The 69,830-nt window shown below is 39.0% G+C and overlaps 1 long non-coding RNA gene across 1 annotated transcript; it reads left to right on the top strand.

The window, feature by feature from the left end:
• Positions 1-32,679: 32,679 nt before the first annotated feature.
• LOC120297271 lies at positions 32,680-68,025 on the top strand. The gene is made up of 3 exons (XR_005553754.1): positions 32,680-33,277; positions 58,321-58,403; positions 65,558-68,025. It is a non-coding gene; the product is annotated as an uncharacterized LOC120297271 (long non-coding RNA).
• The last annotated feature ends 1,805 nt before the right edge of the window (positions 68,026-69,830 follow it).

Here is a 69,830-nt window from a genome sequence, read left to right as displayed (position 1 = left end):
ATTTTTTTCCCCTGCTTGTGATTCTGTGGTTGTACTAATTGTGACCGAGGTACAGTGGAAATGATCTCTCAGGAGAATCCATTTATGAATTAGTCAATAGAAAGTCATATACAGTCAGAATGGTATGAGTTTCAAACTATCTCTTTATCTGGTAAAAAAAAAACTAAATACAGACTCACTTCTATATTTTGGGGAAATCTAGCTGTGTGGCATTTGATATTCTCTTGATCTTTTCTAATATACAGGGGACACTTGCAATAATGCCTCATCTCTGTAATATATTAGCAATTACTATTTCAACATTAGCTATACAGTGAATAAATTTTATAACTATAACTAGGATATTTTTTTTTCAATTTCTCAGGTTTATTTACAGCCATGAGATTTTTGGGCGGTCTCTCATCTGAGTATTCACCAAGTCTAATCCTGCCTATTTTTTCTCAAGGTCAGCCTGAGTTGGCTAAGTGCTGCGAATTCCTATGATATCAGGGTCCAAGGTAAGAAAACGTCAAAAGAAACCAATACAGTGAAAAAGGGGTAATGAGAATTTTGGAAGAATCTGGTTGGAATAGGAAAGCTCACGTTTAGCTATACATTTATTTATCAATATTCTTAATATATTAACAGGAACACTCCAAATGTGTTTTTTTCAAAAGGCAATGGACTTCCTTGATTTTTCCTTTTGAAAACATTTCACTTCTCATTTGGGGTGGGGAGAGCAAAGGCTCAGCAGTTAAAGATGCTGAGCTTATCAGCTGTAAAGCTGACTGCCCAGGTTCAAGACCCAAGCACTGTGCGAAGGGATGAGCTCCCATTTCTATCCCAGGTCCTGCTCACCTAGCAGTTCGAAAGCATGAAAATGTGAGTAGATTAATAGGTACCATTTTGGTGGGAAGGTAACAGTTTCCCGTGCGCCTTTGGCATATAGTCATTCTGACCATATGACCACAGAAAATGGCTTTGAACAATGCTGGTTCCCTTGGCCAAAAAAACAGAGATGAGCACTGCTCCCTAGAGTTGGACACGACCATATAGGAAAACCTTTACCTTTTACTTTCTCATCCAAGAAGCTTCTTCAGTTTTAATAGTTCTTCTTCAGTTTTTCAGTTAGAACTGTTTTCTGGACTGTTTGTTTTCACAGGAAAAAAAACAAGAAAACCTAGTTGCCTTTTGAAAAAAGCATATTTGGGATAATTATGACCTGGGTGATTGAGAATCTCCATAGCCATTAACAAGAAGGGTTTCTGAATTAAGCTGTTCTATATCCTTTTAAGTTGAAATGCTGGTACTATATAACTGAATCTTGTAGCCTATTGTATTTCCTATAAATGAGTCCCATATTTCATTGTATTTGTCTTTACAAAGTCTACGTCTATAGACAGTCGACTCATAGGTGGCAAATGCAATTACATTCTCAATCCATTGAGCGAAAGAGGCCATACATTTATTTTTCCAATGCTGCAAAATCAGTCTTTTGGCCATAGTAAGGTCACAGAGAATCCATTTATGGATATACCCCCTTCGAAGCGGGTTCGCAACTTGGGTGTCCTCCTTGATCCACAGCTGAATTTGGAACATCAATTGACGGCTGTGGCTGGGAGGACCTTTGCACAAGTTCGCCTGTTGCACCAGTTGCGATCCTACCTGGACCGGGAGGCTCTTCTTACAGTCACTCACGCCCTTGTCACCTCACGTTTGGACTACTGCAACGCGCTCTACATGGGGCTACCCTTGAAAAGTATTCGGAGACTACAGTTGGTCCAGAATGCAGCCGCGCGAGTGATAGTGGGTGCTCCTCGATATACCCACGTTACACCTATCCTCCATGAGCTGCACTGGTTGCCTATTGGTCTCCGGGTCCAATTCAAGGTGTTGGTCATTACCTTTAAAGCCCTATATGGCTCAGGGCCAGGCTATTTGCGAGACCGCCTACTACCTCATAGTTCCCTACGTCCGGTTAGATCCCACAGGCTGGGCCTCCTTCAGGCCCCGTCGGCCAAGCAGTGCCATTTGGCGGGGCCGCGGAGGAGGGCCTTCTCTGTGATGGCGCCCATGCTTTGGAATCAGCTCCCCCCGGAGATTAGGACCGCTCCCACCCTGTTGGTCTTCCGTAAGCTACTTAAGACCTGGCTTTTCCGGCAGGCCTGGGGTTTATAAAACCTTACCCCTGGATGATTGTTTTTGTATTGTTGTTTTGTTATGTTTTATGTGTTTTTTATTGTTAGCTGCCCAGAGTCTTTCGGGAGTGGGGCGGCTTATAAATTTTAAAAATAAATAAATAAATAAAAATAAATATGTTGACTGCTTTTCAAATTCCAAGTACTAGGTATGTAGTTTCCAAAGAATATTTTTATCTGAAAATTTTAATTTTTGTCTCACAATCATTTTTATATAGTCCACTACTCTCTTCCAAAACTTAGTAAGTAAAGGAGGTTACAGTAACATGTGTTTAAAAGAAGCATAGTTATGATTAGTTACATCAATGTATTAGAAATGTATATATATTTGAAAAACATTTTTATTAAATAACTGTATATAGAATGATAAAATAAATATTCTACATTTTTTCTGTTGTATTTCATTTTTTAAATGCACTTTTTATGTTTTTAATAATATATTTTTATCTTTATGGTTTTTTGTTTCTTTTTGTCACTATTTTAAAAACAATAAATAAAAATATATCTCAACAAACAGGCAACCCACCACACAGCAACAAAAAATCACAACCCCCCACAAGAAACCAGACCACATCTCGACAAAAGCCAGCCAACCAAACAATCCAAAACCAGACCATGACTCAGAGGCAACCAAATGAACAAACACCATTTGCACCACACAGACGATATTTAAGCATCAAGGACCATGGCCCAACAACAACAACCAGCCAATCAAACAGTCTGAAACCAGCCCATGATTCAGAAACATCCAGACACATAACACCCACACCAATTTGCATCACACAAAAAGATATTTAAAGGCCAGTGCTCTCACAGACAAGCATAATTCAAAGCGCACTGAACGTGTCCCCCCGGAATGGAGACGAAGAATTTGCAGCCAAATCGCCAAGCTCAGAGATCAAATCAACAGCCCATATCTCAATCATATGTCAACTGGAATTCTGTGAGCTGAATTTTCAACATTCCTGAAAGGTACCAAGCCAAGTCTAACTGACCTCTTGGTTTTCAAACTTTTTTTTTAGACCTTGTAACTTTTTCAGATTCTTAGAACTTCTGATCAAAAGACAAAGTTCTAGTGACAGGAAATTGTTTATCTTCCTTCCTTCCTTCCTTCCTTCCTTCCTTCCTTCCTTCCTTCCTTCCTTCCTTCCTTCCTTCCTTCCTTCCTTCTTTCCTCCTTCCCTCCCTCCCTTTCTCCCTCCCTTTCCCTTCCCTTCCCTTCCCTTCCTGCAGAAATTGAAAATCCCTAGGGTTCCTTAAAACACGGTTTGAAAAGTCCTGAGATAGACAATGTTAAATGTGGGTGGGGGGTAATGAACAGGGTTACAGGTCATATCAAACTGGATGCATTGATTTTAAAATGTTCTTTAGGATCAGGAGGAAAGCAAGAAGTTCTAGCAGTTCCTCATCATAGTGCTGCTTGTTAGCACTATTTATTCCATCCATATCCAGGTTCTGTTAGCTATGAGCTCATTGGTTTATCTGCATATGTACCACCTCTTGATCATCTGAAGATCCTACTGAGGTGAGTACAGCACTATGAAACTATGGAATTCATAGTCTTAGAAACATTTCTTTGGATCTTGATCTGGGTTCCCTCTTTAAACTGGGTTTTTGGCCTGGACTTGAGGATGCCCCTGGACTAACAGCCAGTTTCCTTCTTCTTGAGGGCTGCCTTGCCACTTGTGACATCAGTCCTGGGCAAGCATACAAAAATGATGACAGAACCTGTCACTTCTATCCCCCCCCCCGATTTGTTTTTAAATCAAATGGCTTTCATATTATTTATGAAGGACTTTGCAAATGTTCCTAAGCAAAGTAAATAAAATTCTCACTCATGGCATAGGGCAATTTCTAGCTGATTCAGATTTTCTTAATGTGGAGGAGACCGTTTTACTAACCTGGCAGTAGCAGTTAAAGCTAGAAAAGCTATCCAAAGAGAAGGGAATCTGAATTCAGCACCACAAACCTGGCTGAATGCAAATACTAACCCAGATTTTCAGAAATTCAGAACACAAACCTTCTTTGGAATGCTTTTGCTTTCTCCTGTGTTCAGATTTTTATAATCTCAAATACTTTTCAGCCCATTGAGGGGGAGATTTGAGTATTTTACGACTGTATTTAAAAAATGAATAGCATAAATGTTAATGCATCTTTAGTTTAGAGGGTCTGTAACTCCCAACAGTCTTCCTGAAATTTCATTTTGCAGCCTAAATTAGCCGATACAACAGGGAGCAGAAGATATATATACAAGACACGGCTTATATTTTTTAAAGGAAATTGCTCCTTTTGTCTATAGCTTTAGACAGAAGAAAGTCTAATTTTTCTTTCAATTAGATGAGTCCCTTACTTCCAATATTATTAATTGCATAAGCTACTGCTTACAGTTTAGAGCAGCACTCTATTTTTCCTTGTTCTTTTTGAATTAACTCTTTAATTTGCACCTTCTATGGTAACTTCATTAATTTACAAGAAAAGGAAAACAATGATAACAGTTGCTTTGGTGGGGAAGATAAATATATGAGATACAGGGTATAAAAATCATGCCAAATTCCAGCAGAGCCTAAGAGACTTCCCAAAGCTTCAGCTGTATGTAATGGGAAGAAAATACTGCAAAAGGGTTAATTTTGTCCTCTAATCTATTGTTATAAGCCTAATTATTTTTGCATGTCTTCATTTCATTAATGACTTGCTGTTTTGGGGGGTTTTTTTGCTTGCATCTCCTTCCTGATTGCTTCTGCTAAAACCTCCTGGTGGGAAGGGGCAGATTAATTTTGTTGTACCGTAATGAAACTGTATGCTACATTAGATTTAACCATTTGGCATGTGCTGCCAATATCGCCATTATTGAATTATTTTGTGAGCCTCAGACTCGCACAGGCCTTTGATGTTCCTCTCCTGATGTTGTGATGACACAGCTGGCAGACCAGCTAAGTTTAATCACCTGTCTGGAACTTCTATAGGCTCTGTAGTAATGTACTACATTACTGACTTCTCGGACAGCAACTTCAAGGCAACAGAGTTTGCAAGAATATTTATACACAAGGAGAAAGCCAGGAAGGACTGCTATTTGCATTAGCAAACATTTCATTAAAAAAATAATTGCAGATATAGCCATATCACGTGCTATTTAGAAACCAGGACACAAATGGTAGGAAAGTGTCCAGAATAGTGATGTCAATTATTGTGGTATGTCCCACATACGTTCTTCAGCCTTTGCTTTCAGATTTGTTAAGCATGGCTATAACCGATGTGTCCCTATCCTATGAAGTATGTTGGCTGCTAAGCATACAAAACAGAGTGGAAATGAGATTGGATATTAGAGAAATGATTGCTTATATTGCCAAGCTAGAGTTTCCTACAATGAAAAAGACAGTGAAATTCTTCATAATTCCAAAGGTAAATGACTGTTTTGGAGGACACTTACCATCCACCTCAATATGTCTAGAGTAATCTAGTCTTACATGTTTTCTAAAGACCAGGTGCCTTTATGAAATTCCTAAGATCTATAAGATTCTGTCTCCCAGTTTATCCATAATATTTAGTATTAACAGGTATAAAGCCTTTGATTACAGAGCTTCCATATATTTCATTTTTCTACACCCATCTAAGCCAGCCTAGTAGTTACTGTAGACATCTGCCCAGACGTCTAAGAACATTTATTAATCTTTATGCCCTAATTCTGCTGTACCTTTACAATCATTTAGAATTATTTCTCACAATTCAGCTATCCAAAGGAAGAGAGCATTTCAGAAGGATGCAACAATCTTCAAATACTTTGCCCAGCCCTATTGGTTGGAGTTCCATACACCAATGTCCCACTGAAATACATACAGCTCCTACTTTTCTGCAATTCTGGAAACATTCTGGATCCTGCTTTATTTCAGTGTGCTTCTTGGTTCAGACGGCTGACTGTGACTTAAGCTCTTGGTCTTCATTTGGCTGAACCCTTGCTTTTGCAATTTATTTTGTTTGCTTTTGATACTGCTCTGATTTGCCAAAATTATTTTTTTTAATTTATGCTGTATGCCATTCTAAGCACTCAGGCATATCAGCATTCATAAAAAAAGTTATTAACTGCTCAGTTTCAAGTACAACACTGGTAAAAAATATTTAAATAAACTGGTAGAAAAATTGAATCCTACTTTTTCAGCCTAGAACAGAAGCATGGGATCAAATGAATATTGGAATAATCTTTAAATTAGTTGCTTTGATTAATCATGCAACTAAAATCAGATTGCATAATATTTGGCCCTTAGGCTACATGTAATTACTTGTGGCATATACAATCCCTTTGGAATTGTAGGTTGGATTGTTTTTTTTTTAAAGTGACTTACACACCTTCACAAAAATATTCCATATCATTTTAATCTTTTTGGTAATTTCATTTTCAAATTAGGATTTTTGCTTCTAAAGGAGATATAGGGTTGCTTGTGTATAATTCAGGAACCAGACACGGAGGCATCTGAATCACTGTGAAATTGCTAATTGATTACAAACTGAATTTAGAGTCATCTGTTGGAGATGCCTTCATTTAGATTTGTGTGTAGAGAAAGGGGTTGGACTCAAAGGCTTCAACAACTACTTCTACTTCTGGGATTCCATTTTATGGACAGAATAAAAAGCATATAAATAAATTCTATAGGAAGCTCCAGTGCTATTTGGCAATGCGAATGATGCTTCCTTCAGGTGTCCTGGTTTGGGACTGATAGTTGCATGTAATCCTTGTGGCTTTAGACATATGGGCAGGTGCATGAGTGCATGTTCTGGGGATTTGTGTTTCAGGGTATGTGCTTCTATTTAATTATTTGTCAAAATTGAGTTTTAATGGTTCTGACAATTTTTACCTTAATCACTTCTTAATGATTTCACCTGTAGGGAGGAAGTGGCCTCCCATGCCTCTCAAATATATGTACTGATCCCAGAACACTCAGAAACTACAGGTAGTCCTCAATTTACAACCATTCATTTAGCAGCAGTTCAAAGTCACAATAGCATTGCAAAAAGTGACTTCTAACCAGTCACAACATCTTCACAGTCATTTGATCAAAACTCAGATATGTCACGCAGAGTCCTGGGTTCATTTTATCACCATTTGCAACCCTCCCAGTCAGCTTCCAATGGAAGAAACCCGATTTGCTTAACAACTATGCAATTCACTTAACAACTGCAATGATTCACTTAACAACCAGGGCAAAAATGGTTTAAGAATCACCTTGTTTAGCAAAGGAAATTCTGTTTCTAATTATGATGATAAGCTGACAACTCTCCAGAAGGGATTGGTTGACTGATTCTATCACTTCTCTCTACACAATGAAAGTATAAGAAAATATAAGAAACAGATACAAATTAACAGCAGCTGTCCAAGTCATCATATATGTAAGAAATGATTCAGAGAGCAACCTCTGATCTTAAAAGCTTGGGCTTGCCAAAAGTGAACTAGGAAGTAGCTGAACTGATTCACCTGCTTTATACTTTTCAAATCTTATCCAAATATTGCATTTAAATCCTGTTTTGAGTACTGTATGTGTAGCGCAATTGCAAAGTATAAGATAAACTTTTAAAATTGAGAACTGAGACATAGTTGGCAAAAAACAGCCTAATTGGGGATATTTTTCTCCTCGATGTGTGCTGGCAGAGCCTTGCAGATGTCATCGATCACTTCTGAACGTGAGTATGAAAGACAGCCTTTTTAATCTCTTTCTGTAATCAGCTCCCAGGAGTCCAAGTCTTGAGATCTGTAAAGGGGATCAGTATTATTTGCACTGAAATAATGGAGCAACATCGGACACTGTCAGTGTACAAAAATGTTGGTCCAGAAACCTTCTTTGTTTCTGTACAGCTCTTATAGCAGCAAAATAGTTAATAAGAGTGTCACAAAATAAAGTTTACTGCAGACAGAATCTATGATGAATGCATAAAGCTTGTCAGTTAAAATTAGGACTGGTTAATCCAAAACATTTTTCTTGTGCAATTTTGATTAGAGAGAGAGAGACAAAAATAGGGCATTCTTTGTATAGCAGCTGCAGGAGAAGCAGTTTTGCTGCTGCTACTGCTGCATATTAAACTGAACATGCACTGATACAGGTTTTTCTTTCTGAAGTGTCCTTGGAAAATGCAAACAAACCACAGCCGTTCAGATGGTTTCCTTAGCTGGCAAACCTCCTTCATTGGCCAGGAGGCAATATTAATCACCACTGGACTTGAGAAGAATTAGTGCACAGAACCTGTGTTATAGGAAAATTAAAAGGTGCTGTTGTTCAGTCTGATTTATCTGAAAACCATAAATATAGAAAAATGTAGTGTCCCAGATGCCATGCTAGTCTGACCCTTCTGCTTTGTATGCTGAGATGTTGCGAATTTAGCATATAGAATAGACAGTATAACTGCAGCCTTGTTCCTGGCGCTGGGAGTAGAGGCTGTTTCCCTCTTTTCTACGGCAATGCAGAATTATTGTGGCTCTCAGATTTGACCTTTAGATCATCTTACTTGCCTGCTTGTAAATAATCTGCATATTATCAGATTATTTCTATTGTCTTTCTACTTTTCCTCTAGTAAAACTGAAGTGGCTCCTAGGTTGAATTTATAACAAAGCTCTGATTGCCTTTGGAGCCGAGAAAAAAAACCCATCCACTTATTATAGAAAGGATCTTCTTTGAACAACATGCTGATTATAGTCCATTTTCTTTTTTAAAAATGCTTCCAAGATCTCTCCTTTTGTCCCTGTTTCTCATGCTAGCACCTTTGTCCACAATCTGCTTTTATCTATAAGTTAATAGCTCCTGCTCCTTTTTTCAGTTCTTAGCAATGCTCTCTTAATATCATGAATATGTCACTCTTGTTCTTATATCCCAGCACTGTATATTAATGCCAATATTTACATTTATCTGAACATTTGAAAGCCCTCTCCCCAACTAGGTACACATTGTGGAAGCGTTTAATTCCCAGTATACACAAAACTGGTTCATAAGGCTGAGAGGTTCCCTCTATTTGGCCTACGCAAAAGCAGATTATCTCCAAAGTTTTCCAGAATGACTGATTGGCATGCAACCTGGGCAGAAGTGTGTGAAAATTCAAATTGCATTAGTCAGAAACCCTCTCGGGCACGGCCGTGCCACTTGAAAAACAAAGGGGAGAAAATGCAGTACTTGCATACAAATCTATGGCTGAGTCTTGCACACCAGCTAAACAAGCCATCACATCAACTGAATCATTGTCATCTTTCCTAGCCATTGTTTAAAGGCATTCTGAAAGGATGGGAAAAGGTGTTCAACCACATCAGGAAAAGTTCCATTAGTTCTGATTTTTTTGTGTGTGTGCATTAGTATAAAGACTGAAGACAAACTAAGTGATTGTGATTGTAAAAAAAAGTATTTGCAGTTTTGCCATCATTATAACATTGCAGGAAAGTAATTTTTATTTGCAATTATCTCTAGAGCCTCCTTCATTGACCATTCAGCCCTACATATCTACTGAAAATGAGAGGCAAAAGCAAAAATACAAACAATAAAACAAGCCTTTAGTTAATTAAGACTACAATCTTATGGTAATGATGAGAGCATAAATTGCCCAAGATTGCTCTTTTGGAGATAGGAGAAAAGGTATTCAAGCTTAGAAGAGAGGAATCCTAGCTTGGAAACCATCCTCTAATGGCCGGCCAGGTTTTGAGCTCTTTTCTTGATACTGAAAGGGAGCTTCCTCACTTGCCCCTAATCCTGGCACAAAGGCACCCCAAGGTCTTTTCCTACCAGGGCTTCATGAGGTTTCCTGTACCTCATCTTTAGCTATTCTACTTTTTAAGTAGTATTTCTTTTTACCACAATATATATTTTTGCTATAGCAGTCTGGCTGTAATAGAATGTAGTCTGGATTGCCAGGAGGGAGGGAGTACATTCCAGAGGAATAAGAGGCAACTCAGTTCAAATTGTTTGTATGAGAGAAAGAGGATGAAGACAGCCCCTCCTTATTAGTTCTCAGACTATCTGCTTCATGTAAGAAATAGTCTGCTTCAGTTTGGCAAGATTCTGTCTATAGATGCAGAACAAGAGTCCCTCTGTGAGGGAGACGGGCAGTTTTAAAATTTGATAAATAAATAAAAACAATAAAGAATTCTGCTTCAAAGAATCACTACATGTCTTTTTTATTTTCTGAATCCTGACATTGGCTCACTAACAGTCGCTGATAGATTAAGTAATTAGACTTATCTCGTATGTTTAGGTTGCCTTCTTCCTTCTTGAAGATGGGGACTGCCCTCCCTTCCTTTCTGGCTTGAGTCGTAGGGGAGACCAAATATCCATCTTCTGTGGAGATATCTGCCTGATACTGATACTTTCTATAATGATTATTATGTCTTCCCTGGAATCCTTAGAAACATGGGTTTAATATTAATGCTAGATTTGTTGGTTAATTATGAATATAGTGGTGAAGGTAGCATTGCTCTATAAAGATTTGAGTGCTTCATTAAATAGTATTTGCAGCTATCAAACAGTGAAAGTAATAGAAGATGTTCCTCATGTACCCAAATTATATTTGTTCAAAACTATTAGATCATTGTAGAACTAGTTTAGGGGTAGAACTTGTTTTAACATAAGGTTAAAGGTGAAATCAACTGACACTTTCTGAAAAAAAAGGGTGAAGTTATTTCTAAGGCTACTATTCTATTATATCCACGTTGAGTCTTTCCTTTGCGTCCTTTTACACTCATACATACTAGAATGATTTCCAAAATTAATAAATTGATAAAAAATATTGACATTGGTTCTATCCTCTGTAGATTCTAGATAGTTACAAATTACCAATCACACCTTTTAACTTGTTTAATAAAATATGCCATAATCAATGGAAATTATAGTCCAATGTACCTGGATAGCACAAGACTGAAGAAAGTTATTATAAAACATTGACCAGTCTATCAATTGGGTATCCTTATACTTCTAAGCAAAGGATGGTATATTTTGAATCCATGCTTTTAACTAAATCAGCAAGGAACAATTGCAGGGATAGAATCTGGAAGTATCTATTATATCAGGAAGTGGAATAAATTTCAGCGTATTTGCCAGTACAGCATTAATATCGGTTTTTCAATCTCCATTGCTGTTATCTTCCAAAATGAAGTTGCACTGATTATTTTAGTGAAAGTGTAGTGATCTCAATTAAAAAACAAGGAAATTTACCCACCAGATTCTAAAGTTCTCTTTTTAAGTATTTTACTGCAGAAAGTCTATGGAGTCTATATCAGGAACAAGAATACATTTCAGAATATTTCAGTGATCCAGTCATGGTTGCCCCAAAGGTGCTTTTTCAAAAGGCAACTGGACTTTCTTTTTCCTTGAAGATGTTTCACTTCTCATCTAAGAAGCTTCTTCAGAAGAAGCTTCTTAGATGAGAAACAAAATTTCTTCAAGGAAAAACAAAGTCCGCTTGCCATTTCAAAAAGCACCCTTGGGACTTCTCTCAAAAAGTTTGCATTGATCATTATACATTCTCAAATAAAAGCAATCAATTTCATAAACTATATTTACAACAGTTGACTTAATATTTGGATTCTAAGCAAATTAAGTTCCATTTATTTTACTAAAACTTGTTTCAAAATAAGTAGATTTAGAGCAGCCCTACTATTAAGGAATAAAAGAACCACCTCAGGTGGCAAATATGGGGAAACTGTGGAAGCAGTAATAGTCTTCCAGTTGATTCTCATGACCCCTGTGGTTTTGAGTGATAAGCCAAGAGTCAGTGATGTTCAGGACACTGATGTCAGTTACGCTGATAGCCAGCAATCACCGGAAGAGCATGAAGTGCAGGACAAAAAATCTTTTGAAATCCTGAAAAAGCTGAAAGAAGAAGCAATATTTCAAAGTATTGGAAGAATGAAAGGCATACTGCACCCTCAGGTGGTTAATGGGCAATCAATTGTTCAGATTTAGTTTCCAATAAAGATTCTAATCTAGCTATATGGTATTGTGCAGTGGTGGGATTCAAATATGTGAACAACTGGTTCTCTGTGTGGATGCTGCTTCTGGAAGTCCATTCTGGACCTGGGCAACAAAAAATTAGCTACTGGTACTGCCAAAGTGGTGCAAACTAGCTGAATTCCACCACTGGTATTGTGTGACAAAGCAATCTCAGCCATTTTTGAGACCAGCAGATAAATTGAATTGGATTAAGATTGGGGGGCGGGGCTGGATGTATTGCAAATTCTGGTCAGAGGGTAGAAGAAGGGGAACTACCTTAGCTGTGGTGGAAGACATAAATTTTCCATCTAGACATGAGAATAGACTACTGTATGTTGTCTGTTTTTGGCCTTGCCAGTTGGGAAAGCATTCTAAGTATCTTGGAACAGTCTTGGATTTGATAACTTGAAACACAGACCCACAGTCACTCTCAAAACCCTTGAGTCCTGTCTACCAAGGGCACAAGCATAATTGTGAAATATATGGTCTCTAACTTGGAAACCCTTCAATCTCTTTCCAAAGCACTGAAAATCCTTGACTTTCCTGGGTGCCACAAACCCCTGCCCACTTTGCATCATTGTTTGCCAGGTGTAGCTTTTAGCCTCCTCCAAAATATTAGGCATAACTCTTGCCCACCAAAAGGTTATCTATCTCTTGGGTCATAATAAGTATTCGACAGTATTATACATCAAACTTCTCCAGTTTGATTCTCTACAGATATTTTGGGGATACACATTTCCCTGTTTCTAGGACTTCAAATCCCAACTTCTCTGGAGAATAGTAGGCAAGAGGATGCTGCCCTACATTTTGCTTGATTGAAGGATGAAGTATTAACAGCTGAAGTTCGTGGTGGACATAGTTACATCTCCCTGGTGACAGTCAGGAACCTTTTAAAGACTTCTTTTGCTAAAATAGGAAGTGTGTTTATTGAAACTATTAAATATTGCGATTGGCAGAAAATAATATTTTCTCACTCTGGTACTATGGGTTATTGGCAAACAATGTATGAATTAATGAACTCGCTCTAAACCAGAAAAATGGGTATAACCCTCCATAAGCCGTCCGGATCTCTGAGGGATGAAATTTGTTTCTTCTATCTACTCTTTTTTGTCTGTTGGGAATTCATTAATATAATAACAGGATTGCAGTGATTTCACCAATTATTTTGCTTTCCCAAGCTGCAATAAGGAGGCTTCAATACAAGCACAGAAAAATGCACACTTGCATATATATGCACATACCCACACAGAGAGAAACATTCTAGCTCATATGCAGTCCACTGACAAATTCAGGGGATGAAGTTGCATTTAAAGGTTAGTTCATAACTGTTACATTCCCAAGACAGTAGGGAATTTCAACCAATCACTAGGAAAAAGCTTTCACTGGTTTGCATTAATCAAGACAGTGTACATGTAAATTATATTGGCATGTTATTATATATAAATAAATATCCTACATTTACAGAGAATGAAGTTTATTGCAAAGATGTAACAATGATCACTACCAACTTCAGCTGTTAATAAGACATCTTTCAATCAGATTTAAATGGGGCTACTACATTGTAGTTGAGTCATTAACTGTATAAATATCAATGCCGCTAGGTGGCAATCAGCAAAACAAATAAGAAGAAAATATTTGACCCAGTCGGGTATCCAGGGTCTCTTTCATTTCAGAATGAAAGCTAATCGGACCATCTCCAAGACACTACAAATTTTACAAAAATGAACAAAGAGACAGAGAAGCAAGACTGAATGTGCTGCTCTTCCTGTTTATGCATAATAGAGTTCCTGATACCATGTGGGGAACTCAGATTTGTTTGTAAGGTATACTAAGGGTGATTTCAAGCCAGCTTCTGCATGCAGTATGTTATAATTCCTGCCTACTTCACTGGAGCTAGTTCTTCTACAAATTTCAGTAAAGCACCCAAAAAGCCTACTCCTATCTCTAGTATCCTTTGCTTGAGCAGTAGAAAAAAATACATCATTTAATATCCTGGATTATAGCTATCTATAAAGTCCTAGGTACTCTCTGAACTTGGTGGTTTGCTTGCATATATTTCATTACCTATGAAACATCATCAGTGCTAATGAGTTTGCTCCTTGTTTATATACAGGGCAGCTTGCCATGCCACTGTTGGTGGGGTTTAGTTTTCTCTTTGGTAATTCCTTGATTAGGTATTGTTTTCTCTCTGTTTGTCTGGTGTTAATCCCTGCTCATCTGGATATTGGCTGTTGGAGAGGGTGTGTTTTGGTCTTTTTGTTTTCTTCTTAGCTATTTTATTGGCCCATTTGAATGGTGTGTAAATGTTGTGGTTTATCTCTGTGTGTCTATAGATGGCTGTTTTGTCTGAATGCCAAGGAAATTTCCAGAAATTTCCTAGAGTTTTTGGATTTAGCAAATGATCACTATTTGCTGACTTCCCATTGACATTGCTTTTCAAAACCCAGCAGAAAAGGTTGGAAATGGTGATCATGTGACTGTGGGATTCTGATACTGTTGTAATTGTTGGTTGCCGTGCACCAGAAACATGATCCTGTGACTGAGAGAAACTGCAATGGCCTCAACTTTGAGGAGCGGCTGTAAGTCTCTTTGTTCAGCACCATTATAACATTGAATGAATAATTGTTAAATATGGTCAACTTACATTATTTGAATTGTTTTGGGGGTTTTCTGGTTGATGTGAACTGTCCAGAGTTGTGCTTCTTTAGATGGGTAGTCATATAAATCAAACAAATAAATATTTTTTTAAAAAAATCACAAATTGTACAGCAAGAGCCAAAATATTTTTTGGAAAGAGCTGTGTATATAGCATGGTGCTGAATGCAAACTAAAGTGCTCCCCTTGCATAGGGACAGCTCCATTATGATCATCCAAGGCTTCTGTCCTCATGCTGATTTTAGCAGAAAGTAGACTGGCTTCTTTTATTAGGAGTATACCTGACCATCTGAAGGTACATTGTTTCTCTAAATTCATCCAGTTATTAGGCATGCCAGAGCCATGCCTGGAATAATTAATAATATGATACTTTTCATGAGGGATCTAATACCTATGGGTGAGCTAAATGTTCTTATATTTTATCTGGAAATATGCATTTGTAATTGGAGAAAGTTAATCACTAAATTTCTGAAACATTCAGAACCTTGGGAGGGGGGTGGACCATTATGGGTAGGAGAAGAGATCATGTCATTTCCTGCCAAGAGCTTCCTGTTCTTATTTTCAGCTATGATTTTCCTTCAAAAGATAATACAGTTTTGCATTTCAACAGTTATCAACAATTCATCAATCTGTCTATATACTACTGAACTTCTCATGTGTTTGTAACCTTCCTATGGGTGAAATTGAAAGATATGGGGTTACAGCCATTAAACCAAGGTAATTACAATGAGTTAACTTATAGAATGTCAGGGCCCATGACTCCTGGAGGAATGAACTTTGGAAAAGTTGTGGCTGCTTCCAACTACTTATAGTTGCATGGCATGTGGGAAGGCTGAATTCCTGCCCTTTTTCTCTTCTCCCCCTGGCCCCTGCACCTCTAGTATATAAGGAAATATTTCTGAAAGGATGACCCAAAGAGTCATGGGGTGTCAGTTATTTCTAAAAGTACCTAAAATAACACACAAATAAAAATACACGTCATCTCTATCCTAAGTCTAAATCAGAGAAGGGGGATTTATGGCTTCTCAGATGCTTCTGAATCACAGCTTCCAGCATCTCTCACCACTACCCACTGTGGAGAGGATACTGGGAATTACGGTTTAGCAAACATCTGGAGAATCTACTCTGTTTTAAATAATGAAGACAAAAAGCCACAGAAAAAACACCCATGCAGCTTATTTTTTAATAATTTTATTTTAATTTTCAACAATGCAAAAATTCTTAGATGCACCCAGGATATATGTTTGCAGGAATCATATTTACAACCCCATAAATTCTAAAGTTGTTTGCGATTTTTAAATCTATTTTTCTATTCATTTCTGTTGTTATTACTGCAGCCATCTGCAATAACCACAGTGCTAGCAAAGAGCTGACTGCAGCCAGCACCATTTTAGATTCCAATTATGTGGCAGTGGAGAAACAGTGATAACTTGGCTGAAAATTTGTTAGAATCCCATCTGGAATGAGTGGAGGAGGAGATACATACCTCTTCTGTTGATTCACTTGGAGCTGCCATTTTGCTTTTGGGAAAATAAGCAAAGCAGGATTTCTGTGATTTTAATTTCTGAGCCTCAGTCATGATTTTTGAAATTAAAAAGAATCATTAATCAGCCCATTTTTCTCACATCTTCCTGGTCTCTTATTGTTTTTGTGACTATTTGCATTTTATATAGTTCTTCCTAGAGGAGTCCAAAACAGTTCACAGAAAAAGGAACAAAAAAAAAAAAATCTTAAAAAAAAAAGAATTTAATAAAACAACCAAAAGTAAAACAATCTAGAAGACACAGTGGTCAATATTAAAATAATATAGTTGAACAATGCTAAAAAAAATCATTTTTATTTGAAAGGCAGACGTGTCTTGAACAGTGATTTGCTGTTCCTTAGGATCTCCAGCAATTTTAATTTGTTCACTAAAACTAAACTAAACCCGATTTAGCAATAGCACTTAGACATATGCAACTTCATAGTGCTTCACAGCCCTCTCTAAGCATTTTACAGAGTCAGAATGTGGCCCCCATCAATCTGGGTCCTCATTTTACAGGCCTCAGAAAGATGGAAGGCTGAGTCAACCTTGAGCTGTCAGGATCAAACTTCTGGCAGTGAGCAGACTCAGCCTGCAATACTGCATTCTAACCATTGTGCCACCAAAGCTCTTATAAATTAGAAAGACACACTGGAATCCCCCTGATAACAATTAAGAGTGAGAGTAATCAGGAATCAGTCTGTACTCATTCATATTCATTACTCATGGCATTAGTTTCATAAGGAAAGGTAAACCAAGTGGGCTTCATTCAGTTCAGTGTTTCATTTTTTTAAATCTAAATAATGCACACTCTCAAGGAATGTGTGCAGGTTACGGCTAGTCTGTCCTCCAAGCTTTGATTCTATGAGATTCAGTTGTTGGAAAGTGATGTTTGACTATCGGCTCTAACACATTGCCAAGCACTCACCCAGCTTGAGGTGGCTTCATTGCATAGACAACTGTGTTGTGAACCAGACACAATTTTCCCCCATTCACAGGCTTTAGAAAATAAATTAACTTGAGTGCAGTGAATGTGTTGGCACTCATTAAAAATAATAATATAACAAACTCTACATACTGTCTGACTATGAAAAATTACAAAGCAAGCTGATTTCTGTATAGAAAAAAGTGTTTTATACTTTACAGGGTGTAATGTGAAGCAGCTGTGTAGCCAATTAAATAGCATTCACTGAAGTCAGCAATTAGAGTATATGCATGAGAATTGGATTGAAAATGCACATTAGGCAAAACACTGGGAGAAGAAGAGAAGGAATACATTGATTTACCAAGGGCTCCTGTCAAATGGATTGCATTAAAACCTGTTCAGCCTTCACCTGTCATTGACCCAACACACTTAAAATATACACGCCTTGCTATCAACAATTCTGCAGTAAAGCGGGATTCTGCAATAGCTTCACATGGGATTTTTCTTTATTTTATCCTCAAAGCAGGTTAAGTTTGGCTGACAAACAGTAACACATCCAGAGAGCTTAATAATAATAATAATAATAACAACAACAACAACAACAAAACAATAACAATAATAAGAAAGTCATAGAAAATGATAAAATTAAACTGCTCTGGGATTTCAGAATTCAAAACAAACAAGCACCTGCAACATAACACCCCAGACTTAACAATTGTTGATAAGAAAGACAAAAAAGTCTGGATAGTGGACGTGGCAGTGCCTGGAGACAGCAGAATAGAAGAGAAAGAACTGGAGAACATAACAAAATACAAAGACCTACAAATAGAAATAGACTGTGGCAAAGGCAAGCAAGGGTAGTACCAATAGTAATAGGCACCTTGGGTGCAATCCCAAAACAACTAGAGCACCATTTGAACACCACTGGCATTGACAAATTTGCCATTAATCAATTGCAAAAGGCGGCCTTACTAGGAACTGCTTCCATCCTGCGATGATATTTGTAATACCATCAAACATCCACATCTGCCTATCTCAGGTCCTTGGGAAGGACTTGATCAGTAGACAAAAATGCCAAATCCAGTCTGAACATCTGGCTGACTGTGCGATGATCGATATAATAATAATAATAATTTATAATAATGTTGGAAGGGACCTTGGAGGCCATCCTCTTAAAAATTTTCAGCTCCATAGTTGACTGGGTATTTGAACATGCCTCTTCCTGCCTCTGGCCAGCATTTTAATCACTGACTCTAAACCAGGGGTGATCAACCTTGGCAATTCTAAGATTTGTGGAATCTTACAAATCTGGCTTGAATTCTGGGACTTGAAGTCTACAAGTCTGAATGTTGCCAAGGTTGGATATCCCTGCTTTAAACAGTGGTTAACAATATTGAATAATTTATACAAATTTAATTTCTATAAATAGGGAGGACAGAACTGTTTGGATTATCCTTCTATCTTGATCCCTGATTCTGGAGAAAGGAAGCATTTCCCTGAAATTATTTGTTGGAATATTCAGTTTATTAATAACCCGCTTCCTGGGTTCCACTCAATGGTATTGTTTAATAGATGGGACTAGAATAGCCCCACTTTCCTGGATCTACTGGGCTCAAGCAAAATAACCAATACCCATATCACGAAGCACTCTATAGGTGGTAACCAGCACCTTTAATTGCACTTAGAAACCTACTGGAACCAGTGCAGCTCAAAGAATAGAGGTGTAACATGGATATACAGAAGTGTATCTGAAAACTGCTGCATCACCATATTCTAGACCAGCTGCAGTTTCTGAGTGGAATTCAAAGGCAGTCCCAAGCAGCTGTAATTCATGTGGGAGGTGACCAAGGCATAAGTCGCTTTTGCAAACACTTCACTGGGCATATCAACAAGCACTGTATCTACTCAGCTGGGTTTGATGAGGAACTGAATTCAGCCCGAATTTCTCTCTCCTTTATTATACAATGATATAGACTTTTGAAATTTAACAGTGTCACTTCAGTTGTGCAGTGTTTACAGTGATGGGTGAAAGTAAGAAAGAGTAATGAGATAGTGAGCAAGAAGGAAGGATAAAACATTTAGCTTATGGGCCACAACTTTGGCTAAACACATGTTTTATACACAAGAAGTTTCAAGTTGAAACCTTGATGCCTTCAGTTATTTCAGAGTCTGAAGAGTTTTTGTTAATCTACACAAGTAGTATAGTGCTAGTGGGACCAACTTGTATGAACTGTATAATGAAATTGCCTATGTCTCTACTGTATTATATCATAAAATGATTTTGCTCTTTATTTGTTATTTATTTGGTTAATCAGGTTTATTTACTGTTCCAGTCAGGTTTAACTCTGAGCAACTAAAAGATCTGCCCAAATTGTAGTACAATTAAAACTAAAATACAACAGATAATCATACCGAAATAAAATAATAGTTTGTATAGTTTGTAGAATTCACAGTGATAGCAATTTGAGACATTTTGAAGAACACAGTGTTTTTCTTACTCAACTCCCCTACTTCCATGACAATGTACAGTACTGTATTACATAATTAAGTCACTCTTTGCAAAAAAAAAAACCCAACTGCCTCACAAAGGTGAACACAAATGTTCACCTTCCCATTTATAAATATGCCAAATACTCCTTAGACTATGAAATCTGTACTGCAAAAAGTCAGACAACCAGCAGAAAATGAAAGTTTTGGTATCCTGAGTAGGGTGGGGTAAGGTCTAAATAATTAAGATGGACATGTGTCACATGATTGCCTGGATATTTTAAAAAAGTCTTAACTTTTTTGAACCCCCTCTGGTGTTCCTGGCTGTCCCCTTGCTGCTGTGTAGTGGTGGTTCAGATTTTTGCAACTCACATCTGATAGCACTAAGAAAACTATGGCCCTTTAAGGTGCTACAATGTTTGTGCAGTTAAATACAGTTTGGTAATAGGTCCTGCAGAGTTTTACTAGGACTTCCTCTCAGAAGGATATGTCTGCTAGATAGTAAGCCTCATCAAATGACTAGAGACTCACTGGAATAATGTTAAAATCATATTTTCTCCATTTTTTCCTCGCTGAAGCCATTCCAGATCCAGTTCTGTACTTGACAACAGTCTTTGCTGAATTTATAATGAAATAATAATAATAATAAAACAGTGCAAGAAAATCAGCCTAATCAGTGGTTATTAAAACCATTTTCACATTCATTAAATGATAAATGATTTTTTTTACAAAAGGATTGTTTAGAGAAGGAACAGATGAAAGGGAAATAAACATGTTTTTACAGCTTGTGTATAAATTGGTATTCATTCATTGTAGCTTTGGTATAAATTGGAAAATAATCCTGTTTCAAAGGAAATAATTCAGGAAAGATAGGAAGTGTCATTTTGAGGACAATATGTAATACTGTATGTCTGAGGAAAAGTAATATTTTTAAAAAAATCATTTTGAAATAGCTTTCTTATTACCCTATCTATTCATACATTTAACTTTTCAGAAAGGAGATCACTAAAATGTTAATATACGATCATACTAAACAATGGCCTGCAGAATCCCAATTAGTGCTACGGAAGTAGAAATTTTAATTAAAGAGAATAAGTACAAGCTGAGACTTTTTTTCTTTTTTGTTCCTTCAAGACAGTTTGACTCCTGGTAACTTCATGGACTACTTCTGCAGTTTTCTTAGAAAGGTGTTTCAGAAGTGATTTGCCATTACTTGCTTCCTGGGGCTAAGAGAGAGTGACTGGCTCAAACTCAACTAGCTGGCTTTGGGCCTAAGGTGGGACTAAAACTCAGTCTTCCAATTTTTACCCTGATGCCTTAACCACTACATCAAACTGGCTCCACTGCAGCAAAAAAGGAGTTGATTAGAACTAGGAATGGATATGAATAGCTGAAATTCCACACTGCAAAAGAAATCAGATATACATTCAGCCCTGGGATGGTGAAGACCATGACCCAGTTCTCATTTTGTGCTAAGTATTACTCTGATTTGTTCAGTAAACTATTGTTAAACATATATGGTAATATGTGAGCTCATTCTCTCCTGATAGAAATTTTTTCAATTAACGTAAATCAGAACTAAATGGCATCACTAAAAAATAAAAATGGTTCTTTACTTATACTGCAATAAACTCATTTACGAAGGAGCAAGCTCCAGCAAGCTCAGTGAAAATTACTTCTGGTTTAGCAGGCTCCAGATTGTGCTAAGGAATGCCACTGACAAAGGGAAAAAAAGCTTCATAAAATGTATTTATTTGCATTAAAACTGCAAACCACTTTAATTAAAATTGATTTTAACAGCTCATCATTAATCGGTTGGCATTTCACCTTTAACATACAGAATGGATTTTCATGCTTGATTTTCAGCAAATGTAGAAATAAAAATCTCTGCTTTTGTTTAAAAAAGATTTCCATTTTGTTTTGTTAGGTTTTATTATTGCACTGAGCTTAGCAGCAAGATAATTCTTAGATACCAGTATAAAAATTCACTGTGTTATGCATTTAGAAATCTTGAATTGTTTTTATTTCCTCAAAAAACAAACAAACCACAGAATAGATAAGCAGTGTTTTTTTTTCCAGTGCTGCTTGATTGTCAGGTAGAATAAGAAAAAAGAAAAACTCTTCAAAACCAAACTTCTCAAACTTTCTGCCTTCAAGCCATACTGAGATAGCAGTTTACACAGTTTTCAGGAAGAATGGAATTCTGGAAGTGCCAGTCTTGCCATATCTTGTTGGCAGCAGATTGGGAAAAGTTATTCTGCTGGGATTGTGTGGAACTTCCATACCACCTGAATACAACAGAACTATGATAGACCCTGTTCTTAGGTGCCATTCTGTTGGATTGGAACTCTGGTGACTGAATGAACAAACACCTGCCATCTAATCTCTGAAGATAATCCATAGCTCTTTTAAGGACATTCCACTGATTTTTGTGAGCCTATCTCCCTTATCCAGAGGTATACGCAGCTAGTCAGAATGGTTCTAAAAATGAGGAAACATATTGTGATGTAATCGCTGCCATTTTCTACCTATGTCACAAGGTGGCAAAGAAGTGCATAAGAGATGTTTGCTTCATTACATTTCTGTCTTTGTCCTCTGCTGGACACCCATGGCCTTATCCACTGCCATCCACTTCTGTTTCCCTCACTCTTAACAAATATGGTACTTTCCCTGTTCCATTATCTGCTCACATGACATTTCCACAGTATGTTTCTGTACAATGATCTAAATTAAATTCCATGGGTTTTGTTTTCTTAATCATATAGGTAGAGTCATCAAACATCATCAGAACTTCTACTCTAATGGAATGTTAGATATTAGGTCCTCATGAGTAGATTCACCCATGATTCTAATTGCCACATGGGTAGAACCTTGGACAAAAAGCTTCCATTTCCTTTTTCTGTGTGCAAATGTTCAGTGAAGTACAGGGTTTTCAGTGGAAAATCCCAAAACTTTTTCTGTCTTTTGACATACTTGCATTTCCTCTTCTTATGATAGCCAGTAGCAGATTACAAAGAAAATGGAAGTTCACTTACAAATTAGGGATTTGTTAGATCCCAATTGGCTTCATTGCTGGGATGAAGGTATCAGGGATGACCAGAGAGATTTTGCTGTTTGAGACTAAAAACAAACTTTCCAATGCCATACCTAGAATCTAATGGGATAGCCAGAACTAGCCAGATATAAAACGGCATAATTTCTGTAACTCTAGCACATTGCCTTATGCCATCCAGCAGGCTATTTGGAGATGGAATCATTCTGAATGCAGAAAGTTAAAACAGTTGTCAGATATCATTTTCATGGAATTTACAATTGTTCTGTGAATTTCCAAGAGTCACTATCTTCATGAGTTATTAGCCAGATCAGTAGAGTCAGATCTGATTAAACCATGCTTGGTTTGTCAGTACTGTTTGAGCATTTCACCAATCAAAGTGAAAACTAGTTTAATAGCACACATGAGCAAATGAATAAAAATGGAAGTTTCTAACTCTTTTTGATTAACTGGGCCTGACGGTAGCTTCATAAACATGATTGTATTTTATGATTTTTAGTGAGGTGCTCAGTAGATTCTCCCTCACTTGTGGGGGAGGAGAGGGGTGTTCTAATATTTAATCTGTGTCTTTCCAACAGTTATAGTTTAAGATGTTTGGAGGAGGAAAGAATATTATAGAAAAGTTATGAATATCTATTTAGAACACAGCCCTGAATTCAGAAGAATTTTACGATTATGATCATGATTTATCACTTGTTGCTTGTATTGTACACTGAGAGCTTATGCACCAGAGACAAATTCCTTGTGTGTCCAATCACACTTAGCCATTTAAAATTTTATTTTAAGGCTACTGGTACATTGCTTTTGATGGGCTACATCCACAGCTGCCCTATGAATAGTGTGCCAAGGCCACAGAAGTAGCTAAGGTGTAATGAGCAGCGGAGAAGGGGTGATTGCATACAGGACAGTGCTTGCATGCAAATATTCCTATGGCCCATTACATAAGGACAGGGCAAATGTAAATTGGATTTCATTTCCATTTAATTTAAATAGAATTAATTCAATCATTTTCTCCTGTCCTTATTCAATTATTTTCTCCTGTCCAATCATTTTCTCTATAATTAAGGAGAAATTTCCTGACAATTTAAAACAAGTAATCAGTGTAACAACCTGCCTCCAGAAGTTGTGGATGTTCCAACATGGAAGCTTTTAAGAAGAGATTGGAGAACCATTTGTATGAAATGAAACAGGGTTTCCTGTCTGAGCAGAGGGTTGGTCTCGAAGACCTCCAAGGTCCTGTCCAACACTATTGTTGTTGTTGTGATATGATGATGTTATGATGATGATGAAGATAATGATTTAAGGTTAATTAAAACTCTTTAGTTACTCTTGAAGGTTTCTGGGCTGCCCTTAGAGCTTTCTGAGCCTACATGTAATCCTGGAATTCAGCCCATACACCTCTATAGTTATAGCTAGTTTGTTTTTACTTTATATATTGTTTCTAGTTGTTTCCAAATTTAATAGAAAATCGAGAGACCAGGTCTCAAGAGGCACAGGCCATAAAAAAAATGGTATCTGATTAAGAACTATCAAGTCAGTGTCAACTCTTAGCTGTGATAGATTCTTAACATGATGTCTAGAATTTGACTTTTACTTCTCTCAGTGGTGCATTCATGACATCTGAATATCCTTTCCAAGAAGTCCTAGTCTGCAGCATATTTCTTATCTCTGGATCCTTGACCGATGATGGTGTATGCTAAAAGAGATATCACTTAAGGTCAACTAAACAATAAGTGAAATGATTCAGAGATAAATCTGGGAATGGTGATTGAGAGAAATGAAGATAATATTTAAGACTGGCAGGTATACATAAATAAATTAAATGTTTAAATACTTCATTAACATCATCATAGTTTATAGTATGAGCAATTACTCAAAACTGCAGCATAATGATCACTACAAATATTTGGGACTGCTAGACATTGGTTAATTTTTATCATTTTTACCAAAGGTTTTCCACACCTTTTTGTGTAATTTACATTTTTCACTGACTTTTGAAAATTACATAACCATATTCACAACAATGACCATAAAGGAAGTGATGACAATAACACAAGGAGGATATCGGTTAGGAGTGTTTTATATATTATATTCCCATTACTACATTTCCAAATGGATGCAATGTATGAATTCCTGATTATTTTTATTTCTCTTAAATTGAACTACCACTTAGTTTCATTAGTGGGGTATTCCAAAAGAATTTTAAAGGTGATCTGATGTTTTTGGTGAATTTACTTTCGGAGGCAAAGTGATGGCAGGATTAAAATAAGGAGCGTGGGAAGCTGCTGTATAAAGGAAGACACCTGCAGAAGGTCTCTGAGTTTGTTTGAAATAGAGAGGATGTTATATAAGTCAAAAGAGAGGCATTTCAGCAGTCAGAATATGAGAAAACTTCAGAAGCCCTCAAATGAAGGATATATGAATAATAGATCTAATTCCATCACTAATGACAAGCCAAATGATGGCAGCTTTGACTGAATAAAGATATCCGGAGACAGTTCTCATGGAAACCAGGTGAAGCAAATAGCTAATGGATGATTTTGGAGAATACTGACTGGTAGTGACAGGTAGATGCTAATTAGCAATCAACATATAATTGAGAGAAACAGCTGTTTTTATCACATAGTTCACATGAAGATGCGAGAAGGAGTAGCAACTGGTTAAGCAATCACTTTTTTGTCACTAGAAATAAAAATAAAATAGGAAACACACAAATGCATTAACTTCACAAGCTCTAGTAAACATTAAAATAATGTTGAATATGATTTGGAAAACTGACAAGCTGGAAAAAGCTTGTTATGTGGAGAATCAATTTCTCAAAGTATAAAGAAAGACAAAAATAATGTGGAAGAGGAAGAGGATTATTTCAGCAAGAATAAGAATGAGCCAAGGCTAATGTGAAATACTGTAATTGTTATGTACTTCTAAGTTCATCGGTTTGAACAGAAGTATACCCAGAAAGAATTCCTTGAAGCCCTATATGTACTGAAGTACTCTCTTTGAGCCCCAATGAATACATACCAAATAATACTAAGACCTATATAACGTATACTCCAGTATTTCAACATAAATTCTTGAATAAAAATGTGTGAGAAAAGACATCAGAATTTAGGAAGATTTGCTTTTAGATCTTAATAGTTGAGCCAAAATTCAATTTGCTACTGTATTATTGGTGTACTTTTATATGGCCTTTAAAGCCCTTAATGGCATAGGTCCAGGCTACCTGATGAACTACCAGGTCCCACTAGGACAAGAACACCCTACCTAGATCCGTTGGTCAACAAACTCCAACTATTGGGATCCAGAAGAAGAGCCTTCTGTTGTGCAGAGAAATCTTAATCTCTAAGATAAGGTCTACCTCCACTCTCCTATCCTTCCACAAAAGCCTGAAGACCTGGTCTGCCAGTTGGCCTGGGTCCAAATGGGGGAGATCTATGCTGGAAATGGCTGCTGGATTGATGGCAGACTCCACCACCCCTCTGTTCTCTGCTCTCTCTCCATCCATCTTTCTGTTTTTTGGTAATCATATTGATGTGTTCTCTTGTGTTCTTTTTCATTGTTTATTTCATTGTTCTGTCATCGTACTTTTGTTCTGTTTTCACTCTTTTCATTTCTTCTTTTTTATTGTTGTACCTCCTAGAGTAGTGCCATGGAGAGATAGGCAGCAAATAAATTTAATAAATGAATAAGATAAATACCATGGGATAGGTAATTTATTGTCTCTTGAGGATCACATTCTTTTGAAAAGAATCTATTGGGAAAACTACATGAGTTAAGCAAGCACAGGGCAAGATAAAACCCCAAATTAGCAAAACCATTCTTTCTGCAGCATTTTTGTTTCTCTTTTTCTTTCTGACCAACTCTTTTCATTCCTTGCCTTCCATGTCCATGCAGCAGGCTGTGACATATTATTCTTGCCACAAGTTTGAACTGAATGCTTGAAGAGGGCTTTTGAAATTAGTGTGAGGATCACATGTAAGTTGATGCTTTGATGTGATCCTGCAACCAGACATATCTTTGCAAAAATATTACTATGAGGAAAAATTGGAAGAGGAGGAATTATGTTTGCCAATTTGAGTTCCTGGAGGAAAAATGGAGTATGAGTCAATAAATCTAATAAATAAATAAAAGCAACATAAAGACACCTGATCAGAATAATACAAGTGTGACTGTTCTACTTCACGTAAGAGCTAGAGATCTTTTACAATGAAAATAAAATAATTATAGCTGTTAACATGTTTTTTTATTTTTTTAACTAAGAAACTATTTATAAAACCTCCTCCATTTTGCAATAAATTAATTCCAAATATTTTGAGCTTTCAAACATTGTGCATCACATATGGAAAGATGATCCTGTCTATTCATTGCATTTCCAGCATTTCAGGGAAATGGGCTCACTCATTTTAGCAGTCATGACTGCAGTAATGTACTAGTGGCAAACTATATAAGTTTTCCCTAAATATAATGTTTGATGTACACTTAATATTTTTTTATATTGAAATTCCCATTGTTTCATCACTATACCTGTATTCAAGTGATGCAGCCATTTAATAAACAATCTTTGACTTGCTCAGATTCTGAATCATATTTCACTAATAGATTACAACTTGTGCCCAGGAAATGTTCAATATTGTGAGTTATAAAAATTTCAAATTTAGTCCAATTTCTCAATATACCCCCTTGTTTCCGTAATTCTCGTGTTGTGTTGTTTACTTGAGAGCATTGGAGTCAATGTGGATGTGGAAGAACACTGTTTAACAAGACATCTTAATTTTGTCCTGCTAAAAACAATCTTATAATCTAAACAGATCATTGCTTTTCTACTAAGCAAATTTCTTTGTGTATTCTTCATAAAAGTAGATATTAGTAAGGAAGCAAGAGTGAAGAAGTCTGGACTTATTCTTTTTCTTATATGAAACATTCAACAAATTGCTTAATGTTAAGGAGTCTCTTGAAAAATATTTATTTGTGTGTATATAAACAGACCCTATGGAAAATCTGCCCTCTCCATTAAGATGGACGGATGTATCCATTAAGATGGATATAGTAGAGTCCACTATAAAATCCATTGATAGCCAACTGCCATTATAGTCTTATCTGAAATTCTGGCCACCTTGTTCTTTGGAACTTGCCAGTTCTTGAATTTAATCTTCAACTTTTTGTTATACCATATATAGTTCATTATTTGTCTATGTCAGTTTTTAGTACTTTATTCTCAATAGGAGAAGATATTTTACTTTGAAAAAAAGATATAAAAGTGAAATGTGAAATTTACACATTTATGAGTGACTGGTTTCTATTGTCTCTATATTCCATTCCTTTCCTTATTTCTATATCATTATACTGATGTCTATTACTATAACAGTTACTATATTCTTTTATATTATTATTGCAATATTTCCTCTATATTATAACTTTTCTATTATTATTATTATTACAATATTTCCTCTACTATTACTATACTACATTCTGTAGTATTACTATTATAATGCGATATTGTCTTCTTAGAAATCCTGTTCTGCCTTCCATCTTAATTCCTCTCAGACACACACACACACACACACACACACACACACACACACACACAGTTTTCTTCTCATGGTTAGCATGATAATACTTGCATTTTTTCCAAATTGGGCTTTGCTTTGCCATGCCTCTATACTTCTTTTTCCACTGTACCATCCACTCCCTTTGAACGAAAAAAGCCTTCTTTTATTCAGCTGCTTTTCTCTGTATGTCAGTGGCTGATGTCAGGCCCAAGCCCAAAGACAACACAGTGAACTCCAATTGAATTTAATTCTTTATTCATTTACTCTCTTACTAAAGCAATAAGTTTCTAACCTAATAGAACATAACAGATATTCTAGGATGTGGCTACCCAGAACCTCTTCTTCCCTTCCTTATCCACTTCAGGGTGGGGTGGGCTTTTATTTTGGGATTTTCTCCCTGGGAAACTCTTGTTGAGAGTCCTCCTTCTCCTTCTCCAGGTATTATTTTTATTTAATTATTTTGTATCTCACTTTTATTATTTTTATACATAACTCAAGACAGTGAACGTATTTAATACACCTTCCTCTTCTATTTTTCCCACAACAACAACCCTGTAAGATGGGTTGGATTGAGAGAGAATAACTGACCCAGAGTCACCCAGCTGACTTTCATGCCTAATGCGGTACTAGAATTCACGGTTTCCTGGTTTCTAGGCTGATTCGTTAGCCACTAAGGAATCACAGGAGTCTATCACAGCTATACAGCTTCCAAAATGCACATCTCCTCCTGTCTCTTCCCACACCTGTTTAAAAGTGCAGATGTATAGGCAGCTCTGCCATGCTGATGTTAGGAAAAGGCTGAAATGAAAACACCACCATAGGTGTCTGCACTTTTCCTAAGTACCTTTTCTTCCAAGTCACATTTCTTTCATCTAGAAATATCTGGTCATTACGTTCTCAAGTTGATAAATAATTAATCTTGAATAAATACAAATATTTCTATATATTTAACATTTTACCAGTGTTGAAGCTGTTCCATCACTGTCATTAAAGAGACTTTAAGTTGAACTGTTGTTAATAAAATACCATCAGCAAATATTCTCAATTTGTGTTTTTTCACAACTCCTAGAATTCAATTTCCTTAGCATATTTGGAATACCAAGTGTTCTAGTAAGTACTATTTTATAGTAAAATCAAAAGGCAAAAGAGAGGGGACTTCCTTATCTTCTCTTCAATATAGCGCATTGCTGCAAATTAAGATCATTCATTACATTTTTATTAATTGTTAAATTATGCTTCAGAAACTCTTCAATAGATGGTCCCATCACAATGGTGCCACAGATGACAACTGGGAACAGGTTCTTTTCTGCAAGAACACTCCAGTTATGAAAATTTCCTCCCAACAGGGACTTACCAAACACCGCTCCACTGCTCCACTTCAAGTACCAAATTAAATACTATACAAAGCCCTCCCCCAATTGTCAAATACAACATCCTAGGTTCATGGGAAGGACTCAATGTATATGAAAGCCAACACCAGCACTTTACCTGGAACAGCTTACATCCTATGATGATACCTTTAGCACCATCAAACAACAATATCTGCCTATCCCAGATCATTGGGAAGGACCTGATAGATAGGTAAAAATGCCAAATCCAATCTAAGCATCTGGCTGATTTACAACCAACAACAACAATAATATATTAAATTTAAATACTATCTTTCTATAGCAAGCATTAACACAGACCAAATTTTTATTAATTCATATAGTCTTACTTTTACCATGAAATAGAAACTCCATCAGATAATAGGAGAGATGTATCAAGCTGATGTTTGATTCTCTAAAAAGATAACTTGTCCTATGCTTATGTTGAACACTTCAATATCACCCCATTGACTTCCCAAAACAAGGTAAGTTGGTCATTTCTGACATTCCGTTGTTTTTCACATTATTCTTTTTCTACTACCTCACCCTGTCTGCTTGCCTAGGTTTTGAAGATGGAGATATGTGCTAATATATGTTATACAATGCCAGAACTATCTCACATTCAGAGCAGAGACAGATCATTACCCATATTTTCAACTCTATTGTAATCAAGGTTTGAGGAATACAATTTAATAAATAACCCTTGAAAGATCTGTGCTCATGGTAATTATGAGTACATTGTCTACAACAAATGTTATAATTCGCAAATGATCTATTACACTGGGCATGCAAAACTGCAAAATGAAAAAAGGAGTAAAGTGAAAATAATTAGTCTTGAATTATTTAATATTTGGATTTGGAAGCAGCAACAAGCAATCAAAACCTGGAAATATGCTGCAAAAGGTTTCCTCTAAAAATGGTGCCAATATCACATTGTGTAGAAATTGCTTTAACCTCACTTGAATCTCTGAGTAATGATTAGCAGAGACAAATGAAGGACATCAGCCTCCAGGTGCAACCTTGCTATACATCAGAATCACCCTCAAATTACTAATTAGAAGCCAAACCATAGTGTGCAAACCTCCTCCTAAGCAAAGCTATTGAATGAATAAAATGTGCTCTAGAGCTACTCTTGACAGATTGCATGCATAGCACTGTGTATTATTGTGAAACATTGTGCATTTCTGTCAACCCACCACATATTACAGGTGTAAGTCATATGCATATAGGGAAGCAAATTTGCATAGTTGCATCCTTATGCTAAATGATTTATCTTTGAACATGAAGTGCTCATCAAATGCTTTTTTTAAAAGAAATGTTGCAATAGTTAGAAATATATGAGCATTCCTTACAGACATAAGGCCAACATCTGGATGAAGCATATTTACATGGAAGCCTTGTAGAGGCAAGAAATAGTTCTTTTGATTTGCTGGTGCTGATGTCACTTTATGTACACTTTAATTTTTTAGAAAGGGCAAAAATAGATTTGGGATAATAAATATGAAACTAGAGTTTCTCTTCCTTCTAAAGGAAACAGTAAATAGTTCCCCTGGAAACTTCCCAATAAATATTTTCTCTCTAGCTTCCCATCACTCTGAGAAGCAGAGATCCTATAAAAAATGTTATGTCCTGGGCTGGCAGGCACAGGCTGCAGCGATTGGCCCGGGCAGACCATGTGGATGCCCGGGACAAGAAAGGCTGCTCCCAGCCTTGCGTGTACACGCACGGCAGGAAAAGATCCCTTGCAATGATTGGCCAGCAAGGTATTGTGCAGGGGGGCTCTAAAAGGGGGCCGCACCATTTTAAAACCTGTTCTGTTGGTGTTTGCAATAAAGGAGAACTGTTGGAACTCGTTGCTTTGTCTCAATGCCTCTTTTCCTGAAACAGAACAAAAAATATAGGGCAACATATATGTGCCAGTAACCCACCATGCACACAAAAATACTTACCAATAGTTTTTAATTATGTACGGTGCTAAATTTGTCTGATGACACCCAGAACAATCCTAATAAGCATTTGAACTAATAGATTAGTGCCAGGTACAATGTTTCAGTTTCAGACTCATCCAAATTCAGCAAAAAACTGAAAATTACTGGTACAGGACAGTGGTTCAATTGTCAACAAAATGCACCAGAAAATTGTCTGAGCGGAATATCACCCACTTTTTCAGCATTGAAAATAATGATTAGAAACTCATTTCTTTGTCTAAGAGTCAGGGCAAAGCAAGAACAATATTCTGAGTTCAGAGCAGAGTTTGAGGAATGGCCATCCCTGTGGCTCTTTCCAAGAAAGGAATTCCCAAGGTGGAATTCCCTAGTGGATGAACAAGCACCCAAGTGATCCTATCCCCACAAGCCTAACTAAATCCCTTTGGGAAGGAAATGTATGAACCTTGCATGGGCAAGCAATCTGAATAACATTACTTCAAGCACTTATGAATTCTCTGAAATACAAGAGAAACCGATAAAGGGGTGAATCAGTATTTTTAAACTGCATCATAAGCAGTGGTTAGAACTGTAATTTCCTTAAAAAAAAATCAAAGAGTGCTGATTTCCCATTTATTTTCCCTGCCAGAGGTCAGTTGATCAGATGGCGGGTGCTTTATAACAAAGCCAAAAACGCTGAGTTAGGGACAGTGGCTACATAATTTTGTAACAACAGAAATAAAATGAAGCCGCAGGGGCAAACAACAACAACTTTCAGAAAAGAATATTGTCTTGAGTGGTTTAGCAATACAGAAATATTTTATACTCAGGCTACATCTTGGCTCTCTTCCCAGAATTGCTACCTATGTAAGATACTACTAACACTTACATCTTGGATGGCATTTTCATTTCAATGCCCTTTACCAACACTGATTAATTCACACTATAACCTTTGTGAGACAGGTTAACAATTACTTCCATTCTTAGGGGAGAAAGAAAGCTTTCATTGCAATCTTAGATTCTATTCAGAAGTAAGTCCTTTGGAGTGTAATGAGACAGAGGACATTTCCAGTCAAGAGCCTGTACTTGCAGTCTTCCTTTTGAATCAAGCTGCAGTTCTGCAGAGCTTATGGACAGTCCATTTCTCCAATTGCTGGAGACTTTGCCACACTCGTTTCTTGCCTTCTGGGTCTCAGCTTTCCCAGAAGAACTTTCAAGAGAAAAAAAAATGGCTGATTAGGCTTTGCATCTCCTTCTGCCGAGACTATTTTGCATCTGACCTGACAAGGGCACCAACATTATTTCCCTTTTGCATAAAGTTTAGGAATTTTTTGTTTTTTCCAGGACCTGTGGAAGCTTGGAACATTGTAATTCTTGCTCCTTGTTCTCAAGCTTGTAAAGTTTGCAGAGAAGACACTTCATAATCATCTTCACTTCCTTTACCGAAAGTGGAGAGTAAAATTGCAGAGCTGATGAAATATGCTTACACCCAAATAATACATACAAGAATGGTGATATTTGGTGCATGAAGAAGCCTTGGTGATTATCCAGTAAAAACTCCAGAAAATTCATAGAAGAATTTTAGAACATCTCTGATTGATAGCTATCCAACCTCTGCTTCAATGGAAAATCAAAGCCTTTGAAAAACTCCAGTCACCATATTCTGAGGTAGACCACTCCATTTTTAACTACTCTTATCTCAGTCTTAATTTTTGTTTTCTTTTAAATGAATTCTTATTTTAGGTTTTATTAGTAAAGCACAGCAGCTATCTCAATAAACAGTGTTATAGTATATACAGATACACGTTGGTATTCTGATTTACAGTACCATATTTTGGCTCTTGCAAAACTGATCAGCACGTAGCATAGAAGAAAGAACTAAACAATGTATAAACAGCTATTCAGATAGATAAACTATACAGATAAATTAGTAAGCAGACTATTGAGCTCACAGGTATACATATGAAGATCCTTCATGCCTGTAGGAATTTCAGTCTCACTGGGCTCTAAAATGGTATAAGAAGCCTATATATCTTAATATCATTATCATATTGGGCTGATTGTATGAATCAAAGAACAAAGGAAAATCAAGAATGAAGGAAAGAATATGCACTAACTGTAATTTTCATTGCTGAGAGTGGATTTACAGTTATAATAGCATAACAAAAATGGAACCGTTTGGAATAGGAATAGCAGATATGACACCTTCAGTGCTAAAAAATACCTTCTGTTACCAAGAAAATAGTGAGGCAAAGATGAACCACTGTAAAATTTACATATATGTTACTATCCAAGCATATCTAAAATTGGAGTTGCTGCTCTAGGGATCATTCCTTTTTAATACGAAATTCCCCTTTCAGTATTCAGAAGGAATCTGTGACATGGCTGAACAATATTTAAATAAATATTTAAGTTAACAAAAATAAGAAGAATAAAACATGTGGGGTAATAACAGTACAAATGAATTCTCCTACTGTTTGACAATACATTATTTAAAAAATGGCAGATGTGATTGACCAGGACTAAGGCTTTTTCAATTAATATATTTAAAAGACATAAGCTTTGCTGAGCTGAAGTCTTTTTAAAAAATCTGTTAATTGGAAAAGGTGCTAACAGACTCCTCACTTTTTGCTACCATAGACTAACATGGGTCTATTTCTAAAGGACTTAGGAGAAAGTGCTCCCTCTTCATGGCAAATCTTGCTGATGTGTCAGTTCTTCTAACAGAAACAGATATGTTTTAATTGGCTCCTTCAAATTCTGATTTCAAAACATCTAAAATGTCTATTATTTTTGTTTTGGGATAAATTAAATATTTGATGACATTGTTGAAAGCACTGACAATGCTTTCCTATGATTAGAATATAGGCCTATCTGTCACTCAGAGATATTAACACCACTTGATTTTTTTATATATATATTTCTAGGCTATTTTCCCTTAAGGTTTAAGTGGTATGCGTAGAATTTCTCATTGTTTTATCCTCACAACCATCCTGTATATAGATATAAATAGATTATATTGGCCAAATTCACCCAGCAAATAATTGAGATGGGATTTGAAGTCCAATATCTTAACCAAGTGTTTCTCAACCTTGGCCACATTAAGCTGTGTGGACTTCAACTTCCAGAATTCCTCAGCAAGCATGGTGACTAGGGAATTCTGGGAATCGAGGTCCACATATCTTAAAGTAGCTTAACTACTACATCACTTTATTTCTCAATGGCAGTTCTGTTCCTACAAATGTGCTATATATCTAATGGAATCAGAACTCTGGATGTCTTCTTTGCTTCCCTTGGTGCATGACCTATATGACTTCCATATTCCAGATGCCTTCATATCAAGAATGGGTAAGAATATAATTCTGTGTATATAAACTCACTTTGAAGTCAGTATCCTAGACGTATTAGTGTGGGCACTTACAGAAGTTTGCAAGGAAAAAGGAAAGCATTTCTGTTATGTCCCGAGCCTTGCAAACGGCTCGGGGCGTTTGCAGGCGGTCCCGGGCAGGTGCAAAGCTGCCCGGGACCAGACAGGCTGTCGCCAGCGCCATGCGCATGCGCGGGTTCTGGCGCGGGAAAAGTATCGCATTGACCCGGGAAATGTCTATATAAGAAGCTGAGAGGTTTTGGGAGCTGCTGAAGCCATCTACTTGTAAGCTGAACACAGAATAAAGAAAACTAAGAACTACAACTGCTTCTCGTGTCTTACATTTCCGCGAAGGACTCAACACTGGCGACGAAGGTGGGATGCCTTACATCGCCTGGAAAGGAAGAAGTGTAAGCTTACCCAAGTGAGTCCTGAGCGGCAGAACGGTGTCGACTCGCCAATCCAGTGCGCATTCGGGGGTAGGCTGGCTGATAGACCCATCTCCTGAAGATGGCAAAGGTTGGAAGGCTTTCGGAGTTCGACGTCTCACATCCAGAGCGGTGGAGTCCTACGTAGCCAGGGTGGAGAACTACTTCAAGGCACACCAAGTGAGGGAAGAGAGCTTGAAGGCTGCCACCCTGCTTTGTGTTTGCGGTCAAGACGCCTTCGAAATCGCAGAAAACCTTGCAGCACCTGTTCCAGTAGAGTCTGTCAGCTACGCAGATCTGAAGAAGCTACTGAAGGAGCACTTCCAGCCCAAGATGTCCGTCATTGCATGGCACCACACCTTCGAGCAGATGGATCAACGATCCGGTGAGTCGGCCAAAGAATACATCGCCGCATTAAGGAAGGCCGCCAAGCACTGCGAGTTCAAGGACCTCGAAGAACGACTGAGGGACCGATTCGTGTGCGGGTTAAGGCATCGAGATCTACAACAGAGACTTTTCGCTAAAGAAGAAGTGTCCTTCCAAGATGCCTTAAGAGAAGTCACCGCAGAAGAAGCAGCAGGCGGCGCCGTCAAGAACATGCGGCCGATCAGAAACAGTCCACAGGTTGCATCCGTGCACCAGGAAGACGTCCAGGGGAACTCCGAGGAGGATCCGGACGAGGAAGTCGACCGTCTCCACCCCACGAAGGAAGGAAATCAGAAGGGAAGCTCTTCAGCTCCACTCCAGTGCATCGGCTGTGGAGGTCGCCACAGGAGAACCGACTGCAAGTTCCGCTCCGCTACCTGCCGGGCATGCGGCAAACAAGGACACATGGCAGCTGTGTGTCTGGGCCGACGAAAGGTACAACCTCAGGAAGAACCGTGCCTGAAAGGTACCAGATTCCCCAGCCAGAATAGGGTAGGGTTTTGCGCTTCGCGAAGAAGCATCCTTAGGACAGGCACACACAAGCCCATTAAGAAAAAGCTGTCACTCAAGGTGAAGCTACAAGGGATTCCATTAACTATGGAACTAGACACAGGGTCTGCCCTTTCAATCATCTCCTTGCATACATTTAGGAAGATTTGTTCCGGAAGTGGAACTCAGGCCAAGTTAAGGCCTTCTGACATTGTGTTAACAGATTTTCAAAATTAAAGAGTGTGTGTTAAGGGGGAGGCCACCCTTAACGTGCAATACAAGAATTTTGAAGGTCCACTAGACTTATTAGTAGTAGGGGGTGAACGAACGAGTCTCATAGGCCCTGGGGATACACATCACAGGACTCAACAGCTTACAAAAACTCGACCTACAGGAAGTCTGCAAAGAATTTGCAGATGTTTTCAGCGCCCAGCTGGGCACATTCAAAGGACCCCCTGTGTCCTTAAAGCTAGACCCCACTGTCACTCCCATTAGAATTAAAGCAAGAAGGGTCCCTTTTGCTTTAAAGAGTAAAATTGACACTGAGTTAGACAAACTGATCCAACAGGGAATTCTAGAACCTGTTGATTCCAGTCCTTGGGAGACCCCCATTGTCACGCCTCTAAAGGAAAATGGGGACATTCGCATTTGTGCTGACTACAAATGCACTCTTAATAAGGCATTGCAGCAACATGCCTATCCTGTTCCTGTGGTCAGTCATATTCTGGCCTCCCTCACGGGGGGGCGCGTTTTTGCAAAGCTTGACCTAGCTCAAGCGTATCGACAGCTGCCTGTTGATGATGCTGCTGCTATAGCTCAGACTATTGTGACCCACAGGGGAGCCTTTAAGGTAAAAAGGCTACAGTTTGGAGTGAATGTCGCTCCTGGGATTTTCCAAAGCATAATGGAAAACACACTACGGGGCATACCGGGGGTTTGCCCCTACTTTGATGATGTCTTAATTGCAGGAGACTCCACACACATTCTAGCTGAAGGCTAAGGGCTGTTCTGTTAAGATTCAGGAAAACAGGCCTCAAGCTCAAAAAAGACAAATGCAAGATTGGGGGGCCTTCTACTGAATTTCTGGGGTTCAAAATTGACGCTGCTGGAATTCACCCTGCTGAATCCAAACTAACTGCTATTTTAGAAGCACCTAGGCCAAAGTCTAAGGCCGAACGTCAGGCCTTCCTGGGCCTCCTGAATTTCTACAATTCCTTCCTTCCACATAAAGCCAGTGTGGCTGAGCCTCTTCACAGGCTACTAGACAAGCAAGCAGTGTGGCACTGGTCACAAACACATGAGGCTTGTTTTAACAAAGTCAAGGCCTTGCTCACTTCTAACAGTGTACTTGCACATTTCAACGAGTCCCTTCCTGTGTGCATCGCTTGTGATGCGTCCCCTTACGGGGTAGGAGCTGTCCTGAGTCACCTCAGGTCTGATGGAACTCAGGTTCCTGTTGCATATTACTCCAGAACATTGTCTTCTGCTGAGCGCCACTACGCTCAGATAGACAGGGAGGCTCTGGCTGTTGTTGCTGGAATTAAAAAATTCCATGATTTTCTATATGGCAGGCATTTCATGGTCTTCACTGACCATAAGCCTCTGCTGGGACTGTTTACCACACGTAAGCAGACTCCCCAGATCATTTCCCCCAGAATGCTTAGGTGGTCTATTTTTTTGTCTGCATATGATTTTTCTTTACTCCACAAGCCTGGGAAAGAAATGGGCCTTGCTGATGGCCTCAGTAGATTGCCTCTGCCAGTAGTAGAAGCTGACCCTGCGCCAGCTGTCAACATTCTATCAATCCAAGCCTTGCCCGAGCTCCCTATTAGTGCCAGGGATGTTGCCGCTGAAACAGGTACAGATCACACACTTTCACGTGTCCGTTCCTGGGTTTTGTCTGGTTGGCCTGAGCACTGCCCTAGTCCTGAGTTTCAGAGTTTCTGGTCCAAAAGGAACGAGCTGTCCCTTTCTCAGGGTTGTCTGCTTTGGGAAACAGAGTTGTCATTCCCACCTCAATGAGGACTAGGGTCTTAGAATCCCTCCACGAGGGTCATTCTGGCATTGTTCGTATGAAGGCCCTTGCGCGCAGCCACTTGTGGTGGCCTGGTTTAGATAAAGATATTGAGGCTAAGGTGCATGCATGCCACCTGTGCCAACGATCTCGTCCAGAGATGCCCCAAGCTCCCGTGCATAGATGGGAGGAAACACAGTCCCCATGGTCTAGGGTGCACATTGACTATGCTGGGCCCTTTCAGGGCCAGTTCTTCTTGGTCCTTGTTGACAGCCATTCAAAATGGCTTGAGGTTGTACCTGTCTCATCCACCACCGCTGCAAAGACTATTCAGGTACTGAGGGGGATTTTTGCTGCACACGGGCTTCCAGATGTCATTGTGTCTGACAACGGCCCTCAATTCACTTCCTCCGAATTCAAAGCTTTCTTACAGGCTAACATGATTCGTCATGCCATGTCTGCACCCTTCCACCCGTCCACCAATGGTATGGCTGAACGTATGGTGCGCATCACGAAGGACGCATTGAAAAGACTCACCTACGGGGACTGGCATCACAGGTTGGCTGACTTTCTCCTTTCTTATCGCACCACACCGTCTACTTCTACAGGGAGAAGCCCAGCTGAACTTCGTTGGGGGCGTCAACTTACTACTAAACTTGACCGGTTGCATCCGGACAGACTGCCTTCATCTACCTCACATCCCAGGGCACCTAGACAACTACTTGTGGGTGCCCCGGTTTGGGCTCGCAATTACGGGCCTGGTCATACATGGGTCCCCGCTTCTATTTCCAAGGTCACAGGTCCTCTCTCCTACGAGGTAGCCCTGGACAACGGTCGTGTCCTGCGTCGGCACATCGACCAACTTCGCCCTAGGCGGGACCTTTCAGATGAGACTCCTGGGTCTTTTCCAGGGGGGGAGGGGGACCCTTTGGAGCAAAGGGAAGGGCACGAGTTGTTGCCCATCTCCACTGATGGAGCCACTGACGGCCCATTTCAAGCTTCCGCAAGTGCTCCGAAAAGGAATTCATGGAGCTTACCCACACAACAGGCACTCACGCCTACTCCAGCCAGGGAGTTACCCCAGGGGCATACTCACCTTCCACACACATCGCACAACATTCCAGTCACAGAGGATACCCGGGGGCATCCCAACAAATCATTCCCTGCAAGAGAGCTGGCACACAATCCCCAGAGGTGGCCTGACCTTACCCCTAATCCTACAGGGGGTCAAACTTACAGGGAGGTGGTCGAGGAACCAAGTCCCGACTGCAACACCTCTAGCCCAAATCAGGGAGTAACTGAGTTTTGGGAAGGTACAGAGACCCACACGAGCCCGGACACAGAACGGGGCTTAGGGATTGGACAGCCTCCTGACAGTCTTGGACGGACCTAGGAGGTTCTATAGAGACGCCCAGCAGTGGCTATCACTTCAAGGGGCCCGAGGGCCTACAGCTCGGCAGATCAACCAGGTCACAAAATGACAGAAGCCCTGGCCTGATGAGCCCGGTGGGCGAGCAAGCAGGCCAGGCATTGGGGCAAAGTCCTTGGAAGGCACCAAGGCATGATAAGGGGAACAGGCTCTTGTCACCCCTCAGTCAGGGAACACCTGTCAGAAACCCAGAGCTGAGAAGGTCACAGAGAGCAAGGAAGTCTCCTAAATCCTTAGAGGATTACATAACATTGCTGGCTAAACAAAAGCCAGGTAACGGTAGGAGCACTGAGAAGCAGAACACTGTATAAAATAATGATTATATGTTGGTAGTAGTTTTAGCCCGGGGGAAAGGGGTGTTATGTCCCAAGCCTTGCAAACGGCTCAGGGCGTTTGCAGGCGGTCCCGGGCAGGTGCAAAGCTGCCCGGGACCAGACAGGCTGTCGCCAGCGCCGTGCGCATGCGCGGGTGCTGGCACGGGAAAAGTATCGCATTGACCCGGGAAATGTCTATATAAGAAGCTGAGAGGTTTTGGGAGCTGCTGAAGCCATCTACTTGTAAGCTGAACGCAGAATAAAGAAAACTGAGAACTACAACTGCTTCTCGTGTCTTACATTTCCGCGAAGGACTCAACAATTTCCATGACTGACAGTCAAGTATTAATTGGTCTAGTTGATCAGAAAGTACAGGTGGCTGCAGAAGGAGCCAAGAAAATGTATTATGACATTAGCGTGTGGTTCTGTGCAATGTCATGATGCAAATACTAATTGGTGGAGCTTGTGCCATGACATCACAATGTACAATTTGTTATTTAAAAACATACACCTGTGTCTAATGGCATTTTTAAATGACCTGTGTGTATGTGTAGTGTAAGTAAAGTATGTGTATGTAAGAGAGAGAGAGACAGCAAAGCTTATGTGAAAGTTGCTTTTTTTTCACTAGCTTCTTTGATTAACTATCCTATTTCATTTTAATCTACTTTCAGTAGCAAACATTACAAAGGAAATAAAATCTTGCTTCATTGTAATAACATTGCAGTTTTTCTCTTCTTTTAATTTCTGAATAGATCCTACAGAGTTGCAATATTGCTTGCCACAGTTTTGCTTAGGTCTCTTATTTCTGCAGCTCCTCTTATTACCATGTGGCAGGGCACCCCATAGGCACAATAAATAAATAATACAACACCAGGAGCAGTTGCAACTCAGAAAATACATTATTAAAAAATTAAGAAATAAATATCTCCCCCTCTTTCCCTAAATAGAGATTGATTTTATAATGTGAAATGCTGAGGAGCACTGCCAGGAGGTATACAAGGGCTTGGGGAGATAAGAGAATACACGGCAAATTGGAATTTTTGCTCCCCAGACGAGAGAGAAAAAGAAGGAAAAACAAAAACCTCCCTGAGTGAATATGTGCATTTGTCAAATGGAAATAGAATCAAATTGTTTACTGTCCCAATATAATGTTCTGAATGCACAAGATCTTGAAGGGTAGATGAACATTATGTATTGACTACATTCATAATTATTGTATATAGTCCATGATCACAGTCCTGTTCAGGAGAAAATTTGTGTAATATCATTAATTTTCTGGGCTTTAAAAACATCCTGAACTACGCTCATTTATGATTCTGAGGGGCAGACTAGATAATGTGTAAAATGAGTATTAGATTAACGAACAAACGTCCTTGTTTTAAGGAGGGGGGGAGTGTTGGTTAAAGAAAAGGAAGACCCAGTCTGAATCAGGTCTATGGTTCATGGACTAAACGAAGGCTGTAAACCTCTCTCTTTGTTTATACAAATTCATTGCAGCCTCCAAATGCAGACAACGGAGTTTAAAAATCCCTCTGCCAATGCTGGGGTTGATGGCGGGCAGGGGAGGGGGGAGTTTTAAAATTCCCTGTGAAAATGACAGACTGGATACTTTTAGACAAGAGGTTTGGGGAAAGATTTAGGCTCCCTTCCTTGCCCAATTTGGATTAGGCTATTATTTTCATATAATTAAAAAAAAAGCGAGAATACATCAACAATAAAATAAAATGTAAACGTATAATTACAACATAAAAACAAATTAATTTTAAAAATATACCAATGAAGAAGAAATATATGCCAGTTTAAAACCTATTTCAGCAGTAAATCAGTTTAATGCTAAAAAGCATGATGAAATGCTAATGTTTTTGCTTGCTGTTTACGGAAAACTAAGATAAAGTTGGTCAGGCTCTCTTGGGAACATTAAAATGGGTTTCCTTATTTACCAGAGGAAATAAGTCTTACTTCCAGGTGAACAGGAACATGAAAATTATGTTAGGATGATTATTGCTGGACACACCATCATTATTTATTATTTGCCAGCAAAATTGTGTTTTAAGTTCCATCTTGGCTTCCATAAACCTTCTAGGGCTTCATTTGGGTCATATATTCTATCCACTATATTTCATAATCTTTAAGTTTATAATTTTGTATTACTCAGCACAGTTTTAAACATCCACAAGAAGAGGAATGACTTTTGTTCTAGGCTCTGTGAGTCCTTCACTGTATGAGTCAATCTCAAATTAAGCTAAATTACATCTGTCTCATTTCCTTTTTGCATTCTATATCATATCTTGACTTCTTGTATTTTAACCTTGTGAAAATCATGCAAGAAATGTCAACAACAACAACAACAACAACAACAACAACAACAACAACAACAATAATAATAATAATAATAATAATAATAATAATAATAATAATAATAATAATAAAGTTGGAAGGGACCTTGGAGGTCTTCTAGTCCAACCTCCTGCTCAGGCAGGAAACCCTATACAATTTCAGACAAATGACTGTCCAGTTTCTTCTTAAAAACTTCCAGTGCTGAAGCATTCATCGCTTCTGGAGGCAGGTTGTTCCACTGGTTAATTGTTCTAACTGTCAGGAAGTTTCTCCTTAGTTCTACGTTGCTTCTCTCTTTGGTTAGTTTCCACCCATTGCTTCTTGTCCTGCCTTCAGGCACTTTGGAAAATAGCTCTTCTTTGTAGCAGCCCCTGAGATATTGGAACACTGCTATCATGTCCCCCCTCGTCCTTCTCTTCATTAGACTAGACATACCCAATTCCAGCAACCGTTCCTTATATGTTTTAGCCTCCAGTCCCCTAATCATCTTTGTTGCTCTTCTCTGTACTCTTTCTAGAGTCTCAACATCTTTTTTACGGTAACCAAAACTGGATGCAGTATTCCAAGTGTGGCCTTACCAAGGCATTGTAAAGTGGTATTAATACTTCACGTGATCTTGATTCTATCCCTCTGCAGCCTAGCACTGTGTTGGCTTTTTTGGCAGCTGCAGCACACTGCTGACTCATATTTACTTTAAGTCTACTCTTTCGTAGCAGATACTTGAGCTTTTTATCTTCAATTCCTAGTCATTCTATTTGTTTGGAAGGCAGACTGGGCAATATTGTTCTGAACTGCAGTCTCTAAACTAGCCAAATACTGTCTAGCTTGATAGACAATACAGATAATGACGTACGACCACAAGTGAGCCCAAAATTTCTGTGGTTAAGCAAGACATCTGTTAAATGAGTTGTGCCCCATTTTACAACCTTTCTTACTACAGTTGTTAAGTTAATCACTGCAGTTGTTAAGTTAGTAACTAGATTGTTAAATGAACTTGGCTTTCCCATGGACTTTGCTTTTCAGAGAGTCGCAAAAGGTGATCACAGGACCCAGAGACACTGCATCCATCATAAATATTAGTTGCCAAGAATCTGAATTTTGATCATGTGACTATGGGGATGCTGCGATGGTCATAAGTATGAAAAATGGTCGTAAGTCACTTTTTTCAGGGCTGTTGTAACTTTGAATGGTCACTAAACTATTTTTTTGTAAGTCAGGGATTATCTGTACCATATAGTTTTTAGTGTTGAAATAAGATTCAAGGGTTAAATCAGTCACCATTGAAATAACGGAGGGAGACCATTTTCTGCTTTGCCTCAGGGATGACATCTCATCTGAGAGAGATGGGCAACTTGGAAATAAGGTAATAAATAAATAACCAACTATATAAATAAATGTTTTAGGCCAGATTTGAAAATTTTGTATTGTATTTAACAGAATTATATTGTCAAGTTCCTACAAGCTACCAACACAGCCTGTGTTTCATGCTAAAATCTATTTTTTGCACACTGCTCTGAAACTGTTAAGTGCTAATTCTTGACTCCAAGAGAATGCTGTGGCTCCAAGGTCTCTTTCAGTGAAGATCCATTGGCAGATGACAATGAGCCCACTCCAATGTTCCCATGGCATCACCCATGGAATCCCACAATATTCCAGTTTCCTTCTGCTTCAGTTCCTTGGTTTTGGTTGATCAAAGCTCCTTGGTTGTCTCGACCTTTCAGCAACCTAATCCTGATAGAAATTAGGACTGGATGGAATAAAAATTGACTTGAGAGGTGAATTTCAGTTAGCAGAATCAACGTGTACCTTTTTCTAACTTATCCTAGCCAGAACACTATCTAATTCAGATTGCATCTTGACAATCTTTGGTGAATGAAAGTTACATATTCCCTTGTCTAAATACAGATGAGAATCATTACAATATAGTTATACATATATAGTTCAAATTTTATCAAAATATTCCGAGAATTTAATAGGAGGGGAATCTTGTAAACTCCTTAAGCTGCCTGTAATAAATAAAGATATGTTCTTCAAGTGTTAAAAGGTTACTTTCAAGATTTAAAGTTTGAATTGTTTCTTAATTGGTATGTTAATCAGTTAACATTTTAGCTAAACAGTTGGGGAAGATTTTAATCAATAGTATGCATTAAATGTGGGTTAAGTATTCTGAGCACTTTAGTTTATTTTCCAAGTCTCTGTTGGGCTTTTAATAGAAAATGCATGCTGGAAGATAAAATGTTGGTTTTTAGATACAATTTAGTTATGTTAGATTGTAATTAATCAATACTAGGGATAACATGCTACTTTATTATGTGTTATTGTGCATGGGAATTTGCATTGTAGATAAATCTTTGTTTGCTAGAAATATGCATTTTCTACCTTCTAATTGTTTTGGAATATTCTATGTACCAAACAAACAACCCAACACCAATTTGGATCCCAATTTGGCAATTTGGAAACTTTCCTCAGACTGATTAAAAAGCTGTTAACTGAAAGTATGAATCCAAGTCTCACTCCAACAATCTGAATCTTACAAAACATTGTAATTTTATGCTATTCATAAACAGTATTTTCAGCAATAATGGCATCTTATTAGGAGATGAAATTTCCATAATATAAGAGAGAAAACTGTAGAGGATAATCTAGATGTGCTTAAATGTTTATATTTTAAAATAAAACTATGGATATGTTTTAAATTTCTTGATAAAATTGGATAAAATCTGATGAAAAAATTAATCCCTTGAATTTGAAACAACCCCTTGAAGATTGAAATTATGTAACTACAGATAATTATACTGACTGTCATTTTATTTTATTTTATTTTATTTCATTTTGTTTTGGTTTTGGCAATAATATTTTTATTTGGGTTGATCTACACAACTTCCCATGGCTTCATGGATCACTGCAATGAAAAATTACATTTGAAAATAAATTAATTCAAAAATAAACTTCAAATCCAAACACAAATATTTTTATTAGGTATGATCTCAGAGACTCTAAATGAAAGGCAGGGCTTTTTTTGTCATAAAATGCACCAGAACAGAATTCCAGCACCTTTTTTCGACAGATTTTCCAGAGTTGGGTTCTTGTCCTATTGTTGTCCTTCCTATCTTCATTTGCTTTTCAAAGTGCCCCGCATTTACCTTGAACAAAATCCTAGTCTTTTAGATACACTAAAAATTGAAGGGTTTTTTTTTCAACTACAAAGATAAACCTTGTAGGGTAGGCAAGGCAGGTTATATGATGTGTGTGAGTTCCGGCACCTTTTTTTTTCTTTTTTTACAAAAAAAGCACTGATGAAAGGCATCATAATTTATTAAGCTATATGGTAACAGCAGCAAGAATCAGTCTGACACAATACTGGAAAAGAGAAGCCTTGCTGTCCATATAGAATTGGGAGACTAAAACTGACAAATACCTGGCAATGAAAAAAAAATTGACTATATATATATATATATATATATATATATATATATATATATATATATATATATATATATATATGTTCACTGTAGAAGCCTAACCAAATTCAAACAAGAATTCCAGTCATGGGACCTTGCAGGGACCTTGCAGGTCTTCTAGTCCAATCCCAGTTCAAGGAAGGAGTCTTTATACCATGCTGGACAAATGATTGTCCAATCTTTTCTTGAAAACCTTCAGCAATGGAGCACCCAAAACTCCCGGAGGCAGCTTGTTCCACTGATTAATCATTCTCACTGGAAGGGAATTCCTCCTGTTTCCAGGTGGGATATTCCTCTGCTTCTTGATACCCTCTTCCGTGTCAGCCCTTAAAGTAAGGAAGACTTACTAGGCCTTTTCTTCATTAAACTAAACATACTTAGTTACCTTAGCCATTCGTCATATAGGTTAGCCTCCAGACCCCTTATCATCTTTATTGTTTTTTATGCACTCTTTCTAGGGCCTCAGGTCAGGATTTTTTTGGGGGGGGGGTTGTTATGTCCCGAGCCTTGCAAACGGCTCGGGCGTTTGCAGGCAGTCCCGGGCAGGTGCAAAGCTGCCCGGGACCAGACAGGCTGTCGCCAGCGCCGTGCGCATGCGCGGGTGCTGGCGCGGGAAAAGTAACCCATTTACCCGGGAGTTGCCTATATAAGAGGCTGCGAGGCGTTTGGGCGAAGCTGAAGCCATCTTCCTGTAAGCTGAACGCTGAATAAAAGAAACTGAGAACTCCAGCTGCTTCTCGTGTCTGTTTCCCGCCACGGACTCAACACTGGCGACGAGGATGGGATGCCTTGCACTACCTGGAAAGGAAGAAGTGTAAGCTTACCCAAGGAGTCCTGAGCGGCGGAAGAGGAACGGCGTCGACTCGGCAGCTGCCCGCCAATCCGGTGCGCATTCGGGGGTAGGCTGGCTGATAGACCCGTCTCCTGAAGATCCGAAGATGGCGAAAATCGGAAGGCTTTCGGAATTCGACGTCTCACATCCAGAGCGGTGGGAGTCCTACGTATCCAGAATGGAGAACTACTTCAAGGCAAACCAAGTGAGGGAAGATAGCTTGAAGGCTGCCACCCTGCTTTGCGTTTGCGGCCAAGACGCCTTCGAAATCGCAGAAAACCTTGCAGCACCTGATCCAGTAGAGTCTGTAAGCTACGCAGACCTGAAGAAGCTGCTGAAGGAGCACTTCCACCCCAAGGTGTCCGTTATCTCATGGCGCCACACCTTCGAACAGAGGGATCAACGGTCCGGTGAGTCAGCCAAGGAATACATCGCCGCGTTACGGAAGGCCGCCAAGCCCTGCGAGTTCAAGGACCTCGAGGAACGACTGAGGGACCGATTCGTGTGCAGGTTAAGGCATCGAGAGTTACAATAGAGACTTTTCGCTAAGGAAGAATTATCCTTCCAAGACGCCTTAAGGGAAGTCACCGCAGAAGAAGCAGCAAGCGGCGCCGTCAAGAACATGCGGCCGATCAGAAGCAGTGCAGAGGGTGCGTCCGTGCACCAGGAAGACGTCCGACGAAACTCCGAGGAGGATCCGGACGAGGAAGTCGACCGTCTACACCCCGCGAAGGAAGAGAACCAGAAGGGAAGCTCTTCGGCTCCGCTCAAGTGCATCGGCTGTGGAGGTCGCCACAGGAGAACCGACTGCAAGTTCCGCTCCGCTACCTGCCGGGCATGCGGCAAACAAGGGCACATTGCAGCTGTGTGTCTGGCCCGACGAAAGGCACAACCCCAAGAAGAACGCCTGAAGGGTACCAGACTCCCCAGCCAGAATAGGGTAGGTTTTTGCGCTTCGCGAAGAAGCATCTGTAGGACAGGCACACACAAGCCCATGAAGAAAAAGCTGTCACTCAACGTGAAGCTACAAGGGGTTCCATTATCTATGGAACTAGACACAGGGTCTGCCCTTTCCATCATTTCATTGCATACATTTAGGAAGATTTGTTCCAGTAGTGGGACTAAGGCCAAGTTAAGGCCTTCTGATATTGTATTAACAGATTTTCAGAACTCAAGAGTGTGTGTTAAGGGGGAGGCCACCCTTAACGTGCAATACAAGAGTTTTGAAGGTCCACTAGACTTATTAGTAGTAGGGGGTGAACGAACGAGTCTCATAGGACTCGATTGGTTTGAGGCCCTGGGGATACACGTCACAGGACTCAACAGCTTACAAACACTCGACCTACAGGAAGTCTGCAAAGAATTTGCAGATGTTTTCAGCCCCCAGCTGGGCACATTCAAAGGACCACCTGTGTCCTTAAAGCTAGACCCCACTGTCACTCCCATTAGGATTAAAGCAAGAAGGGTCCCTTTTGCTTTAAAAAGTAAGATTGACACTGAATTAGACAAACTAATCCAACAGGGAATCCTAGAACCTGTTGATTCCAGCCCGTGGGAGACCCCCATTGTCACGCCTCTAAAGGCAAATGGGGACATTCGCATTTGTGCTGATTACAAATGCACACTCAATAAGGCATTGCAGCAACATGCCTATCCTGTTCCTGTGGTCAGTCATATTCTGGCCTCCCTCAAGGGGGGGGCGCGTTTTTGCAAAGCTTGACCTAGCTCAAGTGTATCAACAGCTGCCTGTTGATGCTGCTGCTGCTATAGCTCAGACTATTGTGACCCACAGGGGAGCCTTTAAGGTAAAAAGGCTACAGTTTGGAGTGAATGTCGCTCCTGGGATTTTCCAAAGCGTAATGGAAAACACACTACGAGGTATACCAGGGGTCTGCCCCTACTTGACGATGTCTTGATTGCAGGAGACTCCACACACATTCTAGCTGAAAGGCTTAGGGCTGTCCTGTTAAGATTCAGGAAATCAGGCCTCAAGCTCAGAAAAGACAAATGCAAGATTGGGGTGCCTTCTACTGAATTTCTGGGATTCAAAATTGATGCTGCTGGGATTCATCCTGCTGAATCCAAACTAACTGCTATTTTAGAAGCACCCAGGCCAAAGTCTAAGGCCGAACTTCAGGCCTTCTTAGGCCTCCTGAATTTCTACAATTCTTTTCTTCCACATAAAGCTAGTGTAGCTGAGCCTCTTCACAGGCTACTAGACAAACAAGCTGTGTGGCTGTGGTCACAAGCACATGAGGCTTGCTTTAAAGAAGTCAAGGCCTTGCTCACTTCTAACAGTGTTCTTGCACATTTCAACGAGTCTCTTCCTGTGTGCATCGCTTGTGATGCGTCCCCCTACGGGGTTGGAGCTGTCCTGAGTCACCTCAGGTCTGATGGAACTCAGGTTCCTATTGCATACTACTCCAGAACACTGTCTTCTGCCGAGCGCAACTACGCTCAGATAGACAGGGAGGCTCTGGCTGTTGTTGCTGGAATTAAAAAATTCCACGATTTTCTATATGGCAGGCATTTCACGGTCTTCACTGACCATAAGCCTCTGCTGGGACTGTTTACCACACGTAAGCAGACTCCCCACATCATTTCCCCTAGAATGCTTAGGTGGTCTATTTTTTTGTCTGCATATGATTTTTCATTACTCCACAAGCCTGGGAAAGAAATGGGCCATGCTGATGGCCTCAGTAGGTTGCCTCTGCCAGTAGTAGAAGCTGACCCCGCGCCAGCTGTCAACATTCTATCAATCCAAGCCTTGCCCGAGCTCCCTCTTAGTGCCAGGGATGTTACCGCTGAAACAGGTACAGATCACACACTTTCACGTGTCCGCTCCTGGGTCCTGTCCGGGTGGCCTGAGCACTGCCCTAGTCCTGAGTTTCAGAGTTTCTGGTCCAAAAGGAACGAATTGTCCCTTTCTCAGGGTTGTCTGCTTTGGGGAAACAGAGTTGTCATTCCCACCTCAATGAGGACTAGGGTCTTAGAATCCCTCCACGAGGGTCATCCTGGCATTGTTCGTATGAAGGCTCTTGCACGAAGCCACTTGTGGTGGCCTGGTTTAGATAAAGATATTGAGGCTAAGGTACACGCATGCCACCTGTGCCAACGATCTCGCCCAGAGATGCCCCAAGCTCCTGTGCATAGATGGGAGGAAACACAGTCCCCATGGTCTAGGGTGCACATTGACTACGCTGGGCCCTTTCAGGGCCAGTTCTTCTTGGTCCTTGTTGACAGCCATTCAAAATGGCTTGAGGTTGTGCCTGTCTCATCCACCACCACTGCAAAGACTATTCAGGTACTGAGGGGGATTTTTGCTGCACACGGGCTGCCAGATGTCATTGTGTCCGACAACGGCCCTCAATTCACCTCCTCCGAATTCCAAGCTTTCTTACAGGCAAACCTGATTCGTCATGCCACGTCTGCGCCTTTTCACCCGTCCACCAACGGTATGGCTGAACGCATGGTGCGCATCGCAAAGGACGCCTTGAAGAGACTCACCTACGGGGACTGGCATCACAGGTTGGCTGACTTTCTCCTTTCTTATCGCACCACACCGTCCACTTCTACAGGGAGAAGTCCAGCTGAACTTCGTTGGGGGCGCCAACTTACTACTAGACTTGACCGGTTGCATCCGGACAGACTGCCTTCATCTACCTCACATCCTAGGGCACCTAGACAACTACTTGTGGGTGCCCCGGTTTGGGCTCGCAATTACGGGCCTGGTCATACATGGGTCCCCGCTTCTGTTTCCAGGGTCACAGGTCCTCTCTCCTACGAGGTAGCCCTGGACAACGGTCATGTCCTGCGTCGGCACATCGACCAACTCCGCTCTAGGCGGGACTTTTCTGATGAGACTCCTGGGTCTTTTCCAGGGGGGGAGGGGGACCCTTTGGAGCAAAGGGAAGGGCAAGAGCTACTGCCCATCTCCACTGAGGGAGCCACAAACGGCCCATCCCAAGATTCCGCAATTGCTCCGAAAAGGAAGTCATGGAGCTTACCCACACAACAGGCACTCACGCCTACTCCAGCCAGGGAGTCACCCCGGGGGCATACTCACTTTCCACACACATCACACAGCACTCCAGTAACGGAGGATACCCAGGGGCATCCCAACAAATCATTTCCCGCAAGAGAGCTGGCACAAAATTCCCAAGGTTGGCCTGACCTTACCCCAAATCCTACAGGGGGTCAAACATACACAGAGCTAGTCGAGGAGCCAAGTCCCGACTACAACACCCCTAGCACAAATCAGGGAACACCTGAGTTTTGGGAAAGTACAGAAACCCACACGAGCCCGAGCACAGAATGGGGTTCAGGGAATGGACAGCCTCCTGACAGGTCTTGGACTGACCTAGGAGGTTCTACAGAGACGCCCAGCAGTGGCTATCACTTCAAGGGGCCTGAGGGTCTACAGCTAGGTAGGACAACCAGGTCACAAAGCAACAGAAGCCCTGGCCTGATGAGCCCGGTGGGCAAGCAAGCAGGCCAGGCATCGGGGCACAGTCCTTGGAAGACACCAGGGCACAATAGAGAGAACAGGCTCACGCCTCCCTCCAGTCAGGGGACTTATGCCAGTAACCCAGAGCTAAGAAGGTCACAGAGAGCAAAGAAATCTCCTAAGTACCTAGAAGATTACATAACATTGCTGGCAAGGCAAAAGCCAGTAAACAGTGGGAGCACTGGGGAGCAAATTGTCGTATAAAATAAATGTTGTATGTTGGTAGTAGTTTTAGCCCGGGGGAAAGGGGTGTTATGTCCCGAGCCTTGCAAACGGCTCGGGCGTTTGCAGGCAGTCCCGGGCAGGTGCAAAGCTGCCCGGGACCAGACAGGCTGTCGCCAGCGCCGTGCGCATGCGCGGGTGCTGGCGCGGGAAAAGTAACCCATTTACCCGGGAGTTGCCTATATAAGAGGCTGCGAGGCGTTTTGGCGAAGCTGAAGCCATCTTCCTGTAAGCTGAACGCTGAATAAAAGAAACTGAGAACTCCAGCTGCTTCTCGTGTCTGTTTCCCGCCACGGACTCAACAGGGGTCATGGTGACCAGAACTGGATGCAGTATTCCAAGCTTGGCCTCACCTGTGCAGTATAAAGTAGTATTATCACTTCTTGTGATCTTGATCCTATCCCTCTGTTGATACAGCTTAGGACTGCATTAGCTTTTTTGGCAGCTGCAACACACTACTGACTCAGAGATCCAATAGGGCATGTTGATCCCTCTCATAGGTATTACTGTTGAGCCAGGTACTGCCTATCCTGTGCATTTGATTTTTTTTCTGTCTAAGTGCAGGACCTTACTTTTCTCACCACTGAACTGCATCTTGTTGGATAGGGGCCAATGCTCAAGTCTGTCAAAATCCTTCTGAATCTTGTGTCTATCTTCCAAAGTGTCAGGAATTCCCTCCAGCTTTGTGTCATCCATATCCAAATCCTTCATTCTAACCCTTTTTCCAACAGTGGCCAAAGGCAATTCTCTATTCTTTTCTGTGGTACAAAGTATTGTGGGACATTATGTATACAATTCTGTTTATCTCACAGATTGTATCTGTGAATCCTTGTATATGTGTATGCTGTGAGAACAAACAGTATCTTCTAGTTCCAGGTCAACTGACCAAAAAAGGTATAAAGACTTACAATGCAGCATTCAGCAACATTCTGAGCTAATGCCTCACTGCATGGTAGCTGGGGAATTCTGGAAGTTGGTCTACATATTTTAACGTTGCTAAGATTGAGTAGCACTGCCCCACTGCCCGACCCACAGAGATTCATTGAAGACACTATATGAAGAGAGCCATTGAGCCTACATAAGCTAGCAAAAAATTGGAAGGAACCTGGTAGTAAAGACATAAACTTTCATGAGCTCTAGCTCATTTCATCAGATTGAAAGGTTCATTCTAGGATTGACTCTGTCCCTGCATGAAGGGTGTCATTGAATCAATATCACTGTTGATGTTGAACTGTCTATTGTACATTTCTGTTGCTCTGAATTAATATCATCTGTCCTTTGCTCAGCTGCTCTGTGGAACAGAGCTATAAATTGCTCAGCTGTTCAATGGAACACATTTTTCCTATTAGTCAATAAATCCTTAGAAACGTCCCAAAAGGTTCAGTTGTTCAATTATGACCACTGGAAGGAAAATTAAGTATAATTTAGTTTGATAATTGTTTCTAAATTATGAGGCAATAAGATATATAGTAATCCTTTAAATATTTTGGTTTCATCATATGTTTCGTTTTATGCAGAATACTGGTCTAAAACCATAAATAATATTGGATCAGATCTCATTGAAAAAATAAAAAGTATTGAATTCTAGAATAGCCCCTATTTGTTACTTCACATTAGATCTGCTTCAGAAGAATCCTGCTTTGACTCAGATCCCTGAAATCTACTCGAATATCTCAATTTAACTGAGAATCAACTGAATCCAAAGGTGCTCCTGAGGTTAAAAAAAATAAATAAAATAAAAACATCTTTTGAAAATTTAATTATAATTTCTATCTAGTCTTTCTCTAGAGGGCAGAGCAAGGGAACTCAAACAACAAAATGTGGGAACATAAAACCAGAAAGTATAAAATACAATAACAGAACTAGTAATTAAAATAAGGCAGAAGCAATAAAACAACAAATCCCAAATTGCCTTAATTAAAAATGCCCACTATAATCATAATACATATTGAAATGCCTGAAATGGGCAACAAAGGCTAAACACACCTCTGCCCAGAAGCTGTTCCATAATTTGGGCACCGAAATCAAAATTGCCCTCTCCTTTGTTCCTGTCTAATTGCTTGACAGTACTAATTATTTTCACATTGAGTTCCCAGCTATCAGTCTGGGGATTCTTTCTAAAAGATTTCAAGGGCCAGTCAAGTGTAGGCAATACCTGTACTCTGCATCCACTCATGGAGAGAGAGAAAAAGGACAACGTCGGAGAAGGCTGGACCTGATCTCTGGCCTCTTCTGACATCCCTAATCAAAGTGAAAAGCAAAGTCTCTACAAAGCCTGTTTCTCTGCATCACAAAATGAGCCACTGCATTCCGTCTCCAAATGCAAAACACTGTTTTCAAAATCTGTGTCAGATCTGAATAGGTTCATTCACAACTCCTCCCTGTCCCATTTCTGAATTACTCTCGGATGTCAGACAAAATATCTCCGTGATCATTTCTATTTCAGTGTGTATTTAAGTATTCATTTTTGAACAGATTATTTCACATAATACGTCTTTTCTAGTAAGCCTGTATCTCTAAATTGACTGGCAAAAGTTATTCTCAAAATGAAAATTGTAGAAAAGGTTGAGAAGGAATGCAGGTTTAATGTGGAAGTAGGCTCATGGAATGTGGGATGAAAACAAAAAACAAAACTAAAATCCCAATAAAGAATTTATTTATGACAACAAACGTGCATTTTAGACAATTATGAACCTCTTTATTAACTATATGTAAATCAATATCTAAATTCATTATGCTTGCCACTTGCCTCAGGATTGGTCATAGTAACAAATCCCCGATTCTGTAGATTCTATCCTAATGTGTGTTTCGTTCCCTTCTTTTCCCCCGATTGAAAGAAATGAACAAGCCTCCGTTTAACACAAGAGAAAAAGCTGGGCAAAATCATGCAAGGGTACATTTATTCCTCGACTTACAACAGCTCATTTAGTAATTGTTTGAAATTACAATGGGACTGAAAAAAGTGACATATGACTGTTTTTCACTCTTATGACTGCACCATCCCCATGGTCACACAATCAGAATTAAAATGTTTGGCAACTGACTCATGTTTATGGCAGTTGCATCTCCCAGGGTCATGTGATCCCCTTTTGTGACCTTCTGACAAGCAAAATCAATGGGGAAGCCAGATTCACTTAACAACAGTGTCACTAACTAAACAACTGCAGTGATTCACTTAACAAATGTGGCACGAAAGGTCATAAAATGGGGCAAAACTCACTTAATTGTCTTGCTTAGCAATAAAATGTTGGGCTCAATTGTCATTGAGGCCTACCTGTAATCAGGCAGCTGTCTGTCATAGTGGATGCACGACTCTTCTATCACTAGCTACAACCATCAGCCTTTCTCAGTTGGAACAGGGCAGGCAAACTACCCTATATTGACATGTGTAGACAAAATTGCAAGACTGGAAGGGAGGAGAAAAGTTTTCTAATGGGTTTTACCACAAGACCATTGGGGAAATAGTCAACCAGTAGGACCCAACTGTTGGGGGTAACTCTGTAATCCATTACTTTTTATGGGAAAAATTTGTTTAGTACTCATCATTTTTGGAACTCATCACACTTCCCAAAACCAATTAACGATGAGTACTAAGGTACCACTGTAGTTCTTTTTGTAGGATTTTTGTCTACAACAAGTCAGTTTCCAATAAAGCTTGGACAACCTGGTATAATTGATATGGCTATTGCTGAATTCAGCTATGACTCATTCTGTCTTTGGAGAACATTTGAAGGCATATAGTGGGCTCACTCCCAGAAACAGTACCACAGAAGATTTGCCTATTAAAAATGGCTGTAAGGGTGAGCACTGTCATAAGACATCCATTTAATAAAAGTTGAATGCTAGAATGATCTCTACCCATATAAATGGGAACATTTTTGGGGCTCAGAGCATCCCTGTAGCTAAATATTATGCTAGAGGTAATTCTGTTTTACAGCATGCCAGCTTCTTTTAAAATAAAACATAAGCATGCAGTGGTTTTATTTGAAAGAACTTTTGAAAAAAAAATGGTAGGACAGGGAGTCTGATAAGCCCAAAATGAGTTACAGTGTAGAATCTTGGCATCTGTAAGCACTACTTTGCCTACTGCGGGTTCACTCATTTATTACGAAGATCATTTTAAAAAGTTTAAAGATTAGATTTCTTGTGTTTGTGTTACAAAAAGAATTGAGGGTTCCCTGACTCAGATTATTTAATTATGTTATGTTTATTAAATTATGATTAAATTATTATTAATCAGTTTATGCTTTTAATATGTTGTAATCTGCCCAGGGTCACTAGACAATGAGATGGACAGCATATAAGTGTAATACTATTTTACAATAATAATAATGATAACAAGTACCTGCCATATAATACCCCAGACTTAACAATTTTCAGTAAGAAAGACCCAAAAAAAAAAAAATCTAGTTAGTGGACATTACAATACCTGAGACACCAAAATAGAAGAGAAAGAACTGAAGAACATCACAAAATACAAAGACCTGCAAATACGTAGTTAAAGTGTCAGGTTAGAAAGCCAGAAACTATGAGTTCAAGTCCCATCTCAGCCATGAAGCCAGCTGGGTGACTTTGTGCTCACTGTCACTCTCAGTCCAGCCCACCTCACAGTATTGCTCTTGTGAGGAAAATAGGAGGAAGAAATATGTTGAATATGTTCACTGCCTTGAGTTATTTGTAAAAACAATAAAGATGGGATATAAATAAAAAAAATAGAAATAGAATAACTATGACAAAAAGAAAGCAAAGATAGTACCAATAGGTGCCTTAGGTGCAATCCCAAACATCCAAGGATAATTCTCATTGCGGTAGCTACAGATAGAGAGGTTACTAAGGAAAATAGCAAAATAGAGATTGAGTAAATACAGGGGAAAAAATAGTAAGGCTCTCAATCAATGGGTGATGTATTTGTTTCCATCTCAAAAGATTGGAAAAACACTTGAACACAATAGGAAGGGATAAAATCTCAACTCACCAGTTACAAAAAAGTCTGCCTTATTTGAAACAGTGTACATTTTAGAATAGTGTGTTTACCTATCCTACATCCTTGGGAAAGATCTGATAGACAAAGGTCCCAAAACATTTAACAGAAACTGTAAGAAGCTATTTCAGCCAAGGCTTGTCAGAACATTCTAATATTTTCCTGGCTAATTGTTTTGCATTATTTTTTGAATATTTTTTACTTTCTCAGCACAGCAGCTTTGAGTTTAATATACAGTCGAGTGTACTTAGCATATAAACAAAATGACTAAATACTAGAACTACTTCCCCATGAGTTAATCCAACTGCAGCACTATAAGTTAATAGTTCCAGGTACAAAGAGAAATTCTTGGTTTCACAATTGTCATTTTACTTTCATGGCTTGCAAAGGAAGCTTCCTGTCATGACTGTGTGTGTGTGTGTGCTGCAAATGACCAGACAAATAATGCTAGTAAAGAGGAACCTTCATTGGAGAAGGTGTCAAAGCAGATGTAGATGTGCCATCTAGACTTTTGTTCATGATCTCTCCAGCAGGTGTCAGTAAATGTATTTTATTTCTTTTTTGTATGATGTGGGAGTAAGGAGTTTTTTTTGTTCCAGGTCAAAGTACCAATTGACTAAAATTCTAATGTCTAAAACAACAGTAAAAAAAATCTCAGTTTGGCAGTATAGAACTGTGAGCAGATCACTTTAGTTGTCCAGTACAGCTGACACAGTGGAACACAGGGATGCAGAGCTGCTTTCACCCTGATGCAGAATCTCTGTGTGGACTTTCTTTGCTAATACTACTATGCTCCATTCCTATTTATATCAGACCAAGACTACATTTAAAGTATCTTCATGTTCCTCCTTCAGTTCTACCTCAATTACTTTCTGATGGATAAATTACACCTTTGAGTTTCTTTTTCTGAAAGGGTGAGTCTTCCCACTCATCAGTTTCTTCACTTTGGGTTTTTTTTTTCCTTCTTATCCTCTGGAAAGAAAATTACACACAAACACACAGATGAGAAAAGCACTGCTTTACAAGCAAAGAGGGGCTCGACCTATTATTTTTAAATGGCCTTAATTTGGAGCATGCCTCGCATCAGAGTTAGCTCCCCTTATCCATCAAGGGGCTTGCTATAAAGGTTATCCAGAAACTGGTAACTCATTCTTCCAAAGCAAGATTGAGAAAATGGTTCACTTAGCTTTCAGAAGAAAAAGGAAGCAGGGATGACAATATGATAGAACTCTTCAAATATCTATAGGGATGTCACAGAAAAAAAGATCAAAGACTGCTTTCTATATGTTACAGTGTGGGATATAGAATAAAGGGTTTATGATGTATTGCCACAGATCTCATTATCTTGAGTGACTCTGGGCAACAGTATAAAAGCATAGATATAAAAACAATAATGTTAACAATTAAATAGAAGGCTAAAAGTAAAAGTGTGGATGGTAGAGGGGTGGACTTTTGTCTCTCAGTCACTCAACCACCTCCAACATAGTGCACTCTTGTTGGGGGTCCCAAGATAACTGGGCTAGATTTTAAGGCTCTTTTGGAAGGTCAGAAAGCTGGAGGTGGATCTCACCTCAGGAGCCGAGGTGTTCCAGAGCATGGGGGCCATGGCAGAGAAGACTCTTCTCCTTGACCCCACTAACCAAAATTCCTTGACCAATGGGGTTTGGAGAAGGATTCTTCTGCTGGTATGAGTGGGGCGGGGCAATCCCTTTGAAGTGAGATTGTGCTTCGGATAATTTGGTCCCTACCATGACAAGCTTTAAAGGTGATAATCAGCACCATGAATTGAATTGTAAATACAGATTTCAATAAAGTAGGTTATGATGGAACTAGGTTTTCTATGACTAAGGGCATTGTGACAGTAAAACCAATTATCTAAGTAGCTGGCTTATTCCCCTTTGTAGGATGCATCCAAACACTGACTGGCCATCTGCCATGGACATGTTATATGGATTCTTTCACTAAGCAATGGACTCTTTTCAAATGGGTAAGTATCCTCTTCTAACCCTATAATACTTTTTGGAATTCTCCAGACTCTCTGCTATTCATCTGATTCCTATCTTCTCTTCCTATCTTTGCACTACCTCTCTTTTCCTTTGGGTTCTTTTCCATCCCCCAGTCTTCTTAAGTTTGAGTTCTGCCTATGACAAGAACAACATGAAATGGCTTCTTAATGTAATGTAATGTGAATTTGTCTCTCTGGGTCTTCATCCTCTTTTATTCCAGAGGAAAATCCAAAGCCACTAGAATTTAAAAGAATGGCTATTAGTTTTATTCCTGACACTGCACAAAGAGCAGGAAGACAAGAACCAATTATTCTCTAATGTAAATAGCAACTAAATAAAGTGTCCAAAGGCTATTTGCTCCACAGATGAATTAAATTTAAAGGCTAAAGAAGTACACCAGTGGAAATTTCAAAAACATGTAGCAGGTGAAATCCTCTTCAGCTTCCCTCCCCCTCCCCTTAACTAAGATAGTTATTTACTAAACCAGTCTTGCCTTCCAAAATTGGATAACTTTTTACAGTAATATAAATGCATACAATTATTCATAATAATTTGAATTAAAGTAACTGCTGATGCCATAACATCCTCATTGGATTCCCTTCCATAGTTCAATTAATAATTGGACAGTACTGGCTTGCAAGAAATATTATATCACATACCCTTTCCCCTGGTTTTTAAAATGATCTTGAGCTGCTTTTTTCCCATAGAAGACAGCTCAGGGACAATTATTTCCCCTTGTAGACCAAGGTGTTTGAGAAGGGATATTTCTCCAGCATAAACTAGGCCATTTATGTCATCAACTGTCGCAGGTAGTCTCAGTTTTCAGAAGTTATGGCAAGTGGATTCAATAACTTGACTGTGCTTTTTTTAAGGGGCACCTTTCCCACAGATTTATTCGTTTCTGTATTGCATTGATACTCTGCCACAATTGTAACACAAACTCTTGATAGTGATGACATCGATACATTTACTATTTAAGTTCAAATGAAATATTATGTTATTTTCCTAAAGTCAGTGTAAATTGCATTGTGACAATCTGATAATTATGTTCTTGTAGCATTTTTATCTCAGTCTGTTTGCAAGGGTTTTGTTTTACTAAAGATTAATGACTCATTTTAAATTTCTATAGCATAAGCTACCTTCTACTTGTTGTGAAACCATTTTTTATTCCAACCTACAGTAACTTAGGACAATCTGTAAATGGAAACATCTATGAAATACTTATATTCATTCTTCCATGAAGCTGAAATTCCCCCATCTAAATTACACAAGCAATACATTTAACTAAAATGAAAAGGAATACTACACACTTCTAGAGAGAAAGAAACACAAAAGTTGGAATTTGATGTAGACTTATGATTGGTCATTGATCTTCAGCATCTCTCTCTCTCTCTCTCTCTCTCTCTCTCTCTCTCTCTCTCTCTCTCTCTCTCTCTCTCTCTCTCTCTCTCTCTCTCTCTCTCTCTCTCTCTCTTTCTTTCCCACTCTCCGTAATTTCTCTAAAACTTCTGAAAAGCCAACTATAATAGAACAAGGCATGCAAGCAATGGAAAAATTGAAGATAGGGAATATAGAACTGCTCTCATTCAAGCTGCATCCTCTAGGGATTATTGGGAGCTTTTAAAACATTACTGTAGTGGTCTGATCATCAAAACTGTCTAAAAAATAGAAAGATAAAAATATGTCATGCTGGACTCAGACTAAGTGTTGTAAGCTAAGTTGAGAGTCACTGTGGTCACTGTGGAGATGGTAGGAGAGGATTCAAAGAGATCTTTGTAATAAATATTTCATTCCTCTCTCCCTTCTCATTTTCCACAAATAACCAATGTGCATCATCTCTCCTCAGAGATCCAGAACTACAGCCTGGCAATGACTTGCAATTTCCTGGTCTGAGACCATTTTTGAGTTCCTGCAGCGAAATCCTAGCTAAGGAATAAGGAATAAAATTGCAGTGACTGAGTCCCAGTTGCTTTTTCAGATCTTTTAAAAAATATACCCCCTTTTAAAAAAATTTAGAAATCATGTTTCTTCCCAGTAAAAACACACTCAATCTGCAGTGACAAAAGATGGATCAGGTTATTTCTGGAACCAAGGAACTGATTGAAACCAAGGAGCTAACTGAAGAGGAAACAGTCAAATCAGATGATTTCTGGATCTGGGAAACCCATGTCAAAGAGGGATGGGCTTTCCAGTAAAGCCATAGAAATCGTTATTAAGCTAGGGTCATGAGAACCAGATATGTATATTGATAGGCAGGAAAACGCCTTTGGCAAACCTGGGAAAACTAACATGGGAAATTGTAAAATATATGCTTCAAAGAATTTGCAATGCAAGCAGTGATAGAATTCTGGTCTCTTTGCTTTCTACCTCCAGTAAACAGTTAAATGCCAAAAGTTTAATTAAACTGTAGCATTTCCCCCCTTTTAATTTTAACTACTTAATTAATTTGTATAAAGTCAGCACTGTTAGGTCTGGAGCTGGGCCTGCCATTTATTATTTACGTAATTCAGTAGGGACCCCAACAGATTGTGGAGAAGAAGGCTTACAATTATATCTAGTTAAATTGTTATAAATCTGTTTGTATAAAAGGCCAAACAAGGGTGTAACATCAAAGGTCTGAAACTCTATCAGGTTACACCTGTTCACATCACACCTTGCATCTGTCCCTCTGGTTTTATATTCATAGGATACATAGATATTTATGTGGTTAATAAGGTTAACCTTTTAAAACTCTCTCTCTCTCTCTCTCTCTCTCTCTCTCTCTCTCTCTGTGTGTGTGTGTGTGTGTGTGTGTGTGTGTGTGATGTATGTTAAGTGTACAAATTACTCCAGACAAGGTACATTCTCTGGATTTCTCTTGGGATGAGACAAGAAGTATTCCACAAAGCAATTTGACGCAGCAATTAAAAACAAGGGAATGAATTACACTAACAACTGTCAAGAAGAGAAAATTAATTCCGTTCAAACTACACTGCTACCATACTTAGAGTACCCTGGGTGATTATGAGTTGATTGCAACTGGAGTTGTTGTTGTTAGTTGCGAAGTCGTGTCCGACCCATCGCGACCCCATGGACAATGTTCCTCCAGGTCTTCTGTCCTCTACCATCTTCTGGAGTCCATTTAAATTCACACCTACTGCTTCAGTGACTCCATCCAGCCATCTCATTCTCTGTCGTCCCATTCTTCTATTGCCCTCAATCTTTCCCAGCATTAGGCCCTTCTCCAGTGAGTCCTTCCTTCTCATTAGGTGGCCAAAGTATTTGAGTTTCAACTACAGGATCTGGCCTTCTAAAGAGCAGTCGGGGTTGATCTCTTCTAGGACTGACCGGTTTGAACGCCTTGCAGTCCAAGGGACTCGCAGGAGTCGTCTCCAGCACCATAGTTCAAAGGCCTCAATTCTTTTGCGTTCAGCCTTTCTTATGGTCCAACTTTCACAGCCATACATTGCAACTGGGAAAACCATGGCCTGGACTATACGCACTTTGGTTGGCAGGGTGATGTCTCTGCTTTTTAGTATGCTGTCTAGATTTGCCATAGCTTTCCTCCCCAGGAGCAAGCGTCTTTTAATTTCTTGGCTGCAGTCCCCATCTGAGGTGATCTTGGAGCCCAGAAAATAAAATCTGTCACTACCTCCATTTCTTCCCCATCTATTTGCCAGGAATTGAGAGGGCCGGATGCCATGATTTTGGTTTTCTTAATGTTGAGTTTCAAGCCACTTTTGCACTCTCCTTCTTCACCCGCATCAAGAGGCTCTTTAGTTCCTCTTCACTTTCTGCCATTAGAGTGGTATCATCTGCATATCTTAGGTTGTTGATATTTCTCCCGGCAATCTTAATTCCAACTTTTGATTCATCTAGCCCTGCCTTTCTCATGATGTGCTCTGCATATAAGTTAAATAGGCAGGGCGACAGGATACAGCCTTGCCGGACTCCTTTTCCAATTTTGAACCAATCAGTGGTTCCATGTCCAGTTCTCACTGTTGCTTCTTGACCCGCATATAGGTTTCTCAAGAGACAAATAAGATGGTCTGGTATTCCCATCTCTTTAAGAACTTGCCACAATTTGTTGTGATCCACACAGTCAAAGGCTTTAGCATAGTCAATGAAGCAGAAGTAGGTGTTTTTCTGGAACTCCCTAACTTTCTCCATGATCCAGCGTATGTTGGCAATTTGATCTCTAGTTCCTCTGCCTCTTCGAAATCCTGCCTGTACTTATGGTAGTTCTCGATCCACATACTGCTGGAGTCTAGCTTGTAGGATTTTAAGCATAACTTTACTAGCATGTGAAATGAGTGCAATGGTGCGATAGTTTGAACATTCTTTGGCATTGCCTTTCTTTGGAATTGGAATGTAAACTGACCTTTTCCAATCCTGTGGCCATGTTGAGTTTTCCAAATTTGCTGGCAAATTGAGTGTAGCACTTTTACTGCATCGTCTTTTAAGATGTTGAATAGCTCAGCTGGAATACTGTCACCTCCACTAGCTTTGTTGTTGCTCAGATTTTCTAAGGCCCATTTCACTTCACATTCTAGGATGTCTGGTTCGAGGTCAATGACCATTTCATTGTGGTTATCTGGGATGTTAAGCTCATTCTTGTATAGTTCTTCTGTGTAGTTTTGCCATCTCTTCTTAATCTCTTCTGCCTCTGTTAGGTCTCTGCCATTTTGGTCCTTTATCATGCCCATTTTTGCATGAAACATTCCCTTCATATCTCCAATTTTCTTGAAGAGATCTCTGGTCCTCCCTATTCTGTTGTTTTCTTCGATTTCTTTGCACTGTTCATTTAAGAAGGCATTCTTATCTCTTCTAGCTACTCTCTGGAATTCTGCATTCAATTGGGGGTATCTTTCTCTTTCTCCTTTGCCTTTTGCTTCCCTTCTTTCCTCAGCTATTTGCAAAGCTTCCTCAGACAGCCATTTTGCTTTCTTGCATTTCTTTTTCTTTGGGATGGTTTAGTTGCTACCTCTTGTACAATGTTGCAAACTTCCATCCATAGTTCTTCAGGCACTCTGTCTATCAGATCTAATTCCTTAAATCTATTTGTCACCTATACTGTATATTCATTAGGAATATGATTTAGTTCATACCTGAGTGGCCTAGTGCTTTTCCCTACTTTTTTCAATTTAAGCCTAAATTTTGCAACGAGAAGCTCATGATCTGAGCCACAGTCAGCTCCTGGTCTTGTTTTACTGACTGTATAGAGCTTCTCCATCTTTGGCTGCAGAGCACATAGTCAATCTGATTTCTATGTTGACCGTCTGGTGATGTCCATGTGTAGAGCCGTCTCTTGGGTTGTTGGAAAAGAGTGTTTGTTATGACCATCGTATTCTCTTGACAAAATTCTATTAGCCTGTGCCCTGCTTCATTTTGTACTCCAAGGCCAAACTTGCCTGTTATTCCGGTTATCTTTTGGCTTACTACCTTAGCATTCCAATCCCCCATGATGATAAGGACATCATTTTTTGGTGTTAATTCTATAAGGTGCTGTAGGGCTTCATAGAACCGGTCAATTTCATCCTCTTCAGCACCAGTGGTTGGGGCATAGATTTGGACTACTGTGATATTGAATGGTTTGCCTTGGATTCGAATTGCGATCATTCTGTCATTTTGGGGATTGTATCCCAGTATTGCTTTTCCTATTCTTTTATTGACTATGAAGGCTACTCCATTTCTTCGAGGGATTCTTGCCCACAGTAGTATACCTGATGGTCATCTGAGTTAAATTCACCCATTCCTGTCCATTTTAGTTTGCTGATTCCTAAGATGTCGATGTTCAGTCTTGTCATCTCTTTTTTGACTACGTCTAGCTTGCCTTGATTCATGGATCTTACATTCCAGGTTCCTATGGAGAAAAGATCTTTACAGCATCGGACTTTCCTTTCACCACCAGATATATCCACAGCTGAGCGTCCTTTCGGCTTTGGCCCAGTCGCTTCATTCTTCCTGGCGCTACTAGTACTAGCCCTCTGCTCTTCCCCAGTAGCATATTGGACACCTTCCAACCTGAGGGGCTCATCTTCCAGTGTCATATCTTTTTTCCTTTTAGTACTGTCCATGGGGTTTTCATGGCAAAGATACTGGAGTGGTTTGCCATTTCCTTCTCCAGCGGATCACATTTTGTCAGAACTCTCTGCTATAACCTGTCCGTCTTGGGTGGCCCTGCACGGCATAGCTTATAGCTTCATTGAGTTACGCAAGCCCCTTCGCCACGACAAGGCAGTAATCCATAAAGGGGGCAACTGGAGTATTGCCAAACAAATGTTAGGGGGTGAAGGTGCTATCTTCAGCGACTTTTAGAAAGATGAAATAAGTTTTGCACATGCTTTAAACCTACTGAGTCTTACATGCATTTTATTTATTTGTTTCTTATGGTTTCCAAAGATGGGATATCTGCGTCCCAATACTTACTATTCTATATTTTCATGCATTTCTTTATGTTACTTATACTACATTTTTTATTAATTCTTTTGAAATTCCCATGGATTACAGTGGACATTTCTATGTACAACTTGCCTAGTAAATTGTTTATAAATTTTCCATTAATATTGGAAAGAGCATTTTATCCTTGATCATAGTACTTTGTTTGCTGATGTAAGATATCCTTCCTCAAATTAAAACCCTTCAGATATGTTGGTACTACAACTCCAAGAATGTGCAGTCAGCATAAATTTAAAAAATGAGTAATTCCACATAGGAACCATTCTGTTATCTTAAAATACTATTTGATAAAACAAACTTATGAAAGGCAGAAAAGAGAATTATAAATATTTCTCCCTGTTGGTTTTTTATTGACTTTGAAGTTGTTTACAAATTCTTTCAAAATAAAGGAGAATTTTGCAGAAACTCAGATGAAATATGGTGTTCTTATCTTTGTTAAGTTACAAAAGATCAAAAACTAACTGGGAGCCTCTTGTCTATTTGCCTCTTTTACTTTCATCTCTCCTGCATTCAATAGCCTCATTGGCTCCTCACACTTCCACTGAATCTCAAGGAAAATATATTAAGGAAACTCCACCCATTGGGAATTTTCAGCAGTGTTGATACTACCATTGTTTTGTGAATAGTCTATGCTTTAAAGAAATTCTTTTCCTTAGAGAAATTCAAATAAATCACCCACCAATTATTTTTATTATAGAGGAGTTCTAGAAGGATATTTCACCATTCAGTTTTATTAGCTGAATATGGACCAAGCACAGCCTCAGCCTGAGGCTCTCCGGATATGTACATTTCAGTTTCCAAAATCCTTGGCAAATATGATTATTTTGAAATTTCTGAAAGACAAATAATTTGGAGGTGGATCATAATGTGGAGAACCTTCTTCTATCAACCTAGTTTACATCATGCTAAATATTCTACAGTATTTCCTCTAGCATTTCCCCAAATACCTTACTCTTTTATCTGAAGAACTCTAAATATTGTAACTTTCTCACCGATGTTGCTTTGTTACACTCAGATGCCAAATATTGCGATTAGTTACATAACATGCTTAGCCTCTTTCTCAAATTATCCAATTTGTGTGCATAATACATAGAACTATTAACTCACAAGACAGTCCAGTATTCACAGAACGTACTAAATCGTATGTTTATTACTGGCCTAGTTAAGCACGTTGGTGATAATTATAGGAGTTCAAGAATTTACTCTCAATTGACATTATTCCTTCTTTTGTACAGATTTCTTTTGCTGTCTCTGTTTTAGCAATTAAGTAATTTTGCACCATGTTCTGTCCTCATTACATTTTTATTATAAAGAATTAATATATTTTACCATTTACTGTTCTGGTGAAATCAGGAGAGAAACCGTGAGAATGAATATATTTTGTTCCACTTGTCCTCATTATAATTTTAAGGTATTCTCAAGAATGGATTAACTCAATGCCACTTTTCCCTTTTTATCATAAGAATGAAAGCTAAAATAGTTATGAAACTCCGCCAGGCATTTGTATGAAACTATTCTCAGCTCACAATGAAGCTGCATCAAAAAAGGGATGAGGATGAGATGAATATTTAAAATGTTATATGTAGTTGTATAAATTTATATTAAAAGATTGGATGCCTTTGAGACAAAGCTAAAGAAGGAAGACAATGAAAGACATGACCCAACACTCATGACTATCTCAGGATCATAATTTCGCTCTTATGTTCAGCACACCATTATGATTTTCATTAAATATTCATTCCCCAACAGACTATAAACAATTCCTTGTTAATAAATGGCTGGATTTGTTGACATTAATTTAATACACCAGCATTCCATTTTACTCAAAATATTTTAGGATCTCAGGTGCTAGATGCATTTGCGGAAGAAATGTAATTCATAAGTAGTATTTTAAGAAACAGCATTGAAATTACATTCAAAAGACAGTTTAAATGCCTTGAACTAATTGCAGAAGAACCAGAGGGGGTCTGAATAACATTACATATGTAAGACCACAGAGTAAAGACTACATTTTTTAAGTTTAATAGATAGCCAAAATATAACAGAATTAGCAATGTTTTTGAAGGGAAATTGAACGGAAAGTAGATGCTTTGCATGCCAAGGATCTGCAATTCAATTGTTGTCAGCTCTCAATGACATGGGTCTGAAATCATAGACAGTACCTGCCACTTGGTATCAGCAATACTAAACTTAATACTGAATGATCTGATTCAATAAGCCAACCACTTCAGGTCTTCTTAAAGGAACAGCTTCCTGTGATAATTCTAGTGTTTCCTACTTACACTTTTCCAATGTAGGAGAATGTTTCTAAATTGTTGATATAAGAAAACAACTTTATTTGTTTCCATTTTGTGCATAATAGATATGTGGACTGATACACAATAAAATATCCATGAAATCTATTAACATTTTTAAAAATAAAAATAAAAAACAGAGCTGCTAAAACCATACAATAAAATGTGAGAATAGCATTTAAATTAGAAAGCAAATTGTACAATATTAAAAGCATGTGGATATATAGCAGAATTTATCACTTGTCAAAATGAAAACAAATAGCACAGCACTCTGAAAAAGATAATGTATTGTTGGAATGCTACTTCTCAATGGAACTGTTTGTGGCACTGATTATTCAAATTTTCTTACTGGTCAAATATACACCATACAATTAATTATTATATAGGGGTTTATATGATATAAGTACTTTGAATATCCTGATCCCAAGAATTAGCAAAGTGAAAACTGGCACCTTGAATTGTTTCAGGAAGTGTCAACCTGGTTCAATTCTCCTTCTCCTTTGCCTTTTCCCAGAAATGCAGAGTCTTTTGGGGGGGGGGGAAATCAATGAATGCCATTTCAGAGTCCTGCCACGACAATATATGTGGCTGTTAATCCATTGATTGTGACAGGAATTGACAGGCTTGTTGCAGGAGTCTGATGGCGGTTTGTCTATGTTCAACTCAGCATCATGTTTATGGGAGAGCAGTTTCCAGCAGCACCAATGAGAAGGAACGGACGTCATCACCAACCTTATTCCATGACTGATATATGGTAATTTACAAAGCATACGCTTCACAAAACTCTAGCTATTGTATCTTTCTCTACCTGGATTTCCTGAATACTTTTCAGGAATATGTATTGTATTTTCAAATGTTATGTATACTCTGAAAAAATGGACAAATTAAACATAATGGAAGCAAATGTACAATGCCAAACTGTGTAGTTCTTTATAACATGATCCTAATTATGTCAGTTAATCACAATTAGCATGTATGCAAATATAAGCACTTAAGTCTAGACTCCAAAATCAGAGAGGTTTCTGACTTCAGCAAGCTTCAGATAATTTAATCCAGATCCAGCCCAGTGTTTTATTCAATCTACTAGGAAACAATATTCCATTGGACACCAAAGACATTTTTTCCTAACATTATCCTCAATCTAAAGTAATTTTGATTAGCATAAAAGCATCAAACTTTACTGACAGGAATAGAGTTAGTTGTGTCTCTTGGGGAAGACCCATAATTCAGTAGCTGAATATTGCTACTGCAAACAATCAAGTTCAAATTTATGTTATTGTATTCTAGTATTTCTTTTAAATTTTGGTAGTAAATGAACATTGCATAAAAAAATTGTCCCTTGGTATCTGGAATTTTTTCTTCTGTTGCAAAGGACACTTCGTTTTTTCTCTCTGATTCTTGTAGCCTTTTAAATTTTATGTTGGCTTTTTATTTTTTCTAAGCAGCATTGTTTCTGCTATGTGGCAGATGGTTCAATCCTTACTGTTCCTTTCTATTTTACACCTCTCTCCAGAATTCTAAAGTAAGGAGCTGGTGGGCATATTTAAAACAATCAGAAATAAAAATCCAGTTTGCTATTGGAAGGAAATGATTTAAGATTTAGATGGCACAGCTATTTGTGCTATGGCAAAGTCAAGGCAAATGTAGATTTTAAAAATCATTTTAATAGATGCACTATATTAAGAATTTGGAATAGACTTACGGCTAATTTCTCTCCTCAAATCCCTTTATGGTTGTCACCCCAAGAAGCCTTCTTTAGAAGACAAATGATAGCTAAAAAGAAATGATTAACTTATGCTTAGTGTATTTTTCTCAAGGAGACTTTAATTTAAAACAACAGAAAACTTGGAGGTGAAGGTTTTACATGCCATTATTTCCTTAAGCTCAGCTTATCAAAAGATTTAAGCTGGATAAGAATAACTATCAATTTGAAAAAGGTAAACCTGAATCTGATGTAGAGTTTTGTAGAAATGATTATCATATTATTGCTAAGATGTATAAACTTTTATTGAATTATGGATGAACAAGTTAAAGGTTGTATGATAAAATGGGGAAAAATTGGGTATAACATTTAGTTGGAAATAGTATGCCAGAGAATATGTGGAAGAAATGGCTGAAGTTTATATTGAATATAATCAAAGGCAATTTTTATAAAATGATGTACAGTTGGTACATGACACAGGATAAATTGTCAAAGATATAAATAAGGAAATTTCAAATATTTGTTGGAAAAGTAATCAAACTGGTTTTTTTTCATCTTTGGTGGGCATGTAACAAAGCTAGAAAATATTGTGATCAAGTATATATTTTGATGCAGATTTTAAAAGTAAATTTATAATTGAAACCACAGGCATTTCTTTCACACATAATAGACAAACAAATAGAGACATTTTAGAGAACTTTGTTTTTATACATGATAATGACAGCAAGACTTTAATATGCTCAGATATGGAAGGACTAACAAATACCTACAATGGAAGAATGGATGGTGAAGCTGGTAGAATTGGAAAGATGATGAGATTGACACAGCCTTAAAGAAAGAAAAGACTGACAAATTTTATTTCTACTTGGAAACCATTTTTGGACTTTTTGCAAGAAACTGGGAAAATGAATATTTGGAAATAATGTGTAGATAAAGGTTAATCTTAGAGTAAGAGTTAGATGCATTTTTGTACA

The sequence above is a fragment of the Crotalus tigris genome, unplaced genomic scaffold, assembly GCF_016545835.1.
Source record: "Crotalus tigris isolate CLP2741 ecotype Arizona unplaced genomic scaffold, ASM1654583v1 scf7180000017604.1628558, whole genome shotgun sequence".
Taxonomy (NCBI): domain Eukaryota; kingdom Metazoa; phylum Chordata; class Lepidosauria; order Squamata; family Viperidae; genus Crotalus; species Crotalus tigris.
The sequence above is the reverse complement of the archived record's forward strand: the minus strand, read 5'-3'. Positions and strand labels throughout refer to the sequence as shown.